General features: G+C 37.3%; 3 protein-coding genes and 1 long non-coding RNA gene across 5 annotated transcripts; 3 read left to right on the top strand and 1 right to left on the bottom strand.

Moving 5' to 3' along the window:
* Positions 1–30724: 30724 nt before the first annotated feature.
* On the bottom strand, positions 30725–41880 carry LOC112752580 (uncharacterized). The gene is made up of 3 exons (XR_003177508.3): positions 41758–41880; positions 41330–41619; positions 30725–30850 (listed from the first exon to the last, which is right to left on the bottom strand). It is a non-coding gene; the product is annotated as an uncharacterized lncRNA (long non-coding RNA).
* Positions 41881–47103: 5223 nt separating this feature from the next.
* On the top strand, positions 47104–52686 carry LOC112706969 (uncharacterized). Its single transcript, XM_025758539.1, has 2 exons — positions 47104–47306; positions 51897–52686. The coding sequence occupies exons 1-2, from the start codon at positions 47104–47106 to the stop codon at positions 52684–52686; spliced, it is 993 nt and encodes a 330-aa protein (XP_025614324.1).
* Positions 52687–52809: 123 nt separating this feature from the next.
* LOC140181078 (uncharacterized) lies at positions 52810–54056 on the top strand. The gene is made up of 2 exons (XM_072223711.1): positions 52810–53858; positions 53996–54056. Exons 1-2 carry the CDS (start codon positions 52810–52812, stop codon positions 54054–54056), a joined length of 1110 nt encoding a protein of 369 aa, XP_072079812.1.
* Positions 54057–60225: 6169 nt separating this feature from the next.
* LOC112800824 (probable xyloglucan endotransglucosylase/hydrolase protein 6) lies at positions 60226–63542 on the top strand. Of its 2 annotated transcripts, XR_011862077.1 has the most exons (5): positions 60226–60596; positions 61199–61299; positions 61392–61588; positions 62479–62927; positions 63144–63542. XR_011862077.1 is itself a non-coding variant. In XM_025843228.2 (4 exons), the coding sequence occupies exons 1-4, from the start codon at positions 60389–60391 to the stop codon at positions 62867–62869; spliced, it is 897 nt and encodes a 298-aa protein (XP_025699013.1). In that variant the 5' UTR covers positions 60299–60388; the 3' UTR covers positions 62870–63194. The 2 variants fall into 2 exon arrangements, 1 of the variants encoding a protein (XP_025699013.1); XM_025843228.2 differs by having other exon boundaries at positions 60299–60596; positions 62479–63194.
* The last annotated feature ends 8547 nt before the right edge of the window (positions 63543–72089 follow it).

The following is a 72089-nucleotide window of genomic DNA, read 5'->3' as shown; positions in this document are numbered from 1 at the left end:
AGCTGAAGCAGGTACTTTCGGAGTAACAAAAAGTAAAGCAACGATTGGAGTGGGACAGTCGGAGTCAAAAACCGGATAGCAAGTTACAAATTCTATCTTTTTCTTGGTAGGGCATGTATTTTACTATAAAATTGAAGTAGTTAACGGTGGGGTTACCCCTATTGTGGTGACGAATCTTGCATGTGTTCCTAAGAAAAATTCATCAATCCAATCACCATTCACATTTTTTCTTTTTCTTATCAAGGAATAGATCGCTTTACTTGTGTTTTGACTATAGAAGTAGATAGGGGGCAAGCCGAAGTCGAAGAAAAATGGTGCAAAGAACGTCGAAAAGCAATTATTGTGTTTTCTTGAACATCAAGACTTGTTCTTCGACCTTCAAGTTGAGTGGAGAACATGGGTGCAAAATTTGAGGAGCAAGCTGAAGAAAAGTGGAAGTTGAAGATCAAGTAAGACGTGTGTATCAAAACTTGGGAGTCAAAGTTCTTCATGATCAGGGCAAGGTCATGGCTTGGGAAAAAGGAGGGAGTAAGATCGTGGGCTAGATTCTCCATGGTAAGTCTATCTTCATGATCTATAAATAGGAGAAACTCAGAAGAGTTCTGAGACTTCAATCAAAAACACTAGATCATCACACAAAATTCTGCAAAAATTTCTAGTCCCAGCAACGCAACAGAAGATTATAGAATGCAAGTGCATGTGAGTGTTTGGAGTCCACTTTTATTTTATTTTCCTTTGTTTTTTTTTCATTTTAATTCATTTCTTTTCATTTCTTTGCTTTAAGTATTTCATTGTTATTTTGCTTTCTTTCAATTTTAGTTTTACTCTTTCATTTATTTAAAGCTTTCATTTATTTTTCATACTTCCTTTTATTTATTACAATTTGTCACCAATATTCCAACACAGTTTGTTTCGACACACACTAAGTAATTCCTAGTTCGAGCCCACTCTTTTTCAAAGGAGTCATATATACTCCCCGAACTAAGATCTTGATACAAGTTTGATTCGACACCCTATTGAGATTTTTAAAAATCAAGTGAAACAAACCCACATAAAGAGAACATGCAACTTGATTATTCGCTATGTGTTTGTTTTGGTTTACATGATTGTTGCGCAGAGCTTCTCACTCCATTATTATTAGCCAGTTTATTGCTCTGAATCTGCCATACATTCTCGATCTGCTTCTACTTGTTATTGTCACAATACTATGTTTCTTTTTAAAATTTTTTGTTTTCTTTATTAGATAAAATAGAGAGAATATATGGTTGTTATTCTAGATATAGCTTTAAATACCTCAAAAAATTCAGCATTACAAGTTAAGGAATTAAGGAGAATAGTATGAAGAGTGCATACATCGAAGAAATTAGGCAATTTATTATATAGGAATGTTAGAAAGGAGAACACAAAGATAAAAATGTAAATTGGAGAAAAAAGAATATCATCGTAAGTCAAGCGATTTAAGTATTTGACTATCTATATTATCAAAGATGATAAAGAAATAACAAAATTATGTAAACTATAAAATTTATGCAGATTGGTCAAAGTGGAGGAGTGGTTTAGATTTCATATGTGAGGGGAAAAAATACCTTTAAATTCTAAAAATAAATTTTAGGATTGTTGAAATATTGTAGGAAATGGTACATAATTTTGATTATATATAGTTCATAATACAGGATGGATAATCAAATGACAAAGACGCCTTTATTCATAAGAGCAATTTTTATGCCCTCAACCCCCTCCATCCTACTATGAATATGACTTACCTTATGGTTCATACCAATCTAATGAATATGATTATGCTTACTATGACTATGAATGATCCCAACTGCTATATTCATATGAACCCCATCCTCAATAGTTTGGTCACCATATCTTCTCTTTTGTCTTTTAGCTTTTTTTTTTCCTTCAACTCCAGCCTTTGGATGGACCCAAAAAGGTTTTAAACCACTAATTCAATGCCAGGTCAATGAAACTAACAAAGTTTTGTCCGCATATGCGGAATTCATTGCTTACACAGCATCTTTGCATACGTTGAAATACTCACACACGCAAAAATACTGGTATACATGGAATTATCATTACTATTTTATACAAAAATATGTATATCATTTTGAAGCATTGGATATTAGTTTTTCATTGCCTATGGAATTGCTTTATTTATATCTATATAGTTTATGTTATGAAAATGATCAAATTAGTGCAAAGAGTTTAAGATTAGATAACATTAGGAATATTTCAGACACTAATATTTAGTTGTGAATTTCACATAGAATCATTGAGAACTAGAAATTTGCTCTAATATAATTACTATATCTCTTTGTGGTGCCTCTATACTTAACCAATGTCTTAGATTTAACATAAAATCTCAAACAAAATTTGTCACAATCATTAATTTGATATCAAATTAATTATATTTAAATTAAAGAAAAAATTCATACAATATATAAATTATTGCAATTACATGAGGAAATACAAAACTAATTGAAATTGTAAGAAAGGTAGAAGAAATTGATTCAAAATCTAGCAAATATAAATAATTACAACTAAAAAATTTGGTTCTATCGACTGCCATTAGACTAGTTATGTCATATAGAATAGAATGTAAGGTGGTAAAAGATAAAAACGAACTTAAGTTTAGTGTGTCCAAATGGAGATGTTTGGATGAATATACTTAATTGAATATATTAATGAATGATTATATAAGTGAAAAAGTTGGAGTGACACCTATAAAATAGTAAGAATTTCACAAAAAAGAAAGAGTTTAAATAATATTCCTGTTCCTAATTATCTAAGACCAAACAATGATCCTACTCCTATTGCCATTCATCCTCTCTCCACTTTCATTCCAGTGGTGAGAAATCCACCTCCCAATCTTCTTTAGTATTATTATTTTTTGAGTATCCTTTAATTTACTACAGTGAACCTAAGTCATACAGAGAACTCTCCATAAATCCAAATTAGCAACAAGCAATGCAGAAAAAATTAAGACATTAGATAAAGCACACACTTGGGACTTGATTGATGCTCATTCTAATAAGAAAATTGTAAATAGTAGATAGATATATAAGATTGAGGCTCAGTCTAATAGCTTTATTGATAGGTATAAGCCTCGTTTTGTTGCTCAAGGATAGGCATGGTAATTTTCCTCGACGGAGAGGATATCCGTAGGGATTTACCCGCCGGAGGATGGATTTAAGGAGAAAAATCCTCCTGTGGGGGACAGGGACTCGTATAATAAATGGGGTGGGAGCAGAGATAGAAGTCCCCATTCCATGGAGACCCGTATAATCCTTATTATGAAAAATTACCAAAATGTCCTTCACACACACACACATATTAGTTTCACGCATGTCATATTGTAACCCTAGCCTGTATTTTTGTTTCTTCAATGACATGAAACCCTAACTTCTTTTCTCTTTAGACTCCACTACAGCCATTATTCCAGTCCATTGTCCACCATTCTTCTTCCAAATCTCACTGCTGGTCAATTCCTGATGGGAAAAAAAATTAAATTTTCACATAGTCTAACTGGCAAGTGTACTGGGTCGCACCAAGTAATAATAACTCGCAAGAGTGAGGTCGATCCCACAGGGATTGATGGATCAAGCAACTTTAGTTAGGTGATGAATTTAGTTAAGTTAATATTGATGAATTTAGTTAAGCTAATATTGATGAATTGGAATGACAAAATGTAGATTGCAAGAATTCTAAATGCAGAATGTAAATTGATAGGAAAGTAAATGGCAAAAAGCTAAATTGACTGAAACTTAAAATGCAAGAAATTAAAAAAGGTTGAATCTTAAATTGCAAGGAAGGTAAATAACTGGATCTTAAAGTTCAGAAATTAAAAGTGCAAAAATATTAAATAACAAGAAAACTTAAATTGCAGAAATAATAAAGGGATTTGGGATTAGGAAATTAAAATAGGGCTAAACAATATGAAATTTCAGCAGGTGCAGAGGAATTAAAGTGAAAGAAATTCAAATAAAGTGATTCATCAGGGATTGGAGATACTATAATCCTTCATGAATCAACTGGGTCTCAACTCCTTTCTCAATCATCTAGTAGATCTATGGCGAATTGAAATTGATTGGATCCCAATTCCTTGGCAATCCAATCTCTCAAATCACTATCAATCTTACCAATTTCTTGATCTAATTGTTATGAGAAGAGGTTAAGTGCAAATCTCTCATCCATAAGCCACACTAACTCTCAAGATCTCAATTCCTCCCAAATGGTGTTGATCAAGAGAGTAGTGAAGGATAGAGCTCCAATTCTAATGCAAGTGATTCTCCTTCCGAGGCTCACACAAGCATTCAATTGAATTCAACCTCCTTCCAGAGTGATGAATTCTAAATCAAAACAGAAGATACCCAATAGCTACAAAGATGAATTGAGAGGAAGAAGAATTTCATTGATTCATTGGAATTACAATAGAGCTCCTCCCCCTAATGAAATTGGGATTTAGTTCATCATTCCTCTAGTACCAAAAACAGAAAATAAGTTGCAGAAGATGATGAAGAAGAGAAAAGAAAGTAAATTCAGATCTACAGCTTTTTAAAAGAAAAACTAAAAGAAAGATAAAATGAAAATGAAGAGAAAATCTGATCCCCCAAAAGCTCTCTTCATGAAATCAAATTTTCTCCTATTTATACACTTTCTAATTTAGTCCTTCAGTGCTTGGAATGGGCTTCTTGGCCTTCTGATGAAGTGGGTCCAAAATTGGTGCTTCTATGCAGCATCAGGTGAACGTAGCGTTCTCAGATTAAACGTAGCATTCTTTCACCGACGCATGCGCGTCTTTTGTGCGTGCGCGTCCCTTGCGTTTTTCTCCATCGACGCGTCGCATACTGCCTGGGTGTGCATCGATGCTATCTTCTGCCTCAATCATGCTCGCGCGTACCATGCATGTGTGCACGTCCTTTGGTAGCGTTCATTGACTGAACGCTACGTTCGCGCCATGAATGCTCTTCACGCGTACGCATCCTTTGCGCGTGCGCATGGATGATAAAACTTCACTTCTACGCCTCAGCATCATATACGCGTCGATGTCCATCTTCAAATTCAAACCCTAAAAGCATCGCAGGTGTTCACTTCAAATGAATGTAGCGTTCGTTATTGGTGAACGCTGATCCTCAATCCACGCAAGCGCGTCATGCGTGCGTACGCGTGGATTTCCAAAGTGCTCATCCACGCGGAGGCGTCTTGTACGCGTGCGCGTCGCGTGTGAGCGTAGCGTTCATCAAATGAACGCAGCGTTCGTCTGCACCTTGCTTTGTTGCCTTTTTCTTTTCATCATATTTTCACCTGCCATCAACCAAACAAGCAATCAAAGTCTCACCAAAATCATAAGGCTCATAATAATCAACTAAATTGTGCATAAATCTTATGATTTTGCATAAAATCAACATTGTTTGATTGAGTCAAGACAAACATGAAATTGCACTCCAATCACTTACTTATCATGTAAGAAAGTGTAATAAACCTAATAAAAGCAAGGAAAAATGCTAGTAAAACTAGCATAAGATGACTTGTCATCAATGCTCCTACAACCCCCTTCACTGTCGCACTCCCCCTAAACCCCCTCACTATCGCAGGCCTGAGATTACCTCCCCCAAAACAAGGAACATCGTTGCCATCTTCACACGTTAGGAGTCTCGTGCTGTCTCCCTCTTCATTGCAGGACGAGTGTCGCACCGGTGCTGTCTTTGTCGCAGCAGGAGCATCGCACCATCACCGTATTCGTTGTCGCACATTGCATCTCTCTCTGATTTTGCTTCTTCTCTGCGTCGGCTTCCTCTTTTTTCTGCTTTTATTTCTGCTTTGTCACTGGCTCCTCTTTAGCTTTCTGCTCCACTGCTGCCTCTTCCACTACGCTTCTCTTCTCCTCTGGTCTGCTCAGCCTCTGCCTCTACCATTTTTTGCTATTTGTGTTTTGATTTTTATCATTGTTCAATGTGTTATTGTTGATTAAGTGCTAATGTTTCTGCTACTATAAGTGATTTCTGCTATCAATACATAGTAATTGCTTATTGTTAATGAAATTATTGAATAAGTTCTTGACTAAATTTGTTATTCGATTTTGGATCTATTGTTTGATATTAGTTACTTGAAATTTTGGTTTAGTTTGAGCGATTTCTTTGGTGGAACTTTGGTTAAATCTATTAGTCCTCTGAATTTGTGGATTTGCCTTTTTCAATTTTTTTATTTTCTTTTTTTTTTTAAAATCTACGGATATTCGTGGATACATAAATACGAGGTCCCTGTTATCCGTCGCGAGAATAGAGCCTGGACGAGAACAGGTAATGGAAGCAGGGGGTGGGGGACGAGGGCGGGAGACGGGGATATGTCCTCGCCTCCATGGGAACCAGTTGTCATCCCTACGCAAGGATGCACCTAAGAGTGTGGTGTTGAGTATGAAGAGAATTTTACTCCTATTGCTCCACTCACATTTGTTCAAGCTATTCTTGCCATTGTTGTAGTTGAAAAATGGTCACTCAATCAGATGGACATCAGAAATATCTTTCTTAATGGTGATATGTAAAAGAAAGTCTACATGAAACCTCTTTTGAGATATTCTTGTTTCTTAACAAAGTATATCTTTTTTATAAGATATTTTATGGTCTTATGCAAGTTCAATGAGAATATCTTAAAAAGTTTAGCCACATTATTTGCAACCTCATTTTTCACTTACTGCTCTGATGAAACTGCTCTTTTTATGATGAAACTGCTCTTTTTATATATTCACAAGAATGATGATGGTGTTCTTTTATATATTATTAGGACGTAATCATTACTGAAGATGATATTACTGGTATTAATGATATTAAGATTGCTCTTCATCCATCCCCATTTTAAAATGAAGATTTTGGTTCTTTTAGTCATTTTCTTGGTCTTTAAATTTTCTCATCAGATAATGGCATTTATCTTTATCATTAGGACTGGACATACTAATAGTCACATAGAATTTACGCACTCATCTTAAGTCTAATGTTCGTCTTATTCTTATAGATGGTACTTCTTTGTATAATATATAATCATACTCTTTGCAGACAATTAGTTGGTAATTTTATCTACTTAATTATTGCTTGTCTTGATATTGTATACCTTGTTTATGTTGTTAGCCAATTTTTATCAATCTCCACAGTACTCATTATGCCACTTTTTTTCATATTCTTCATTACATTAAAGGCACTATGTTTTATAGTCTTCATTTTACTCAATCTTCATTCATCTGCAAGCATATTCTAATGCTGTTTGGGGGCGGTGATCCTACTGACTATTGTTTTACTATGGTTACTGCGTGTTTTCACTTATTATTTCTTATTGGTATGCCAAGAAGCAAATTTTTACTAGTCGATATAAAACTGAATTAGAATATCATGTTCTTGCTGATATCTCTACTAAATTAGTCTCAATCTATTGGTTTCTAAGACATGGGACCCTTTAGTCTTTTTTCACTAATTTATATTAGATTGTGAAAATCAAAATATCATTTAAAATATTCATAATGATATTATTTATGTAATTTCTGTTAGGATTGGACCTAGATTAAACTTCTAATATATTTACTAAGATTTATTATCTTATTATATTTTAACATCTCATGTCTAAACTCAAGATAATTTCGTTAGCTCCTACTCAAATTAGAGGTTAGAATATATTTAATTACTGTACTTGTATATTTATTATCTTGATAACGCTAGCTTTTGATAGAACATTTTTGTATTTATTGCTTTGATAACTCAATACCTATAAATAATTGGCTTAGTTTGACAAAAACTACCTACCATGGATAATTCGGCGTTGGATCCTCATTATCATTAGAAATAGTAATTTATTTTTAAAAAACAAAAATACTATAAAATCATCAAAATTTATTATTTTTTATTAATAATTAATCATCAATAATAATTAAAAATATAGATTAAAATATGTTGTTAGATTATTAAATTAAAAAAATTAAATTAATGATTAAATATAACAACAAAAAATAATAAATTCTATTGACTTTTTATTGATTATCTAAAATTATAAAATAATATGAATAAATCAACTCACATTTTTTATCGTTAGAATGAAATAATAATTACTCTTAGAAAAGTTATGCAAGAATGTAAATAAATAAATCATTGCATGAGATGGGACATATATATATATATATATATATATATATATATATATATATATATATATATATATATATATATATATATATATATATGGTTTCTGAAAAGTAATTCTAACTAAAAATTAAAGCAAACGGGCACGTAATTTGTTTGATGGTTTTAAATTTGTAATTACATCATATGGGAATCTAATTATACAAGAAAAAAGAAATACGTTCAAACTTCACAAATGAGTTGGTCCCACGCGTTGGAGGTAACTGCCAATAATGGCACTATTTGAGTATCATTCCTGATCAATCAACTTCCCTAGCTGTCTACACTTCATAGATTAAAACGTAAGCCCCGATAATTATGAATCCCTAGCCTGCCCTCAACTACATACAGTCTGCAGTCTGCACCATTATCTAACTTGACAAAGAAAATTTAATATACCAAATTAACTCCTAACTAGTAAAATTGTTAGGCAATAGGCATGGGCATGCACGTACATGTAGTAACGTGCAATTAATGAATTAATTCTATACCAACCAATAATTAGAGTGACACGGAAAAATCAATAGTATATGTATAACAACAAGATTGTCATAAACTTAACTATTACTCTCTTTCCGTTCTTATTAATTACTAGTTCATTTTTAAATATTAATTTGAGAAACTCATTAAAATGAATTGAGTTATAAAAATTAAAAAGTAATTTGAGTTATTTTTAATACTAATAATAATTATTATCTTTAATAATTTATTTTCCCATATTCACTAATTTGGGATATGATAGGAAAAGCACAATTAAGTTGCATTATTTAGCTAACGGAGTAAATATTTGTCAAAAAAAAGAAAAATACAATTCTAAAACTAAATAGTTATTAATTTGTAACAAAGAGAGTATCCATTAAGGGTTAAAATTATTAAATTTATGAGAAGTGTTAGGGTCAGTAAATTTTGTGATTTGTAGTTATTAATTAATCATCATTAATATTTTTAATTATATAAGATTATATTTAATGATATCGAATTACTCATTTTTTCTTTTGTTGATTAAGTGCTGACCAAATTTTAATAATATTAAACCCTTATACTTTCTCTTAATTAATTACAGAATTATGTTAACTAGAGTCCATCAAAAATAAACTTTTTGTGTTAAACTACAAATTTAAGTTCTGATATTTTCAATACATTAATAAACCAATAAAAATATTGAAATTTCTTCTCTTCTAAGTATAGTCCCCTTCCCTCTCTCCCTCCTCTTCCTAAAAAAAATGATGATAATTTATAAGAACTTTGATTTCTTGATAATTAAGTAAAATACCAACTATATTACATTACAAGATTTTTGTTTGTTTATGAAAATCTTCTTGTGAAAGTTTTAGAAAACCTCTATATCATATTTTATTTATAGCAAAATATAAAATCCCTATTGATTAATGCTAGTTTAAATTCCTAAACCTAATTGTTCAAACACATAGCCAGTTCCTAATCTACTACTCTGGTTAAACCCAAACAAATTTCACTTCAAACAAAAATTTGTCCAAAAATTAGAATAGAAAGAATAGTGAGATCTTATAAATCCCTAAGTTTACTCGCCACCACAGCATTCATCTCTTCATCATTGTCACCATCAAGCTCGCCGTAACATCTGATATCAGAGAGAGAGAATAAGCTCGTCGCTGTTACCATTCATGTCCTTGTCGTTATCACTATCAAACTTCTACATCAATGTCTTGTCTCCTTCATCACAATAACTTTTGAGATTAGAGAAAGAGTGAGTTTGAGGCCACCACTGGCACCGCCATCAAGCTTATCCATAAACGTGTTTGGTTTTCTCCAAATCACCTAAGGTCAATTTTGTTTTGTTTATTTTTCTTTTTCATTGTTATTTATTTAACTTAATTTAGATATTCTTTTGTTTTTCTCTACATTTCATACCTATATAGCATGGTTCGAATTTGATATGAAGAGAGATCGCAGTGGTGGTAGTGCGACGATGGTGGAGCAGAGAATAGTTCCTCAGAAGGCGCAGCAGGTTAAGAAATGTAATAGCTTACTACACTAAGCCACCACCCTTGCATATTACCCGTTTAACCCAGAACAAATGGGATGAACTACTACTCTTTCGTACTACCCGGGCAGGTGTTTACAAACTCAACCCTGAGCAAGTGGGATGAACTACAACCCTTGCTGCTGTCTAGGTATTTCAATTACTAACCCGGAGCAAGTGGGACGAACCACAATCCTTGCGTACTGCCCAGGTGTCTCAAACATTAACCTTAACTCATTATCACTCAATCAACTTCATTTGTCCTTATCTCTCAACATCATAAATGTTCTTAAATACACACCTGATCACCGACACCATCATCTCATTCAACAATATCACAATTGTTCTCATCACATAACTCCTTCAGCATTATCAATTCATCTTCAACTCAATTCTTCACTTCACAATCTCCCTTAATTTCAATTTAACTCCCTCAATATGTTCGTACTTACTCAAAAGTCTAAAAACTAGCTATCGAATCTTAAACAAAGTTTACAGAGATTTAAAAAGCTAGAGGAAGCTTAAAACTCAAGAAAATACAACTTTGGCTAAATAGGGTGGTGATGCGTACGCATGCCACCCGCGACTGCTCGAATTCAGAAATTACAGTGTCGTGTATGTGGGCCTGTGTCTGTGTATGCGAGAATTGGTGAAATGAAGGTCCCGCGTACGCGGGAGTACTTGGCAGAGCCCAATACTCGTGTAAGCATGGAGCCTTTGCGTATGCATGCATGTCAGAACTCCAAAAAGTTTTTAAGTTACAGAAATCAGTTTTTAACCAAATTTCAAACGCTCATAACTTTTTTGTTAAAAATCATTTTCAGTCCATTCTTCAAATGTTACTGACTTCACGGATCCAATTTTTATTCAAGATAAGTTTCACAAGATTTAGAAGTTCGAAAGCCGAGTTATAGCGCGACAAAGTTGGTCAAAAATTAATTTTTACCAAAGGTTACAAATCCTCTAGTTTTTCAAAATTCTCAATCCAAAACCAAATGAATCCCACCCAATTCAATACCAAAACTTCTACACACTATCACATACTCTTTATTCACTTCATAATTAGTCCAACACCTAAATTCATCAATTCATTCAAACACTTCTGCTCATAATTCCACCAGTTTCAACAAATATTATCAATCACCACCACATTAACAATGATCATACATATAGCTGCAAAAGTGAAGTTCTATTATACCATTCATTTTACCCTTGTTCAATATACACTCTCATTTCTCCATGAAATCAAGGATTCACACAATTCCACATCACATTCGTACATATTTAATCCACAACTAAACCAAATTCCACTTCATTCATTACATTCATTATTAATATTCAATATTCAATATCTAATATATCATCAACTCAATTTCACAATTCTACCACCACTTAAATTATACATTCATATGCATATATTCACTTATTAACTGCACTAATAAACCAATTCACATAATCCAAACCTATCCTAAGGCAACTAGCCTAAGTTTTCACGTAATATTATAGATTAACTATAGAAAACCAAAATCATACCTTGGCCAATTTTCTCCCAAGACATAAAACACCTGACCTCATTTCCACAAGTTTTCAAGCCTCCAAAATCCACTTAGCAAGATTCCAACCACCAGAGTTCCAATTCAAGCACTTTGCTTTACCAATTTGACATCAACTTCACAGATATTCAACCTAATTTTATATAATTTCATACACATCAAAATTTTAATACCCTAATCTCATAAAATTGGAAAGTTCAAAGGGGATAATGGTTCCTTACCTTTACCCACGGAGCAATTAGATGAAACCCAACTATATCTCGCACTAGAGTACCCCTAAACCATTAAAATCACAAAATTTCTCAATACCCATGAACCAAAATATGAAATTGAAGAGAGCTAAGGGGTGGGTGAAAAATTTTGAGTTTGTATGGATTTGAAGAGCTCAGAGAGGCGATCGTGTAACTGTAAACAGTATGGCGATCAGAGCTCTAGATTGAAAGTTACAGAAGATTGAAGTTGGATGTAATTTTGGGGTTAGGATTCCTTGGCTTCCTTCCCCTTCTTCAGCATGAATGGTGATAACGAAGGGAAGGTGTGGCTGAAGTTTGGGTTTTATATATTTGGCCTTGGCCTAATGTTGGCCTGGTTCAACCAATTCGGCTCGTTGGTCTAACTTTCGGCCAAAATCTTTAAAATTAATGTTTTAATTCGTATTTTAATTATTTTTACTTCTTCAAAATATAATTTTAAATTTTCTAATTTCTTTGGCTCATAATTAATTTATTATTTAATTATTTATTAATTTACCAGATTTTACAAGAAGAGTTGGCAGGTTAAAATAACTTTAATTGTTCGATTTGATCCTAATTTTATGTATGTTTAAGTGTTTTTCTTTGTATAAAGAAAATAAAAAGCTTTGATGGAAGCTGTAGTCATATCATCTTTGATTGTTTTTGTTCTGTTGCAGATGAGTAACTTCACAAAAGAAGAGATTCTTTGGAAATAGTGAGAAACATTTGAAGTCTGAAATAACAACCATAGAATGAACCTAAGTATGTGTATTAGTTATAGATTTATGCTTATGTATATGTACTTAGTTAAAGCCTTTCTTTTTCCGCTTGTAGCATACTCTAATGCTTTATGGTTACACGTTTACATTGTTGTTGTTGTTGTTGTTGTTGTTGTTGTTGTTGTTGTTGTTGTTGTTAATCTATTTGCTCTCTTTGTTTATGCAGTGAGAGAGAGCCTACTGCTAGAAGGTACTTTATTGAGAAGAGTAGAGATAGAAAAGAAAAAAGGTTTGCTCAGAAGAGCTTCTCAACAAGCTCAAATTTTTCAGATTAATTTATTTCAAAAGTATTTATGCAAGAACTAATATTCAAACATTTTTCTTGATAGGATCATGCAAATTATCGGTGACCAATGAAATTGATAATGCTTCCGTGCAAAAAAAGCATTATTCTGAATAGCACCAATTGATTTTGGATAAGATATCTGAGATACTGAATGTAAAATGAACGTAAATATTTCATGCCTCTATTTGCTTTTTTATATTTGTCTGTTGATTGAAGCTAGTTGTAACAGATCTTAAATAGTGTATAAACTTTTGTTTTCAACAGATTTTAAAGGGTCTCTCTTTGTCCTTATACAGATTCAAAGTAAAGAAAAGTTCTTATAGAAGTTTATAACTGCATATTGATTCTATTTCTTTAAAGATGTTCTACCTAGAACCCTTCTCATTGAACTAAAACCATCATTATTGCCACGTTTCATTGAACTACAATATAGGTTATTGTCATAGGATAATAAATATTATTTGTAACACCCCGTCACCCTAAGCCTTACCTCGAATCGTAAAGCGAAGGATAACAAAGTGCTACGACAGTTCTGAGATTCATATACTATTATATATATATATATATATATAGAGAGAGAGAGAGAGAGAGAGAAGGAAATAGTAATACTAAATGCTCGATGAAGGAATACAAGCTCAAAATTACATAAAGAAAAATTATGAAACGCGAAGCATTCACACACGATAACTAAACGCATAAGTACAGACTAGCTCCAAGAAACACAAGGTAATAGTTAAAGTAAACAAGATATATGTGAATATGATATACAAAAAAAAGGACTAGTCACAGCCTGCAGAGTTTAGGTCGGTTAGTCAAACCAAATACAACAGAGTTTTGGAAGTTTAAAACAGCAACAATCTATCTCTCAAAGTTTTTAGAAATAAAGCCTCTAAGGCAACAAGGTTATCTAAATACAAAGGATGAGAGAATAACTACAACAAAAGTAAAGTAAAATAAAGCATAAGAAAGATCATCCTCCACTTTGTCACCATATCCGCAAACTCACCGATGTGGTTTGCAACCTGCATCTAAAAAAAACAATAACATATGGTATAAAAACCGGAGGTTCTCAATATGGTAATAGTGGCCAATAAATAATATGTAAGGTTCCGGGATGCCAAAGGCAATCCTAGAACTTCACATCGAAAACAAATATTCAACCCTTAACAAAATAAATAACTTAAACTGTAAACCATAAATAGGGTTATCTAATACCAATCACACCGCTGTATCCTATAGCCTTCACCAACCTAACCTCCGTGCGATCCCATTGTCACCGTCTTCTGATCCTCCTCAACACCAGTAAAACACATATAATTCAAACAAGTAAAGCACAAATAGTATTCATGTAAAGCAGGTAAATCAACTAGTATTTAGACATATTATTCAAATAGGCATAACTCAAGTAATCAAAGCAAACAAGCAGATAGAAGATTCATAGGATGAATGTCTGTCCTATTGGCTGTGATATCACTTGTCAGTTATAGAGCCAAATCTGGACACAAAATCCAGTCGGCAACTCCTGGATTAGTCTCTCTGTTGCGCATACTCAGGAGGAATAATTTTGAGGGTTGAGTGCCCTACCACCTTCTCCTTTCAGAGTGAAATGTTCTGAGGGAGATTGTCCTACCACCTTCCTCTGGATGCCGCATGATTCCATGGGATAGTGCCCTACCACCTTGCAACCAGAGAGAAAACGCATATTCAGGAGGAATAATTCCGAGGGATGAGTGACGTACCATGTTCTCCATGAGAGGGAAACATGAGTGAGAAGCCCAGCTTCAACCCTCACATCCGAACGTAGGTGGGAGACTGCCACAGTCCCCACGACAGCACCGCAATCTTGACAAGCGAGAGACTATCACAGCCCTTGCTCGAGGAGCATAGCGACTTAACAGTCTCAGCATAAAACAATATATCTGTGATTTTCAAAAATCATTTCAGTACTCAGTAAAGTCATCTTTCAACTTCGAGACCTAAACTCATCTCAACCACCGCCAATCCGTAATTCCACAGCTCATCACATTAATCATCATTACAGAGGAAAACAGTAATTCAATCCACTCTGTCCTCTCATTCAACTAATCAATCCATAGAACTTTTCAAGCCTAAATCACCGTCTTCTAAACTCATAACTAAATGCCCCCTTTTTAAGTTTGAATCCTTTGTTAGAAGTTCTAGAATTTTCTCTGGCTTTTTTGGGACATTATATGTTAGTTATGTGGCTTTTCTTTTGTCCGTATGCACACTCCGTGAATTTTTTAAAACGTGCATACGCACATTCTAGTGCGTGTATGGTGCACAAAATTGTGATCTCAATGGCGCCAACAACTTGGTATGCACATTTGTAATCTCAACTCTTTTTCACAACTTCGCACAACTAACCAGCAAGTGCACTGGGTTGTCCAAGTAATAAACCTTACGTGAGTAAGGGTCGATCCCATGGAAATTGTCAGCTTGAAGCAAGCTATGGTCATCTTGTAAATCTCAGTCAGGCGGATTCAAATGGTTATGAAGTTTTGATAATTAAAAGATAAATAAAACATAAAATAAGATAGAGATACTTATGTAATTCATTGGTGGGAATTTCAGATAAGCATATGGAGATGCATTATTCCTTTTGAATCTCTGCTTTCCTACTGTCTTCATTCAATCATTCATACTCCTTTCCATGGCAAGCTGTATGTTTGGGCATCACCGTTGTCAACGGCTACCTCCCGTCCTCTCAGTGAAAATGGTCCGGCTACGGGTTACGTAGGGCTAATCATCTGTCGGTTCTCACTTATGTTGGAATAGGATCCATTGATCCTTTTGTGTCTGTCACTACGCCCAACATTCGTGAGTTTGAAGCTCGTCACAGTCATCCCATCCCAGATCCTACTCGAAATACCACAGACAAGGTTTAGACTTTCTAGATCTCAAGAATGCTGCCAATTGATTCTAGCTTATACCACGACTCTGATCTCAAGGAATTGAAGGCTCTGTTGTCAGGAGAGGCAATCAAACGCATGGACCAGGAATCCAAGAGATATGCATTCAAGCTTGTTTTCATGTAGAACGGAAGTGTTTGTCAGGCACGCGTTCATAAGTTGAGAATGGTGATGAGTGTCACATAATCATCACATTCATCATGTTCTTGTATGCGAATGGATATCTTAGAACAAGAATAAGTATGAATTGAATAGAAAATAGTAGTACTTGCATTAATACTCGAGGAACAGCAGAGCTCCACACCTTAATCTATGGTGTGTAGAAACTCCACCGTTGAAAATACATAAGTGATAATGGTCAAGGCATGGCCGAATGACCAGCCCCCATAAAAGTCTAAGATAGCATAAAACTAATCAAAGATGATCTAAGGATAATCCAAAGATGTGAGTACAATAGTAAAAAGTTCTATTTATACTAAACTAGTTACTAGGGTTACAGAAATAAGTAAATGATGCAGAAATCTATTTTCGGGTCCACTTGGTGTGTGCTTGGGCTGAGCATTGAAGCTTTCGTGTGTAGAGACTTTTCTTGGAGTTAAACGCCAGCTTTTATTGGCTATTTGTTGCTCTTCCCTCATGGCTATTTGATCTTCTCTAATCTCATGGAGAATAATGGAGTGCTTTTGGTACTCCATCCTTAGTGCCTTTGGTGCTCCTATCCTTAGTTGCTTCCAATAGTTGTGTGGAGGAAAATGTATCCCTTGAGGTATCTCAGGGATTTCTTGATGAGGGAATTCCTCATGCTCTTGTTGCGGTCCATGAGTGGGCTCTCTTGTTTGCTCCATCATTTTTCTAGTGATGGGCTTTTGAGATGAATCTCTCAATTTCCCATGACTCGGAGGTGGAAGCTTTTGCCTTCCCTTTCCTCTTTCTAGAGGTTTCTCCAGCCTTAGGTGCCATAAATGGTTATGGAAAAACAAAAAGCAATGCTTTTACCACACCAAACTTAAAAGGTTTGCTCGTCCTTGAGCAAAAGAAGAAGGAAAGAAGAAGAAAATAGAGGAGATGGAGGGAGAGATAGGTTCGGCCAAGGGGGTAGGAGAGTGTTTGTGATGTGTGAAAATAAAGGAGTGAAGAGGGGTATTTATAGGGAAAGAGAGGGAGAGTGGCCGAATGGAATTAGGTAGGTTTGGGAGGGAAAAGTGTTTGAATTTAAAAAGTGAGATAGGTGGGCTTTTGGGGGAAGAGATATGGATGTGATTGGTGAGAGGTATTTGGGGAAGAGTGTTATGAAAAGGTGGGAGGGAGAGAGAATAAGTTGAGGTTGGTGGGGATCCTGTGGGGTCCATAGATCCTGAGGGTTCAAGGACTTCTCATCCCTGCTCCATTTAGGCGTGCGAAATTCCCTTAGAATGCAATTCTGGCATTTAACGCCAGACTGCTGCCTGTTTCTGGCGTTAAACGCCAGCTTTTATACCTTTCCTGGCGTTTAACGCCCACTTGGTGCTCTGTTCTGGCGTTAAACACCAGTCTGGTGCCCATTTCTGGCGTTAAATGCCCAGAATAGTGTCAGACTGGGCATTTAACGCCCATTCTGCTAGTCTTACTGGCGTTTAAACGCCAGTAAGCTTATCCTCCAGGGTGTGCTATTTTTAATGCTATTTTTGAATTTGCTTTGATTTTTGTAGCTATTTTTGTGACTCCACATGATCATCAACCTAAAGAAAATATAAAACAACATAGATAAATAAAAAAATTGGGTTGCCTCCCAATAAGTGCTTCTTTAATGTCAATAGCTTGACAGTGGGCTCTCATTGAGCCTCACAGATATTCAGAGCATGGTTGGGGCCTTCCAACACCAAACTTAGAGTTTGGTTGTGGCCTCTCAACACCAAACTTAGAGTTTAGATGTGGCCTCCCAACACCAAACTTAGAGTTTAAATGTGGGGGCTTTGTTTGACTCTGTATTGAGAGAAGCTTTTTATGCTTCCTCTCTATGTGTACAGAAGGAGAACCTTGAGTCTTGAATAGAAGGTAGTCCTCATTCAATTGAAGGACCAACTCTCCTCTGTCAACATCAATCACATCTTTTGCTGTGGCTAGGAAAGGTCTGCCAAGGATGATGGATTCATCTTCATCCTTCCCAGTGTCTAGGATTATAAAATCAGTAGGGATGTAAAGGCCTTCAACCTTCACTAGCACGTCCTCTACTAGTCCATAAGCCTTTTTCATGAATTTTTCTGTCATCTCTAGTGAGATTCTTGCAGCTTAAGCCTCAAAAATTCCCAGTTTCTCCATGACAGAGAGTGGCATGAGGTTTATGCCTGACCCCAGGTCACATAGAGCCTTCTCAAAGGTCATGGTGCCTATGGTACAAGGTATTAAGAACCTTCCGGGATCCTCTTTCTTTTGAGGTAATGTCTACCTAATCAAGTTATTCAGTTCATTGGTGAGCAAGGGGGTTCATCCTCCCAAGTCTCATTACCAAATAACTTGGCATTCAGCTTCATGATTGCTCCAAGGTACTTAGCAACTTGCTCTTTAGTAATATCTTCATCCTCTTCAGAGGAGGAATACTCATCAGAGCTCATGAATGACAGAAGTAGGTTCAATGGAATCTCTATGATCTCTAGATGAGCCTTAGATTCCTTAGGTTCCTCAAATGGAAACTCCTTTTTGTCCAGAGGACGTCTCATGAGGTCTTCCTCACTGGGATTCACGTCCTCCTCCTCCTCTCTAGGTTCGGCCACACCAAGTAAGGTTATGGCCTTGCACTCTATTTTTAGATTCTCTTCTGTATTGCTTGGGAGAGTACTAGGAGGAGTTTCAGTGACTCTTTTACTCTGCTTAGAATTCTCTATCTGTTGCTAAGAGGATGATGGAAAAGGCTTGCTATTGCTAAACCTATTTCTTCCACCATTATTAAAGCCTTGATGATGCTTTTGTTGATCCTTCCATAAGAGATTTAGATGATTTCTCCATGAGGGATTATAGGTGTTTTCATAGGCTTCACCCATGTAATTCACCTCTGCCATTGCAGGGTTCTCAGGATCATAAGCTTCTTCTTCAGACGATGCTTCTTTGGTACTGTTGGATGCATTTTGTAAACCATTCAGACTTTGAGAAATCATATTGACTTGCTGAGTCAACATTTTGTTCTGAGCCAATATGGCATTCAGAGCATCAATTTCAAGAATTTCCTTATTCTGAGGCGTCCCATTACTCGCACGATTCCTTTCAGATGTGTACATGAACTGGTTATTTACAACAATTTCAATGAGTTCCTAAGCTTCTGTAGGCGTTTTCTTCAGGTGAATAGATCCACCTACAGAATGGTCCAACGACATCTTAGATAATTCAAACAGACCATCATAGAATATACCCAAGATGGTCCATTCTGAGAGCATGTCAGAAGGACACTTTTTGGTCAGTTGCTTGTATCTTTCACAAGCTTCATAGAGGGGTTCACCTTCTTTCTTCCTGAAGGTTTGAACATTCACTCTAAGCTTGCTCAGCTTTTGAGGAGGAAAGAACTTGGCTAAGAAAGTCGTGATCAGCTTATCCCAAGAGTTCAGGCTATCTCTAGGTTAAGAGTACAACCATATTCTAGCTCTATCTCTTACAGCAAAAGGGAAAAGCATAAGCTTGTAGACCTCGGGATCAACTCCATTGGTCTTAACAATATCACAGATTTGTAAGAATTCCGTTAAGAACTGAAAAGGATCTTCTGATGGAAGTCCATGAAACTTGCAATTCTGTTGCATCAGAGAAACTAATTGAGGCTTTATCTCAAAGTTGTTTGCTCCAATGGCAGGGATTCAGATGCTTCTTCCATGGAAGTTGGAATTTGGTGCAGTGAAGTCACCAAGCATCTTCCTTGCATTGTTGTTGGGTTCGGCCATTACTTCTTTTTCGAGATTCTCTATAAGGTTTTCTCTGGATTGTTGTGCTTTAGCTTCTCTTAGCTTCTTCTTCAAAGTCCTTTCAGGTTCAGGATCTGCTTCAACAAGAATGTCCTTGTTCTTGCTCATGCTCATATGAAAAAGAAGAGGACAGAAAAGGAAGAAGAATCCTCTATGTCACAGTATAAAGATTCCTTTATGTGAGTAGAAGAGAAGAAGAATAAGAATGAGGAAAGAAAGAGAAAATTTCAAACTCAGAAAGAGGGAGAGGGTTCGAATTTTTTATGAGTGGAAGAGAAGTGTTAGTAAATAAATAAAATAAATAGAAGGAGAGAGGGGGGACTTTTCGAAAATAATTAAAAGGAAAAGAAAAATATTTTTGTTTTTATTTTAAAATTTAGTTAGAATTCGAAAATTAAGAGAGGGATTAAAATTAAAACTTGAAATAATTAGTTAATTAAAAGAATTTTGAAAAAGAGGAAAGTGATTTTCAAAAATTAGAGGGAGAAAAGTAGTTAGGTAGTTTTGAAAAAGATTTTGAAATTAATTTTGAAAAGATAAGAAGTTAGAAAAAGATATTTTGAAATTAAAGTTTGAAAAAGACATGATTTGAAAAAGATATGATAAAAAAGATTTGATTGAAATTTATTTTGAAAAAGATTTGAAAAAGAAATTTTAAAAAAGATTTATTTTGAAATTTGAAGTTGATGACTTGACTAACAAGAAACTAAAAGATATGATTCTAGAATTTAAAAATTGAACATTTCTTAAGAAGAAAGTAACAAACGTGAAATTTTTGAATCAAAACATTAATTATTAGCACTAATTTCGAAAATAAAAGAAAAAGTTAAGAAAAAGATTTTTGAAAATTAATTTTAAAGAATTTTCGAAAATAATAAAAGGAAAAAAAAAAGAAAAGAATTGATTTTGAAAAAGATTTTGAAATTGAAATCTTGACTTGACTAACAAGAAATAACTAATTTTAAAATTTTTTGACTAAGTCAACCCAAAGATTTCGAAAATTATGAGTGAAATAAGGAAAATATATTTTTTTGATTTTTTGAATTTAATTAGGAAAGAGAAAAACACAAAAATGACTCAACACATAAAAATTTTGGATTAAAACAAATGATGCATGTAAGAACACTATGAATGTCAAGATGAATACCAAGAACACTTTGAAGATCATGACGAACATCAAGAACTTATTTTTAAAAAATTTTCAAGAAAAGAAAAACATGCAAGAAACCAAACTTAGAGAATTTTCATGTTTAGACACTATGAATTCAAAAATTCATATGAAAAACAACAAAAGACACAAAACAAGAAAATATGAAGATCAAACAAGAAGACTTGTCAAGGTCAAGAACAACTTGAAGATCAAGAAGAATGCAATGCATGAATTTTTCGAAAATGCACAAATTTTAAAAACATGCAATTGACACCAAACTTAAAAATTGACACTAGACTCAAACAAGAAACACAATATTTTTGTTTTTATGATTTTATTAAATTTTTTGAATTTTTTGAAAATTATTTTTTGTGAAATGAAAAAGAAGAAAAATTTTGAAAGATTTTTGAAAATAAAATAATGGTTAAAACAAGAAGAAAATTACCTAATCTGAGCAACAAGATGAACCGTTAGTTGTCCAAACTCGAACAATCCCCGGCAACGGCGCCAAAAACTTGGTGCACAAAATTGTGATCTCAATGGCGCCAACAACTTGGTATGCACATTTGTAATCTCAACTCTTTTTCACAACTTCGCACAACTAACCAGCAAGTGCACTGGGTCGTCCAAGTAATAAACCTTACGTGAGTAAGGGTCGATCCCACAGAGATTGTTGGCTTGAAGCAAGCTATGGTCGTCTTGTAAATCTCAGTCAGGCGGATTCAAATGGTTATGAAGTTTTGATAATTAAAAGATAAATAAAATATAAAATAAGATAGAGATACTTATGTAATTCAATGGTGGGAATTTCAAATAAGCGTATGGAGATGCGTTATTCCTTCTGAATCTTTGCTTTCCTATTGTCTTCATTCAATCATTCATACTCCTTTCCATGGCAAGCTGTATGTTCGGGCATCACCATTGTCAATGGCTACCTCCTGTCCTCTAAGTAAAAATGGTCCGGCTACGGGTTACGTAGGGCTAATCATCTGTCGGTTCTCACTTGTGTTGGAATAGGATCCATTGATCCTTTTGCGTTTGTGGTGCACGAAATCACAATTACACTTTTGTAATTCCGCACAACTAACCAGCAAGTGCACTGGGTCGTCCAAGTAATACCTTACATGAGTAAGGGTCGATCCCACGGAGATTGTCGGCTTGAAGCAAGCTATGGTTATCTTGTAATTCTTAGTCAGGATATCAATAATTCTCAGGTTTAATTGTGAAAAGTAAAAGAACATGAAATAGATACTTGTTTTGCAGTAATGGAGAACAGGTTGAGGTTTTAGAGATGCTCTATCTTCTGAACCTTTGCTTTCCCACTGTCTTCTTCTTCATGCACGCAAGGCTCCTTCCATGGCAAGCTGTATGTAGGGTTTCACCGTTGTCAATGGCTACCTCCCATCCTCTCAGTGAAAATGTTCAACGCGCTCTGTCACAGCACGGCTAATCATCTGTCGGTTCTCAATCAGGTTGGAATAGAATCCAGTGATTCTTTTGTGTCTGTCACTAACGCCCAGCCCTCAGGAGTTTGAAACTCGTCACAATCATTCAATCCTTGAATTCTACTCAGAATACCACAGACAAGTTTTAGACCTTCCGGATTCTCTTGAATGCCGCCATCAATTCTAGCTTATACCACGAAGATTCTGGTTAAGGAATCCAAGAGATATTCACTCAATCTAAAGTAGAACGGAGGTGGTTGTCAGGCACACGTTCATAGGTAAGAATGATGATGAGTGTCACAGATCATCACATTCATCAAGTTGAAGAACAAGTTATATCTTAGAATAGAAGCAAGCGTGATTGATTGAAAAATACTAGTAATTGCATTAATCCATCAAGACACAGCAGAGCTCCTCACCCCCAACCATGGGTTTAGAGACTCATTCCGTAGAAGATACAATAAGAAACGTGTAATGTGTCATGAGGTAAAGATACAATGTCAAAATATCCTATTTATAGTGAACTAGTAACCTAGGACATACAGAAATGAGTAAATGACGTAAAAATCCACTTCTGGGGTCCACTTGGTGTGTGCTTGGGCTGAGCATTGAAGCTTTCATGTGTAGAGACTTTTTCTGGAGTTAAACGCCAGCTTTTGTGCTAGTTTGGGCGTTTAACTCCAATTTTTGTGCCAGTTCCGGCGTTAAACGCCGGGAATTCTGAAGCTGATTTGCAACGCCGGTTTGGGCCATCAAATCTCGAGCAAAGTATGGACTATTATACATTGCTGGAAAGCCCAGGATGTCTACTTTCCAACGCAATTAAGATCGCGCTAATTGGGCTTCTGTAGCTCCAGAAAATCTACTTCGAGTGCAGAGAGGTCAGAATCCAACAGCATCTGCAGTCCTTTTTCAGTCTCTGAATAAGATTTTTGCTCAGGTCCCTCAATTTCAGCCAGAAATTACCTGAAAACACAGAAAAACACACAAACTCATAGTAAAGCCAAGAAAAGTGAATTTTAAATAAAAACTAATAAAAACATACTAAAAACTAACTAAAATGTACTAAAAGCATACTAAAAACAGTGCCAAAAAGCGTATAAATTATCCGCTCATCACAACACCAAACTTAAATTGTTGCTTGTCCCCAAGCAACTGAAAATCAAATAGGATAAAAAGAAGAGAACATACTATAGACTCCAAAATATCAATGAAACTTAACTCCAATTAGATGAGCGGGACTAGTAGCTTTTTGCTTCCGAACAGTTTTGGCATCTCACTTTATCCTTTGAAGATTAGAATGATTGGCATCTATAGAAACTCAAAATTCAGATAGTGTTATTGATTCTCCTAGTTAAGTGTGATGATTCTTGAACATAGCTACTTTATGAGTCTTGGCTGTGGCCCAAAGCACTCTGTCTTCCAGTATTACCACTGGATACATACATGCCACAGACACATAACTAGGTGAACCTTTTTAGATTGTGACTCAGCTTTGCTAGAGTCCCTAATTAGAGGTGTCCAGGGTTTTTAAGCACACTCTTTTTGCCTTGGATCACTTTTTATCTCTCTCTCTTTTTTCTTTTTCATTTTTTTTTGTTTGAATTCACTGCTTTTTTTCTTGCTTCAAGAATCAATTTGATGATTTTTCAGATCCTCAATAACATTTCTCCTTTTCCATCATTCTTTCAAGAGCCAACAAGTTTAACATTCTTTAATCAACAAATTCAAAAGACATATGTACTGTTCAAGCATTCATTCAGAAAATAAAAAGTATTGTCACCACATCAAGCTAATTCAACTAGTTTCAGAGATGAATTCAAAATCCTGCACTTCTTGTTCTTTTGTGATTAAAGCATTTTTCATTTAAGAGAGGTGATGGATTCATAGGACATAATAGCTTTAAGGCATAGACATTAAATTTTATTAATCATGAATTAAGAACAAGACACAAAGATAAACATAAAATAAGACTAATAGTAATAGAAAACAAAAATTTAAATGACTCTAAAATAGACTCCTAATGATAGAGGTTATCACAGAGTTAGGACTCAACAACGTTGATCTTGAGAAGTGGATGCTCCCTCAACTTGTGGGGTATTTGACCCTTCAAGGGAGAGCTTCTGGCACTTCAGCTCCTGTAGCTCACGCCCCTACTTCTCTTGTTCCTTCAGCAATTTGCAGAGCATGTAGTTTTGATTCTGCTGTTCTTCCTTAATTTATTCCATAGCTTCTTGCAGCTTGGCAACAGATGCTTTTAGGCGGGTCCAGTAGTCAATTTCAGGGAGGAACTCCTGCACCCTCCTTTTGATAGAATTATCTTGCATTTGTCCTTCCATTGACTTCTTGGTGATTGGATGTTCAATTGGGATGAATTCATCTACTCCCATCCTCACCCCAGCATCTTTACATAGCAAAGAGATTAAGCTTGGGTAAGCCAGTTTGGCTTCAGTGGAATTCTTGTTTGCAATTGTGTAAATCTCACAAGCAATCAGATGATGAACCTCCACTTCTTTTCCCAACATAATGCAATGAATCATCACTGCTCTCTTGATAGTGACCTCAGAACGGTTGCTAGTGGGCAATATGGAACGCCCAATGAAGTCTAGCCAACCTCTTGCAATTGGTTTGAGATCTCCCCTCTTGAGTTGGTTTGGGACACCTTTTGAATTGGTTGTCCACTTAGTTCCAGGGAGGCATATGTCCTCTAGAACTTGATCCAACCCCTTATCTGCTCTCACTATTCTCCTATTAAAGGATTCAGGATCATCTTGCAGTTGAGACAATTTGAAGACCTCTCTTATTTTGTCCAGATGGAAGTAAATAATTCTCCCTCTGAACATGGTTCTGTAGGTATGAAAAGCAGTTCCAGTCATTCTCTGCTTATCTGTCAGCCACAGATTTGAGTAGAATTCCTGAACCATGTTTCTTCCAACCTTTGTCTCAAGGTTGGTTAGAACTTCCCATCCTCTGTTTCGAATTTGCTCTTGGATCTCCGGATATTCATCTTCTTTCAGATCGAATTTAACTTCCGAGATCACTGACCTTAGACCCATTATTTTGTGGTAATGGTCTGCATGTTCTTTGGTTAAGAACCTCTCTTGACTCCAAAGATCCTTTGGAGCATTCTCTTTCTTGCCTCTAGAATTGGTTTGTTTTCCTTTGGGTGCCATGATCTTGATGAGCCTTAGCTTAGTGATCACAGAAAAACACACCAAACTTAGAGGGTTGCTTGTCTTCAAGCAAAAGAAAAGAAAGAGGAGAGAGAGGAGGAGAGCAAATTTGAATGGTGGGGAAAGAGGGATGGCCGAACGTATATTTATAAGGGAGGGGGGAGAGATTTCGAAAATTTTGAAGGAGATTTGAGAAGATATGGAAAGAATTTGAGAGATATTTGACTTTTGGTGGACGAAATTGGGATTATCAAAGTTTGACTCTTTGACTTGTATGAAATTTATTATAATGGCTCTTTACTATGTGTGGACACAACTCCGTTCAACTAACCAGCAAGTGTACTGGGTCGTCCAAGTAATAAACCTTACGTGAGTAAGGGTCGATCCCACAGAAATTGTTGGTATGAAGCAAGCTATGGTCATCTTGTAAATCTCAGTCAGGCGGATTTAAATAAATTATGGAATTTGGAAAATCAAATAATAGTAAATAAACATAAAATAAAGATAACGTTACTCATGTATTTCCATGGTGGGAATTTCAGATAAGTGTATGGAGATGCTGTGCTCCTTCTGAATCTCTTCTTTCCTACTTCTTCCTTCTTCCTTCTCATCACTCCTTTCCATGGCAAGCTGTATGTAGGGCATCACCGTTGTCAATGGCTACATCCCATCCTCTCAGTGAAAAAGGTCTAAATGCTCTGTCACAGCACGGCTAATCATCTGTCGGTTCTCGATCATGTTGGAATAGAATCCCTTGATTCTTTTGCGTTTGTCATCACGCCCAGCAATCACGAGTTTGAAGCTCGTCACAGTCATTCAATCCTGGAATCCTACTCAGAATACCACAGACAAGGTTTAGACTTTCCGAATTCTCATGAATGCCGCCATCAATTCTAGCTTATACCACAAAGATTCTGATTAAGGAATCCAAGAGATATGCGCCCGGCCTAAGATAGAACGGAAGTGGTTGTCAATCACGCGTGTTCATAGGTGAGAATGATGATGAGTGTCACGGATCATCACATTCATCAAGTTGAAGAGCAACGAATATCTTAGAATAGGAATAAAGAGAATTGAATAGGAAATAGTAGTAATTGCATTAAAACTTGAGGTACAGCAGAGCTCCACACCCTTAATCTATGGTGTGTAGAAACTCCACCGTTGAAAATACATAAGTGAAAGGTTCAGGCATGGCCGAGTGGCCAGCCCCCCAAAACGTGATCAATAGTCTCCTCAGATGAAGAATAATATAAAACTGAGACCAAAGATGTCTAATACAATAGTAAATTATTCTATTTATACTAGACTAGCTACTAGGGTTTACATGAGTAAGTAATTGATGCATAAATCCACTTTCGAGGCCCACTTGGTGTGTGTTTGGGCTGAGCTTGATCTATCCACGAGCTGAGGCTTCTTTTAGAGTTGAACGCCAAGTTATAACGTGTTTTGGGCGTTCAACTCCGGGTCGTGACATGTTTTTGGCGTTTTACTCCAGACAGCAACATGGAACTGCCGTTGAGCGCCAGTTTACGTCGTCAATTCCCAAATAAAGTATAGACTATTATATATTGATGGAAAGCTCTGGATGTCTACTTTCCAACGCCGTTGAGAGCACGCCATTTTATTAGATAAAATGTCTAATTGTTAATAAATTAAATATATTAGAGGTTATTTTATTGCCACTAAAAAAAATAGTTTCGGAATGTAATTTTTCTAGTAGTGTTATAAACTTATATAATAACTAAAAAATAATTTTACATATTAAACCTATTAATCCACTAGTTTGTCCATTCACACACAAACAAAAGAGTATTAGCTAGGCATATATTTTAATAATTTTTTGCTAACCATCATACTTAAATATATCAAATAGGGGGTTAATATTGAAATTTCATCCATGAAAGATCACTTATTTTCTAAATTACAACAATAACAACAACAATAAAGCCTTGTTCCATTAGGTAGGGTCGGTTACATGGATTAAATGATGTCATTGAGCTCTATCATGTCTACAGAGAGATTGTTTACATGTAGATCTCGTTTGACCACCTCATGGATGGTCTTCATAGGTCTTCGTCTACTTTTCACCCCTTGTCCATCTTCCATCTCATCCACCCTTTTGACTGGGTGCTCTGTCAGTCTTCTTCTCACATGTCCAAACCACATGAGACGCGATTCTACCATCTTTTCCACAATAGGTGCTACTCTAACTCTCTCTCTCTCTCTCTCTCTCTCATGTCTTCATTCCTTATTCTATCCAATCACGTATGATACTCATCCATCTCAAAATTTTCATCTCTGTCACAATTAACTTATTTTCTAAATTAGTTTTTTAAAAATTAAATTAATCATATTAGTTTCTCAAAAGTACAATTGTAAGTCAAAATGGTCTTTATATACTTTATATTAGTTTATGCTATGTTACATTGACACATCAACTAATTATTTTATGACAAATGACAATAAGTTGCCATGTCTTCATGTCATGTGTCACTTAAGTATGACACGTCATCATCTAACTAATGGAATTAAAGAATCGATTTGACAAATGGTTATATCTTTTAAAAACTAATAGAACAAATTTAATTTTTAGAGACCAATTTAAAGAATAGATAATCTTTCAGAGATGAATTTGAATATTTTTTGGGTTTTCCACAATATCCCTAGCCCGACAGGTTAAGGATTAATCTGTCGTAGATCGGAGCTCCATTTAAAAGTTTGTTATTGGCTAATAGATTACTGCATGTATAAGGCGAGATTTAAATTCCCAATATTTAAACGAAATTCGAATAATAATTCTATCAAATAGCTTCCGAAAACTCAAGTGAATATGCTCTCACAATGTATTTACTTTTTTTGTTAATGTAGTAATTTAGATTTCATGCATGGTACATACACTATCTATACTTTCTATTGCACAGTTAAAAATCGCAAATTCTTAACACGAAGCTACATCATAAAGAAGAAAGTAACTTAGAATTTAAAGGTGGAAAGTAAATAATTAGAGGCATAGTTCTTAGTTGTAAGAATTGGATCTCTGGCCGGTCCTGTTGATTAATATGACTGGATAAGGAATAGAACCGGAGAAAACCAGGTTGAATCGTCCAGTTCTGATGAAAACCAGAAAACTGGTTATTTTTGTTCACCTGGCCGGTTCGAAAGCTTTTTTTAAAAAAAATTATTTGCCAAAACGGCGTTGTTTTGTTTCTTCAGGGAAAAAAAAGGAAACACACCTATTACCCAATACCCCATCCCTATTCCCCCAACCCTAGTCCCCTAAATGGTTAAACGGTAACCCTCCTCCCTCACCTTATCTCACCTCACCTCACCTCACCTCACTCATTGCTACACCGCGTCCGCCGATCTGTGTCGTCTTCTTCGTCTCACCTTACCTCACCTCACCTCACCGCGACATCATAGTCTCAACTCTCAAGTCTAAAGTCTCTGATGATGTCACCTCACCTCACTGCGGCTTTATCGTCTTCTTCGTTGCTTCTCCTTGCTCCGCTTCATCTCGTCATCATAGCGTCGTCTCTGTAGTCTGCTCTCTCGACAGGTTGGTGGTCTCCATCGTCTGTGTCATCTACTCTCTCGGACAGGTTAGTACTCTTCTTTTAATGCTCTTGTTCTGTTTGGTTGTGAATCATGAAGCTATTTGTTGAAATTTCTGGCTCGTTCTGTTTAAATCCGTTTGTTTTGCTTGTTGAAATTATGAATCTGTTTGTTATCGTTCTTAGATTTTTTGAGTTTGTTTGTTCTGCTTGAAATTATGAAATTATCAATCTTGTTGAAATTATGAATCTGCTTAAATCTGTTTGTTCTACTTGTTCTGCTTTAATATGTTTGTTGAAATTTATGGCTTGTTCTGCTTGAATATACTTGTTGAAATATGTGATGTTGAATTTCTTGAATTTATTGACGTTTTTATGTCTTTTTTCTGATTATTAGTGTTTATAGAGCTTTTTGTTGATGTTGCTGTGAATTTATAATTGTTTCTAATTATTAGGGTTGCTGTGAATTACATTTCTTGTAGAACAGATATCCATCTAGTATGAGATTCTCATCGGAGCTCTCTAAATCATATTGTTGTACATCACTTTTTTCAAAATATGTTTTGTATGATAGTATTTGCAAGAAGTTTTAACTACTCCTATTGATGTCAAAATGAATGAATATTAAGGAATTTTTTAATGTCTATTTTTTTTGTATATATAAATTCTTTAATTTAAATTTCAGGTGAGTCATCATTTCCCATGTTAAAAACAAAGTTTTTGAAAAATTCTGTTGATGTTTATCCTGTTGGAAAGTAATTATCATGAGATAGATTTAATTTGTTGGTACTTTGTTATGTTGTCATTTATTGTTTAAGAAGGAATTAGTTTTGTGGATTATTATTGATACTTGATTATTTTATATTTTTTATTTATGTGAAACCAATTTTACAAAACTAGAAAATGGATTAATACAGACAAATTTACAGACGGATTTAGTCTTTATTACAGACATATTTTTGGTTACCGACCGACGGATTTTATCCCTCTGTAAAAGCTCCGTCGGAAATTATTTACCGATGGATTTTTTTCCGTCGAAAAGTTACAGACGGATTTTTACCAGTTATCGACGGATTTTCCCTCGGTAAATTTTCTATCCATTTTCCAAAGGCGACAAACTTTTCGACGGATTTTCCGTCTATAATTACAGACGAATTTTCTGACGGATTTTTCGTCTGTAATTACAGACAGATTTTCCGACAGATTTTTTGTCTGTAATTTGAACTTTAGAAAATTATCTTACACTCTAATTACAGACAGAAAATCCGTCTGTAAATCTGTCAGTAAGGTAAAATAAAATTTTTTTATTTTTCTAATTACAAAATAAACTTATTTTCATACAAAATAAATATAAATTTAATAAATACAAATTTTTATTGATGGTATAAATAGAAAAACACACCAGTGAATACAAAACGCTTTCTTTATAATAAGAAGAAATTATTTCCATACAATAACACAATCTAATTCATTAGATGACAAATAACTACTAGTGGACTCATCAAAATTCAATATCCTAATTTATGTATAGCTTCATTCTTTCTTAAACTTCTTAGTGATGATGGCAATATACTTGCTTCTTGAGATTCTTGGTCCATCAAAATTATTCGCTGCTTCCCACTTTCTGAGCAGAGGATGTCTACCTTACTATATCCGATCTACACTACAGTTATTAGAAAAAAGAACTAAAAAGGAATTGTTACCACTGCAGTTACTTTTGATTAAATTTCAAGTATTTGCCTGCAACAATTTGGAACTCTTCCATAGATTTCTCAGAGTTAGTTCCTTTTAAAGATCATGGAGGCTACCAAATAGCAATAGCAGATTTAGAACATGTAATGCACACAATGCAATAAACCAGAACAAGTCTAAAAGCAAGTGATTCAGATTCAATTCAGTGACTGGATACTTTATTGGTGGACGAAATTGTGATCAATACTTTTCACAACTCAAATAATCCCCGGTGATGAACCCAAAAACTTGGTGTTCAATACCATGGCATAAACACAACTTCGCACAACTAACCAGCAAGTGTACTGGGTCGTCCAAGTAATAAACCTTACGCGAGTAAGGGTCGATCCCACAGAGATTGTTGGTATGAAGCAAGCTATGGTCACCTTATAAATCTTAGTCAGGCAAACTCAAATGGTTATGAATGATGAATAAAACATAAAGATAAAGATAGAGATACTTATGCAATTCATTGGTGGGAATTTCAGATAAGCGTATGGAGATGCTGTGTCCCTTCCGTCTCTCTGCTTTCCTACTGTCTTCATCCAATCCTTCTTACTCCTTTCCATGGCAAGCTGTATGCAAGGGTTTCACCGTTGTCAGTGGCTACCTCCCATCCTCTCAGTGGAAATGTTCAACGCACCCTGTCACGGCACGGCTATCCGGCTGTCGGTTCTCGATCATGTCAGAATAGAATCCAGTGATTCTTTTGCGTCTGTCACTAACGCCCAACAATCGCGAGTTTGAAGCTCGTCACAGTCATTCAATCATTGAATCCTACTCAGAATACCACAGACAAGGTTTAGACCTTCCGGATTCTCTTGAATGCCGCCATCAATTCTAGCTTATACCACGAAGATTCCGGCTAAAGAATCCAAGAGATATCCACCCAATCTAAGGTAGAACGGAGGTGGTTGTCAGGCACACGTTCATAGGTGAGAATGATGATGAGTGTCACGGATCATCACATTCATCAAGTTGAAGAACAAGTGATATCTTAGAACAAGAACAAGTTGAATTGAATAGAAGAACAATAGTAATTGCATTAATACTCGAGGTACAGCAGAGCTCCACACCTTAATCTATGGTGTGTAGAAACTCCACCATTGAAAATACATAAGAACGAGGTCTAGGCATGGCCGAATGGCCAGCCTCCCAATGATCTAAGATAGCATAAGAACAAAGATAGCTACCCCGATCAAAATACAATAGCAAAAGGTCTTATTTATAAAGAACTAGTAGCCTAAGGTTTACAAAGATGAGTAAATGACATAAAAATCCACTTCCGGGCCCACTTGGTGTGTGCTTGGGCTGAGCATTGAAGCATTTTCGTGTAGAGACTTCTCTTGGAGTTAAACGCCAGCTTTTATGCCAGTTTGGGCGTTTAACTCCCATTCTTGTGCCAGTTCCGGCGTTTAACGCTGGGAATTCTGATGGTGACTTTGAACGCCGGTTTGGGCCATCAAATCTTGGGCAAAGTATGGACTATCATATATTGCTGGAAAGCCCAAAATGTCTACTTTCCAACGCCGTTGAGAGCGCGTCAATTGAGCTTCTGTAGCTCCAGAAAATCCACTTTGAGTGCAGGGAGGTCAAAATCCAACAGCATCTGCAGTCCTTTTTAGTCTCTGAATCAAATTTTTGCTCAAGTCCCTCAATTTCAGCCCGAAAATACCTGAAATCACAGAAAAACACACAAACTCATAGTAAAGTCCAGAAAAGTAAATTTCAACTAAAAACTAATAAAAATATACTAAAAACTAGCTAGAACATACTAAAAACATACTAAAAACAATGCCAAAAAGCGTATAAATTATCCGCTCATCACAACACCAAACTTAAATTGTTGCTTGTGCCCAAGCAACTGAAAATCAAATAAGATAAAAAGAAGAGAATATACAATGAATTCCAAAAACATCTATGAAGATCAGTATTAATTAGATGAGCGGGGCTTTTAACTTTTTGCCTCTGAATACTTTTGGCATCTCACTCTATCCTTTGAAATTCAGAATGATTGGCTTCTTTAGGAACTCAGAATCCAGATAGTGTCATTGATTCTCCTAGTTAAGTATGATGATTCTTGAACACAGCTACTTATTGAGTCTTGGCCGTGGCCCAAAGCACTCTGTCTTCCAGTATTACCACCGGATACATACATGCCACAGACACATAATTGGGTGAACCTTTTCAGATTGTGACTCAGCTTTGCTAGAGTCCCCAATTAGAGGTGTCCAGGGTTCTTAAGCACACTCTTATTGCCTTGGATCACAACTTTTATTTTTTTTTGTTCTCTCTTTTTTTTTTCCTTTCTTTTTTTTTTCGTTTTTCTCCTTTTTTTTGTATTCACTGCTTTTTCTTGCTTCAAGAATCATTTTTATGATTTTTCAGATCCTCAGTAACATGTCTCCTTTTTCATCATTCTTTCAAGAGCCAACATTCATGAACCACAAATTCAAAAGACATATGCACTGTTTAAGCATACATTCAGAAAACAAAAGTATTGCCACCACATCAAAATAATTAAACTGTTATAAAATTCAAAATTCATGCAATTCTTCTCTTTTTCAATTAAGAACATTTTTCATTTAAGAGAGGTGATGGATTCATAGGACATTCATAACTTTAAGGCATAGACACTAAGACACTAATGATCACAAGACACAAACATAGCTAAACATAAGCATAATTTTTGAAAAATAGAAAAATAGAGAACAAGGAAATTAAAGAACGGGTCCACCTTAGTGATGGCAGCTTGTTCTTCCTCTTGAAGATCCTATGGAGTGCTTGAGCTCCTCAATGTCTCTTCCTTGTCTTTGTTGCTCCTCTCTCATGATTCTTTGATCTTCTCTAATTTCATGGAGGAGGATGGAATGTTCTTGGTGCTCCACCCTTAGTTGTCCCATGTTGGAACTCAATTCTCCTAGGGAGGTGTTTAGTTGCTCCCAATAGTTTTGTGGAGGAAAGTGCATCCCTTGAGGCATCTCAGGGATTTGATGATGAGAAGGATCTCTTGTTTGCTCCATCCTCTTCTTAGTGATGGGCTTGTCCTCATCAATGGGGATGTCTCCCTCTATGTCAACTCCAACTGAATAACAGAGGTGACAAATGAGATGAGGAAAGGCTAACCTTGCCAAGGTAGAGGACTTGTCTGCCACCTTATAAAGTTCTTGGGATATCACCTCATGAACTTCTATTTCTTCTCCAATCATGATGCTATGAATCATGATAGCCTGGTCTATAGTAACTTCGGACCGGTTGCTAGTGGGAATGATTGAGCGTTGGATAAATTCCAACGATCCCCTAGCCACGGGTTTGAGGTCATGCCTTCTCAATTGAACCGGCTTCCCTCTTGAATCTCTCTTCCATTGGGCGCCCTCTTCACGAATGACTGTGAGGACTTGGTCCAACCTTTGATCAAAGTTGACCCTTCTAGTGTAAGGGTGTTCATCTCCTTGTATCATGGGCAAGTTGAATGCCAACCTTACATTTTTCAGACTAAAATCCAAGTATTTCCCCCGAACCATAGTAAGCCAATTCTTTGGGTCCGGGTTCACACTTTGATCATGGTTCTTGGTGATCCATGCATTGGCATAGAACTCTTGAACCATTAAGATTCTGACTTGTTGAATGGGGTTGGTAAGAACTTCCCAACCTCTCCTTCGGATCTCATGTCGGATCTCCGGATATTCACTCTTTTTGAGTTTGAAAGGGACCTCGGGGATCACCTTTTTCAAGGCCACAACTTCATAGAAGTGGTCTTGATGCACCCTTGAGATGAATCTCTCCATCTTCCATGACTCGGAGGTGGAAGCTTTTGCCTTCCCTTTCCTCTTTCTAGAGGTTTCTCCGGCCTTGGATGCCATAAATGGTTATGGAAAAACAAAAAGCAATGCTATTACCACACCAAACTTAAAAGGTTTGCTCGTCCTCGAGCAAAAGAAAGAAAGAAGAGAGTAGAAGAAGAAGAAATAGAGGAGATGGAGATGGCCTTGTGGTTCGGCCAAAGGGGGGAGAAGTAGTGCTTAGGTTGTATGAAAATGAAGGAGTGAAGAAGGGTTTATATAGGAGTGGGGGGGTTATGGTTCGGTCATGTATGGGTGGGTTTGGGAGGGAAAGTGGTTTGAATTTGAATGGTGGGGTAGGTGGGGTTTTATGAAGGATGGATGTGAGTGGTGAAGAGAAAGATGGGATTTGATAGGTGAAGGGTTTTTGGGGAAGAGGTGTTGAGGTGATTGGTGAATGGGTGAAGAAGAGAGAGAGTGTGGTGGGGTAGGTAGGGATCCTGTGAGGTCCACAGATCCTGAGGTGTCAAGGAAAAGTCATCCCTGCACCAAGTGGCGAGCAAAATTGCTCTTTGTGCCAATTCTGGCGTTAAACGCCGGGCTGGTGCCCATTTCTGGCGTTTAACGCCAACTTCTTGCCTTTTCCTGGCGTTTAACGCCAGTCTGGTGCCCCTTTCTGGCGTTAAACGCCCAGAATGGTGCCAGACTGGGCGTTAAACGCCCATCTGCTAGCCTTACTGGCGTTTAAACGCCAGCAAGTTCTCCTCCAGGGTGTGCTATTTTTCTATTTTTCTTTCTGTTTTTGCTTTTTCAATTGATTTTGTGACTTCTCATGATCATCAACCTACAGAAAACATAAAATAACAAAGGGAAATAGATAAAATATAACATTGGGTTGCCTCCTAACAAGCGCTTCTTTAATGTCAGTAGCTTGACAAAGGGCTCTCATGGAGCCTCACAGATGCTCAGAGCAATGTTGGAACCTCCCAACACCAAACTTAGAGTTTGACTGTGGGGGCTCTGTTTGGCTCTGTTTTGAGAGAAGGTCTTCATGCTTCCTCTCCATGGTGACAGAGGGATATCCTTGAGCCTTGAACACCAAGGATTCTTCATTCACTTGAATGATCAATTCTCCTCTATCAACATCAATCACAGCCTTTGCTGTGGCTAGAAAAGGTCTGCCAAGAATGATGGATTCATCCATGCACTTCCCAGTCTCTAGGACTATAAAATCAGCAGGGATGTAATGGTCCTCAACTTTTACCAGAACATCCTCTACAAGTCCATAAGCTTGTTTTCTTGAGTTGTCTGCCATCTCTAGTGAGATTCTTGCAGCTTGCACCTCAAAGATCCCTAGCTTCTCCATTACGGAGAGAGGCATGAGGTTTACACTTGACCCTAAGTCACACAGAGCCTTCTTAAAGGTCATGGTGCCTATGGTACAAGGTATTGAAAACTTCCCAGGATCCTGTCTCTTTTGAGGTAATTTCTACCTAGACAAGTCATCCAGTTCTTTGGCGAGCAAAGGAGGTTCATCATCCCAAATCTCATTTACAAATAACTTGTCATTTAGCTTCATGAGTGCTCCAAGGTATTTAGCAACTTGCTCTTCAGTGACATACTCATCTTCTTCAGAGGAAGAGTACTCATCAGGGCTCATGAATGGCAGAAGTAAGTCCAATGGAATCTCTATGGTCTCATTTTGAGCCTTAGATTCCCATGGTTCCTCATTGGGGAACTCATTGGAATTCAGTGGACGTCCATTGAGGTCTTCCTCAGTGGCGTTCACTGCCTCTTCCTCCTCTCCAAATTCGGCCATGTTGATGGCTTTGCACTCTCCCTTTAGATTTTTTTCTGTATTGCTTGGAAGAGTACTAGGAGGGAGTTCAATAATTTTCTTGCTCAGCTGACCCACTTGTGCCTCCAAATTTCTAATAGAGGACCTTGTTTCAGTCATGAAACTTTGAGTGGTTTTGATTAGATCAGAGACTATGGTTGCTAAGTCAGAGGTGTTCTGCTTAGAACTCTCTGTTTGTTGCTGAGAAGATGATGGAAAAGGCTTGCCATTGCTAAACCTGTTTCTTCCACCATTATTATTGTTGAAACCTTGTTGAGGTCTCTGTTGATCCTTCCATGAGAGATTTGGATGATTTCTCTATGAAGGATTATAGGTGTTTCCATAGGGTTCTCCCATGTAATTCACCTCTTCCATTGAAGGGTTCTCAGGATCATAAGCTTCTTCTTCAGATGAAGCTTCCTTAGTACTGCCTGGTGCATTTTGCATTCCAGACAGACTATGAGAAATCAAATTGACTTGCTGAGTCAATATCTTGTTCTGAGCCAGTATGGCATTCAGAGTGTCAATCTCAAGAACTCCTTTCTTCTGATTTGTCCCATTGTTCACAGGATTCCTTTCAGAAGTGTACATGAATTGGTTATTTGCAACCATTTCAATTAGTTCTTGAGCTTCTGTAGGCGTCTTCTTCAGATGAAGAGATCCTCCAGCAGAGCTATCCAAAGACATCTTGGATAGTTCAGAGAGACCATCATAGAAAACACCTATGATGCTCCATTCAGAAAGCATGTCAGAGGGACACTTTCTGATTAATTGTTTGTATCTTTCCCAAGCTTCATAGAGGGATTCTCCTTCCTTCTTTCTGAAGGTTTGGACTTCCACTCTAAGCTTACTCAATTTTTGAGGTGGAAAGAACTTTTCGAAGAAGGCATTGACTAGCTTTTCCCAAGAGTTCAGGCTTTCTTTAGGTTGTGAGTCCAACCATATCCTAGCTCTGTCTCTTACAGCAAAAGGGAATAGCATAAGTCTGTAGACCTCAGGGTCAACCCCATTAGTCTTGACAGTGTCACAGATTTGCAAGAACTCAGCTAAGAACTGATGAGGATCTTCCAATGGAAGTCCATGGAACTTGCAATTCTGTTGCATTAGAGAAACTAATTGAGGCTTAAGCTCAAAGTTGTTTGCTCCAATGGCAGGGATGGAGATGCTTCTCCCATAGAAGTCGGGAGTAGGTGTAGTAAAGTCACCCAGCACCTTCCTTGCATTGTTGGCATTGTTGTTGTTTTCGGCTGCCATGGGGTCTTCTTCTTTGAAGATTTCTATTAGGTCCTCTACAGAGAATTGTGCCTTAGCTTCTCTTAGCTTTCGCTTCAAGGTCCTTTCAGGTTCAGGGTCAGCCTCAACAAGAATGCTTTTGTCTTTGCTCCTGCTCATATGAAAGAGAAGAAAACAAGGAAATATGGAATCCTCTATGTCACAGTATAGAGATTCCTTGAGGTGTCAGAGGAAAAGAAAAATAGAAGGTAGAATTAGAAAATTCGAACTTATCAAGAAAGATGGAGTTCGAATTGTGCATTAAGGAATAGTGTTAGTCCATAAATAGAAGGATGTGAGAAGAAGGGAAGAAATTTTCGAAAATTAATTAAAAACATTTTAAAAAAAACATTTTGAAAAACTTTAATTGATTTTCGAAAATCAAGATTGAGAAAGAAGTAAAGTGATTTTTGAAAAAGATTTTGAAATTAGAAATCAAAAAGATATGATTGAAAACTATTTTGAAAAACATGTGATTAAGAAGATATGATTGGTTTTAAAAAAAATGTGATTGAGAAGATATGATTTGAAAAACATTTTAAAAAGATTTGATTTTAAAAATTAATAACTTGGCTAACAAGAAAAGATATGATTCAAACATTAAACCTTTCTCAACAGAAAAGGCAACATACTTGAAATGTTGAAGCAAATCATTAATTGATAGCAAGTATCTTTGAAAATGGAAAGAAATTGATTTTGAAAAAGATTTGATTGAAAAGATATGATTTGAAAAAGATTTGATTTTGAAAAGATTTTGAAAACCTGAAAAAAATTTGAATTGAAAACAAAATCTTCCCTCTTGTGCCATCCTGGCGTTAAACGCCCAGAATGGTGCACATTCTGGCGTTTAACGCCCAAACTACTACCCTTTTGGGCGTTAAACGCCCAGCCAGGCACTCTGGCTGGCGTTTAAATGCCAGTTTGCTTTCCTCACTGGGCGTTTTGAACGCCCAGTTTTTTTCTGTGTAATTCCTCTGCTGTATGTTCTGAATCTTCAATTCTCTGTATTATTGACTTGAAAAGACACAAATAAAAAATATTTTTGGATTTTTAATAATGAGGAATAATCAAAATGCAACTGAAATCAAATAAACAATGCATGCAAGACACCAAACTTAAAAGTTAGTATACTATTGACATTAACAGAATGAGAATGCACATGAGAAACAACAAAACACTCAAGTCAAGAGAATTCAAAGATCAGAGCAAGTAAATCATCAAGAACAACTTGAAGATCACTGAAGACACATGAAAAATGCAAGAAAAACAGAAACATGCAATTGACACCAAACTTAAAATGAGACTCTAGACTCAACAAGAAACATAAAATATTTTTGGTTTTTTATGATTTTGTAAATTTTTTTGTGCTTTTTTTTCGAAAATTAAGTGGAAAAGAAAATAAAGGTATCAAAATTCTTAATGAGAATTCCAAGAATCATGCAATGTTAGTCTAAAGCTTTAGTCTAAAGAAATTAGACATGGCTAGCCAAGCTTCAGCAGGACATTGCATTCAAGAGCTAAATTGATGAAGATCAATCAGCTTTGGTGATGATAAGAACATCACCTTGAAACACTAGAATTCATTCTTAAGAACTCTGAAGAAAAACACCTAATCTAAGCAACAAGATGAACCGTCAGTTGTCCAAACTCAACAATCCCCGGCAACGGCGCCAAAAACTTGGTGGACGAAATTGTGATCAATACTTTTCACAACTCAAATAATCCTAGGTGATGAACCCAAAAACTTGGTGTTCAATACCATGGCATAAACACAACTTCGCACAACTAACCAGCAAGTGTACTGGGTCGTCCAAGTAATAAACCTTACGCGAGTAAGGGTCGATCCCACAGAGATTGTTGGTATGAAGCAAGCTATGGTCACCTTATAAATCTTAGTCAGGCAAACTCAAATGGTTATGAATGATGAATAAAACATAAAGATAAAGATAGAGATACTTATGCAATTCATTGGTGGGAATTTCAGATAAGCGTATGGAGATGCTGTGTCCCTTCCGTCTCTCTGCTTTCCTACTGTCTTCATCCAATCCTTCTTACTCCTTTCCATGGCAAGCTGTATGCAAGGGTTTCACCGTTGTCAGTGGCTACCTCCCATCCTCTCAGTGGAAATGTTCAACGCACCCTGTCACGGTACGGCTATCCAGCTGTCGGTTCTCGATCATGTCAGAATAGAATCCAGTGATTCTTTTGCGTCTGTCACTAACGCCCCACAATCGCGAGTTTGAAGCTCGTCACAGTCATTCAATTATTGAATCCTACTCAGAATACCACAGAAAAGGTTTAGACCTTCCGGATTCTCTTGAATGCCGCCATCAATTCTAGCTTATACCACGAAGATTCCGGTTAAAGAATCCAAGATATATCCACCCAATCTAAGGTAGAACGGAGGTGGTTGTCAGGCACACGTTCATAGGTGAGAATGATGATGAGTGTCACGGATCATCATATTCATCAAGTTGAAGAACAAGTGATATCTTAGAACAAGAACAAGTTGAATTGAATAGAAGAACAATAGTAATTGCATTAATACTCGAGGTACAGCAGAGCTCCACACCTTAATCTATGGTGTGTAGAAACTCCACCGTTGAAAATACATAAGAACGAGGTCTAGGCATGGCCGAATGGCCATCCTCCCAATGATCTAAGATAGCATAAGAACAAAGATAGCTACCCCGATCAAAATACAATAGCAAAAGGTCTTATTTATAAAGAACTAGTAGCCTAAGGTTTACAAAGATGAGTAAATGACATAAAAATCCACTTCCGAGCCCACTTGGTGTGTGCTTGGGCTGAGCATTGAAGCATTTTCGTGTAGAGACTTCTCTTGGAGTTAAACGCCAGCTTTTATGCCAGTTTGGGCGTTTAACTCCCATTCCTGTGCCAGTTCCGGCGTTTAACGCTGGGAATTCTGATGGTAACTTTGAACACCGGTTTGGGCCATCAAATCTTGGGCAAAGTATAGACTATCATATATTGCTGGAAAGCCCAAGATGTCTACTTTCCAACGCCATTGAGAGCGCGCCAATTGGGCTTCTGTCGCTCCAGAAAATCCACTTTGAGTGCAGGGAGGTCAGAATCCAACAGCATCTGCAGTCCTTTTTAGTCTCTGAATCAGATTTTTGCTCAAGTCCCTCAATTTCAGCCAGAAAATACCTGAAATCACAGAAAAACACACAAACTCATAGTAAAGTCCAAAAAAGTAAATTTCAACTAAAAACTAATAAAAATATACTAAAAACTAGCTAGAACATACTAAAAACATACTAAAAACAATGCCAAAAAGCGTATAAATTATCCGCTCATCATTTATACAAGTCTTTGATCAATTAAGCAATCAAGAACTGTCATTGAGTTGAGGAAGAGAAGAGGCCTCAATTCACAATAATTATATGAACATGAAAATGCAATGTCTGAAGAGAAAACAACATAAATGAATCAATTAAATAAAAAAAGAAAACAGTAAGAATTGAAGTAGAAGATGATGATGGAGAAAGAAGAATACCTCTTCCCTATGTGTTGCTTTCTCAACAGCATCAAGGTTCCTTCTTGAAGAAGCATTCTTCCTTGCCACCACACAATCCACAGAAGCAGAAGCATGACCTGATGCGAATCCAATTCCAGGGCCACACCATACATCCTGAAAAGAAGAAGAAGAAGAAGAAGAAGAAGAAGAAGAAGAAGAAGCATGTTTTTGGTGACATGTTATGCTGCTTTTTTCAGTGTTCCTCATTCTGCACTTCTTGTTCTTCCTAGTGTTCTTCCAATCAGCAGAGGATCGAATCACAGCAGGAACTGAGAGGTTTCATTAGAGAAAGAGGAGAGGATGAGAGAGGATATGGTGGATTTGCAGCTTGTGGTTTGGATCATGGGAAAATAATGTTGAATCATTATGAACAAAGAAATAATATTGAATCATTAAAAAGAACTAACCGTTCCATGATCTTTTAGCCACTCTCCTAAAGGTCTATTAGTATTCTGAGGATCATAGGGTTCACCATAAAAGAAGTCCAGAACAACCATATAGTAACCAGAAGCTGCAATCTTGTCTGCAGGCTTCCTAAATAACAAAAGATGAACAATGTTATTTAGGACAGGAACACATTGAGATGGAAAACAGAGATAATTGACAATAAGAGCAGATTGAATCAAATTAGCCTCCTGCTTCTATTGGTGGTAAAATTTATCAAAACCTTCAGAAATTTCAAGTGAAAGATAGCGAGGCTTTAATCTTAGCAAGTAACCTCAAACAAGAAAAGCTTATACCTTCCTTTCTTGTCAATTTTTGTTCAGTCAACTATCAAACAAGAAGACATTCAAATAATTAGAATAAAGCAACAAAATTTGGTTTAATGAGGAGAAATAAGCTACAAGACATATCCTGAATATTAGATTAAATTACCTTATCCATTAAACTCCAAGGAAGTAGTAGTAGTAGTAGTAGTAACAATAAACAAACATAATTCCTGCTTTCACTTGTCAAATATCTTGTAGCTCGCTCTCCATCCAAAAAAGCCTGGGAGGTTCAGCATGTCATCGGTATACACTCCAATTTGAAAAAAAAATTATTTCTTATAAATTAGACTCATCCCAAATATATTGATGGGTCAACACATTCTCTTAACCTTTAGGCTTCCTTTTGTACAAAAGATAACAGAAAATGAAGGTACGAAAGAGGGATACACTGCATTTTTCTAGTGTATCTAGAAAAGAAATAAGTGCCTTATAATTGTGGCACATGAATCATAGAAGCCATCGGGTACACATTTTAAATTAAATTTTGCATGAGTATAGTTTCACTGCCCTCCAAACTTTAAAAGATATAATTCAAAGCACAAAAAGTGACAAGAAGCAGCAAGATAGTCATAATCAATTTGAAGTCAAAGTATTACCTTTGATTTTCTTGATCAGCTATTCTTCTGAGATGTGTGCTTTATACTCTAATATCAATAGAAACACTTATAGTGCAGTAGGTGAATAGTGAATACAATTATAAACAAACAAAAAGATACTATTTTAATTTATGAATATAATTATTACAAGTTTTGAGAGTAGAGAGTAGTGTACCTACTACTTTAGCGATATCAGTTTGAATAAGGGTGAGTCCTACCATAAGAGTGTAGGCACCCCTTCCAGCTAAGGACGCTTCAGCTTCATTTGCCTCCAACAAGTTGAGATCACTTGCATTCACATAATGATGCTTAACCACTTCAGATGCCTTGCTTGACAGAACAACAAGAATGCATAAAAGAATCAGCATTTTAAGAGAATGTTAACAAATAACCATAAGGACTTAAAGGTTGAAAGGCTCATTATTTGACTGAAAAGCGCATGCATGTTTTCTTATACCAAATTAATTTACCATTAATCTCCATGGATTTTGAGACCCTATAAGCTCATTCCACTTTCACACACATAAAATCTATTCTTAATTTCTCCTGAATAATGACGACAGAAAGCCAGAAATAGGCAAAACAGCAAACAGGTAGAATGCATGCAACAAACTCTTTCAACAGAGTCCATTTCAAAATGTACCCAATCTGATTCAGTTCAATGCTCAACAAATTTAATGCCCAATCTGATTCGTTCTTCCTCTTGACTTAGTGCTATATTCAACAAAGTGTTTAGGAATTCTGGGGGTATTTCATTTCCTATCACCAACAAAAAATTATAAGAATTCATTCAAGTACAATATATAATTGAACGAGGAAGAAAAAACCACCTTCAAGGAGTGCATCACGAACTTCTTCTAGTGTTACATTCATGCTTTCAACAGAATTGACAAATTCTTTGCTTTCTTTGGTTCAATGATCTAAAGAAAGCAGGAAGTAAAACTAAAAGAAATTCGAAACTTACTGGAAGGATCCTGCTTTGAGCTGATTCCAAACCATAGCCTGATCTGAGTTTGCTTGAACCTTATCTATAAACAGAAAATTTGGAAGTTTACCATATAGCCTCTATAAACAGCCTGGATCTTAGATGCCGCGGCATGTTGGTTTCTTAAAGTTGGTTCTGGTCTATAGCCAACCTCCTCGTGGTGATGAACAACCCTGGAAGAAGTAGCTTTAGGAGAGGTAGCATGCAGAGAAGGAGCCTTCAGAGACGCAGCTTAGATAAACTTCAATCATATGACACAACTCGCATATAGAAAATGAGCATAAAAATATTAGTTTGCAGATTTTGCTTCCTTTCCATATAGAAATGAGCATAAAAACATTAGTATTCTGTTTTCTATATTTCAAATTTTTTATTACTGATTATGAAACAACTTAATTAGCATCTATCAGATCCTTTTAGTTTATGACTTTATACAACATAATTATATTCATCTACATTCTTATAGACCAGAATCCCAAAATTTCAAAATATTAGAAATGATTAAGTATTTTAATACTACTACAAGTCTCTATCAGTAACAAGAAAACCAAGCCTAACAACAACAAAAAAAAATCAAGAACATGCCAAACAGGATCAAGATTTTCCACATCATAAATAAATAAATAAATATAAATAAAATCACTTACATTAGGTACTTGCTTCTTCTTGGAGTGGTGTGTGAAAACCGTCGTTATTGCAGAAAACCAACTACCCTTCTTTTTCATATCAGTAGCATTAGTATCTTTTCTTGTAAAGAGTTTATGATTTTAGAAAACTCCAAATATAACATGAATCCAGTGTTGTAAGATCAAAATCACATTCATTTTTATACAATCTTTGACTCAGTTCAAAACGTACCTCGTCTCTCTTGAAGGCTTTGGCATTAGAACTACAGGAATGGTTCATGCAGCTTTGCAAAGGAAAAAAGCAGTTCCTACAATAAAATTTAAAAGGATTCAGGTATAATTACAAATAAAACTGCATAATTTCAATAACCAGTAGGCAAACACTAACTGTGATTCATTCATTACCTTGGCAACAAACAGAATAGTCTTCACCAAGAGCATCTAAATATGGTTGTGTAATTTTCTCAACTTCTTCCTACCATTAACAATGACGATGAAAGGAATTGAGTCAAAAGAGTTTCTTTCATTGGAAATAAAGTAGAAAAGTAATTTGAACAAAATTCTAACCTTATCAGAATTTTTCAGATCATCAATGTATAAAAAGTAGTCCTCCACAGGAAAAGCTACAACTAAATCACTGGAATATATAAACCAAGGATTAATACACAGGTTAGTTCAATCCAAAATTTTAATTCAATAGAAAAAAAAATGGTAGAGACTAGAAAGGGTTACACAGTCATAGGGAAGAAACAAAGAAGAGAAGAATAAAGGGAGTTCGTTCACAAAAAGCTTGCCATATCTGTCACTGTAATAAAATCCTAAATTTGTTTTGAGAACAGAACAGATACAATTGTAAGAAAATCAATGTAATCTGAAGGAACGACGGAACCTACCTGAACCAACGGCGATGAGAAGAAGAGATAGAAGTGGCAGCGACGACGCTGGCGAGCTTTAGCGAGCAGCGACAAAAAACGGCGTGGAGAAGATAGCGAAATTCATCGGCATCGAAACTGAAAGAGAGAGAGATTGGGGAAGGGGTGTGATGGAGCTTCGAGAACGGCGGTGAAGGGGCGAAAGGCACCAATGATGAAGGATTAGGAGCGAATCGGTGAGAAGCGGCGTCGACGAATGATGGGGTGTTTTGTAAAATGAAGACGCCGTCGAAAAGAACGTGATTTTTATACCCTTATTTTCACCTCTTTCGACAGAATAATTTAAATTATAGACGGAAAATCCGTCTATAATAATTTAATAAAATGTAGCGTTTTGTCTATTTAATTACAGATGAATTTTCCGTCTGTAACTATTTTTTACGGAAAAAAATTAATTTTTTCGACGGAATTATAGACGGATTCTCTTTTTTGTCTGTAATTTATGCTAATCTATTTTTTTTTTTTTTGACAAAAAAATTCTTTTAAAATTTCGTCTGTATTTCAGTGGGATAAAATCCATCAAAAATATTCGTCTGTAATAACTAATTTTTTAGTAGTATTATAAGTTTAATTAGTAATTTATTGATTGAACTAATAAACTAATAATTTAACTGATTTGATCACTCATTTGATTCTTACAACTATGATTGGAGGTGCAGCTATGCACATTAAATAATTTGTACCCCGTCGACATTCATTCATTAATTAATACTGTCACTTTATTACACTCATTGCGTACAAATATAGGTACGTACGTGCAAAGACGCACACGCTCGGAAAGTGATCTTTTTGGGAAGAATAACGAAATACCCGTTGAAAGCATAAGTATATAGTAATGCAAATTATTGAGAGTTATATATTGTTTGCATATATAAAAATAAGCGTTAAAATAAGACTTTGTGTTAAATAATATTACTCGAAAATTCAAAATCATTGAGACGGCGTAATACAAGTGTTACATCTCTTAAGAATAAGATTTATAAAAATTTATAAGTATAAGACATTTTTTATCATATGATTAGATAATTTTTAGAATTGAGTTAGTACATTTAATTTTAATTATAATATGGTATAAAAATTTATCTAATTTAATGTTGTTAGGTGTTACGGTCCGGTCCAGACCACGAACGGGTCGGCCCGACCCATCGAGAACCCGACCCGAACGGCCAAGTCCTCAGCGCTCGCCACGATGCCAGGACACGGATCCTCACCACCCCATCAATATGATTGAGGAAGCTTCGGGGAAGATGGGCCTGTCCCCCCAGGACCCACCTCTGACACAGTATAAATAGGGAAGGACCTACCCTTCCCTCGAGGTACGTCACACTTTTCTACCTTACCATTTTCCCGTCTGCACACTAGCTGACTAGAGCGTCGGAGTGTCTTTGCAGGTGACACCCCCTCTCTCCTCCCACCACGAGAGCTCGGCTACCCGGCAATCCCGAACCCAGCACGATCCCGATTGAAGCGTTCTCATCTCCTCCAACGAATCACCCGAACCGTCCGGTAACCGAATACCGAACATTGGCGCCGTCTATGGGAACCGCTTAAATGGAAGTTGCGCCGGGTCCCGGAGACCAAGGCCGAGGGGCCGGAGCGGAGGGGGCAGCCTCTGTCGCCTCATTAAGGGGGCGGCGGAGGTCCCCCCAACAACACACTGAACAGCACACGAGGACACGACCCTTCGGGGGAACGGGCGGCGACAGCGCCATAATAATGCAGGAGCTACGCCACAGGGTCCAGAACCTGGAGCGACAGTTGGCCGACCAGGAGCGTGACGGATGAACCACCGATCCCAGCTACACCCCATCCCCTGATCCGCGAGGACACGACAACCTGTGATAATGGGCGTCACCCCATTCCACCGATCCATCCTCGAAGTCCGGTTGCCGAAACACTTCGACAAACCAACGGACATGAGGTACGATGGAACTCAAGACCCTCTAGAACACCTCACGGCTTTCGAGGCGAGGATGAATCTAGAGGGAGTAGGGGACGAGGTGAGGTGCCGTGCCTTCCCGGTAACCCTAGCGGGACCCGCGATCAGGTGTGTAACACCCTAATATTCAAATCCTTATGCTCGAGTCATAAGTCAATGATATTACGGTGGTACGACTCTCAGGTGGATTTTTAAATATATAAACATAGGTAATTTCGAAAGGAGTATTAATCGAGAAGCCTGAAAAGAGTAGAAATAAAATCGCGAAGACGTATCACTCACGTTTCGACAACGAAAAGATAAAACGTGAAGCCGAAAGCGATATATGGACAAGGCATAAAGGAGATTAAGAGATAGATAACAGATAGATATATATAATATAAGTAAATAGCCACTAGTCGCGACCCGCGAAGTTTAGGCCGGCTAGGGTACAGTATGAAGGTAACTGACAACAGTACATCCTAATCTCTCCCAAAGGAAAGATAAGAGCCTCTATAGGCAAGTTCCAAAAGAGTTCAACACATAATATAATCTTTTCAAAACAAAGGTGGAGAGATTCTACGGAAAACACAAAGTGGAGAAAATAAAGATCTTCGCCGGCTCTCAGACGAACCACAGCTCACTTCTGAGCACCTGGACCTGTATCTGAAAAACAAGAGATATATACGAAATGAGAACCCCGGGCCCATGGGTTCCCAGTACGGTAAAAGTGCCAAATAAATACAATGCACTGCAATAAAAACTCACTAAGCATCCTAAACTCCTTTTCACCAAGTATCCAGCCTAGATTCTCACTAATCCATGAATAGGCATCTGTCGTAAGGGGATACTAAATCTAGTTCATGTTACACATGTTTCCCAACTCGCTGATTCTTACACGAATCAGACTCAGAATCATAAGCAAAACCATCACCAGTTGTTCTGTCTCAGCAACTCTATATCAATACATCATACCCTCGCCTGGAGCTAGTGAAATCACATCACTGCGTCTACCCAGGGGGCTCAAATTATCTCATTCAAAAATCATCATCATCATGCAATCGCATCATCAATTCATCTCATCAAGAACAGCCACCAACATCCACCGACACCAACATGAGGGATCTCTCAGTTGTACAAACACAAGCAATACAGACAAGTAATACACAAATAAGGTACAAGTAGAACAAGTAGCACATAATCAGGTAACATAGCATATATGATGTAGAAATCCAAAACAAATAGGCAAACCCAAACAATTCAAACATATGCAAATGATGTATGCCTGCCCTATGGCTGATGATATCATCTGTCGGTTATATAGCCAACCCGACATGTCCTGGTAGCTAACCATTGGACAGAAACACCCCTTGCGGAGCAAGTAGGTTTGAGCTACAACCCCCTTGCTACTACCCGCTCAACCCAGAGCCAGTGGAACAACCACTACTGCGGCTACTACCCAGGCGGGTGTTTAAAAGCTCAACCTGGAGCGAGTGGATTCACCACTACTGCCGCTACTACCCAGGCGTCACAATCTCTGACCTGGAGCAAGCGGGACGAACCACAACCCTTGCTACTGCCCAGGTATCTTAAGCATTAACCCGGAGCAAGCGGGACGAACCACAACCCTTGCTACTGCCCAGGTATCTTAAGCATTAACCCGGAGCAAGCGGGACGAACCACAACCCTTACTACTGCCCAGGTATCTTAAGCATATATTCATTCAATCTCAATTCATATTATCAATCCTCATTGTTATCAAATCTCAAACATTAACCTGGAGCAAGTGGGACGAACCACAACCCTTACTACTACCCAGGTATCACAAATACATTCATTCAAAACTCCATAATTAAACTCATTTATCATAAACATCCTTTTCCGTCTCACACCCGGAGCAAGTGGACAACGCCACTGCCTACTACCCGGGGTTACACATCACATTTTAACATCTTCCATTATTATCCATTTAACACATTCATTCATTAATCATATATGCATTTATACTTAGCCATAATCAATAATGGCTTTGCCGTGACCCGGCAATAACTCAGCCATCCGGCTCATGGTCCATTCAAGAACCAGCCATTTATCAATAAATATAGCCCTTCAGCTCATGGCATACACGGTACTCCCACCGTCATCCTCCATATCTCATATATTCATCGTTGATCATCATTGATCATAACTTTTCCCCTTGCTTCACTCGCAAGTTACCACATCCCCTAGCTCCTTTCTCATTGCTAGGCATATCATAATGATTTAATACATAAGGGGTGAGATCGGAGGCTTAGAAGTATGAGATTTGGCTTTTAAAACTCAAATATCAACTTTGGCATGAAAACAATGCCACGCGTACGCGTACTCCACGCGCACGCGTGGATGGCCTTAAAAACTCATCGACGCGCAAGCGTCATGCACGCTAACGCGTGGATTAAAAATTTGCCAAATCGACGCGCACGCGTCAACCACGCGTACGCGTGGATACTCTCGTGCCCCAGGCACAAAGCTGGCACAGTTCTGGCACAACTCTCTGGAAAATGGCTGGGCATTGGGGTGCAGCACTATCGGCGCGCCCGCGCACATCACGCGCACGCGTGGATGGCGCTTTCTGGAAGATTGGCGCGTACGCGCCAAGTGCGCCCACGCGCAAGGGGTTATTCTGCTAAAAATTTTCTAAGTTAAAAACTGCAGAATTCACAGATTTAGACCCCAATCTTCCAATGGACATAACTTCCTCATTTTAAATCATTTTTCATCCGTTCTTCGAACGGCATGGACATCCCGGATCCCATTTCATTTCTAAACAGATTTGGCGCAAAACAGAGATCCGTAGTCCAAGTTATGTCTCACCAACGTATGCCCAAAAACCATATTTTTCATAAAAACCACAAAGTGCCATTTCAAAACAAACCATTTCCAACCCTTTTCAAAATCAATCAAAACATGCCAATTTCATCCCTTTTCTTTGAAATCAATTGAAATATATCAAATCCAATATCAAGCCTCCTCAACTCATACATTAACACTTTACTACGATTCACAAAACTGCCATATAACCATTTTTACCCATTTCAAACAAATGGCTAAATTACAAACACATCAACATGTCATACATCCTTCCTCATCTCAATTTCCAACAATACTATTTCCAATCAACCATCATTATACATAATCAATATCATAATCACTATCACGTGGTTTCTCCCACAAATCAACCTTAATCATTCCTCAAGCATATATCACAATATATATACCTCTCATGCATCATCATACCATCAAGACATCAATAATCATAATCACATATATGACCACATAATATTTCTCAACCCAAAACCAAACATACCTCATCTACATAATTTCACCCAAAATTACCAAATTCCACACTTCAACTCCTCAAACCTTATTATTCAACAATCAACCCAATCATTCGCATATTCATTATCTGAAATTCATCCAATCACTTGTGTCATCATACAATGCACACATCAACTTACCTTCCTTACCTCTTTCCGGCCTCCGGCCCAAAATTTACGGCCTCCGGCCCAATTTCACAATTTAAATGCATAAACCACAAATTAATACTCATTACTCAATACATCAAATTTTCAATACACCAAGCATACAAGGCCACACAATTCTCAACCCAATCATTAATTCACATTACATACCAACTATGCATATTAGCACCAACCATTTACACAATCCAAACTTAATCCTAGGGGCATCTAGCCTAGGAATTCTCATCACACCACACGGTACTTAAATGAAACTTAAACCGTACCTCTTGTAGCCAAATCAATTGAGCCTCTTCTTTGGAAGTCTCCACCAACCTTAGCCCTAAGCCTCACCAAAGCTCCTCAAGCAACACCAATCTCCCAATTGTGCACCAAAACCATCAAATGCACTAACACAACCAATATCACATTCATACATCAACCTAGGGCTCATAAAGATGATAAATCACAAGGGTTTGAGCACTTCTTACCTCAGCCCATATGAAGTAGGGATAGAACCCACTTAGAATCCATGTTGGAGTATCCCTAAACACCCAAAATCACAAGATTTCAACACTAACTTCCCAAAAACGTGTAACAGTGGGGAATTTCGAAAACTGGGCAGAGATGAATGGAATATCCACCACAAAACTTAGATAGAAATGTAGAGGATGAGAAGAGCGACGCGTGGCCGCAAACGGCTCGTCAATCGGAGCTCCGTAGCTCAAGTTATGGTGGTTTGAAGATCAAAGAGAGTTAGGTTTTCTCTCTTCTCTTCTCTCTTCTCAATTCAGCGCCCAACACTCATTCTTTAGGGTAAAATGAGCTGAAATGCTCATAACTAATGTTTATATATGTTGGGTCTTGGGCCCACTTAGGCCCAGTTCACTTATTTTTGTCCGTTGGCCCAATTTTGGGCCAAAACCTTTAAGATTAGCGCTCCAAATCGCACTTCAAATATTTCTACCTCTCCTAATCATAATTCCTCATTTCTTAATCTTATTTACTCATAATCAATTTTCTCAGCTGCAGTACCAGACACGTCTCAGCCGGTACTGCCGGTCAAAATTCCACTGCGCGCTTTTACGCAGAAAACTATGTCTTCCGACTCGGAAAAATTCACTGAATCCAAAAATCATATTTAAATCATCAAATTCCAATTGCCAAATATTCCAACCATATTCGCTCCTACTTAACTCATTATTTAATAAATTTCGGTTAGACCGGGTATTACAAGGTGGTTTAACGGCCTCCCGCAGGGGTCCATCTACAGTTTCTCGGACATCAGTCGTGCATTCCTGGCCCAGTTTACAACACGAATAGCAAAGGCAAAGAATCCGATCAACCTTCTGCGGATAACCCAGAGACAGGGAGAGCCGACCAGGAAGTACCTAGATCGGTTCAACGACGAATGCTTGGAAATCGACGGCCTAACCGATTCGGTGGCCAGCCTTTGCCTGACGAACGGCCTCCTCAACGAGAACTTTCGAAAACATCTTACCACGAAACCAGTTTGGACGATGCACGAGATCCAGACGGTAACCAAAGAGTATATAAATGACGAGGAAGTCAGCCGAGTTGTGGCTGCCAATAAACGGCAGTCCAGCTACAGCCAACCTCGGCAACAAGGAAACGGAGAAAGACTAAAGGAACAAACCAGGGAAAAGGCGCCAAGCAAGGCACCAAGGCCATTCCCCCGAGTCGGGAAATTCACCAACTACACTCCGCTCACTCTTCCCATCGTGAAAGTTTACCAACAAATAGCCAAGAAAGGAATCCTGCCGAAGCCCCGACCACTCAAGGACCGCATGGGAGGAGACAAAAACCTCTATTGTGACTACCACAAAGGCTACGGTCACCAAACGCAGGACTGCTTTGACCTGAAGGATGCACTAGAGCAAGCGATAAGGGAAGGTAAGCTAGCAGCATTCTCCCATCTAATCAGGGAGCCAAGGAGACGTTATCGCGACCAAGACGAAGAAGGCAAAACTTGCTCGGAAAAGCGGCGATAAGAGCCAGAAGACAGAGATCACGGCCTCACTGTGATAAACGTGGTGACGACCAAAAACGCCGCGCCAAGATCCAGATCGGCGCACAAGAAAGATGCAAAGGTCTTGTCGATCTCCTCCTCGTCGATGCGAAACTCTAAGAAGCCTCCATTCATTTCTTTCGGCCCGGAAGACCAATGGTTCGACGACGCCCCGGAAAATCCACCCATGGTCATCACGGCCAGAGTGGGAACCGGTCTCGTCAAACGCATCCTTGTTGACACAGGGGCTGACTCGAACATCATGTTCCGCAACGTATTCGACGCACTGGGACTAAGGGACGCCGATCTGACGACTCACCAACACGGGGTCATTGGATTGGGCGACCACTTTATCAAACCAGACGGAGTAATATCCCTGCCAATCTCAGTGGGACAATCTCAAGGCCGAAGATCGGCGATGGCTGAGTTCGTGATCCTCCGAGATTCCATCACCTATAATATCATCCTGGGAAGGAAGACGATCAACGATGTTGAAGCGATAATCAACACGAAGCTGCTAGTCATGAAGTTTGTTACCGATGACGGCTCTATAGGGTCCATAAGAGGAGACCTTGAGGCGGCAGTCGCTTGCGACAATGCCAGCCTCTCCCTAAGGAAGAAATCCAAAGAGGCGTCCGGCGTGTTTCTAGCCGACCTGGATGCCAGAGTAGACGACAAACCCAGACCGGAACCAGAAGGGGACCTGGAGAAATTCATGATCGGTGACACGGAGGAAAAATTCACGTTCATCAACAAGAACCTCCCGCATGAGTTGAAGGAGCCCTTGGTCGAAATGATAAGGGCCAATAGGGATTTGTTCGCCTGGACACCGGCCGACATGCCGGGCATAGATCCAAAAATTATGTCGCATCATCTAGCCGTCAAGCCGGAAGCGCGCCCGATAGCCCAACGGAGGAGAAAGATGTCGACGGAGAGGACAGAGGAGGTGGCCAAGCAGACGGCCAGCCTCCTAGAAGCAGGTTTTATACGAGAAGTAGACTATTCGACGTGGCTCTCGAATGTAGTTTTAGTAAAAAAGCACAACGGCAAGTGGAGAATGTGTGTAGACTACTCTGACCTCAACAAAGCATGTCCTAAGGATTGCTTCCCCCTCCCTAACATAGGCGCACTCGTCGATGCTGCGGCGGGCTACCGGTATCTAAGCTTCATGGACGCCTACTCCGGTTACAACCAGATACCGATGCACCGTCCAGACGAAGACAAGACAGCGTTCATAACGCCGGGGGGAACCTTCTGCTATAAGGTGATGCCATTCGGCCTAAAAAATGCAGGGGCAACATACCAAAGGCTGATGAACAGGATATTCAACGACCTCATAGGGAAGACAGTTGAAGTCTATGTGGACGACATCCTCGTGAAAACAACGCGACCAGACGACCTCCTGAATGATCTGGCAAATGTATTCGCGTCCCTTCGACAACACGGCATGAGGCTGAACCCCCTCAAATGTGCCTTCGCCATGGAAGCTGGAAAGTTCCTGGGATTCATGATAACCCAGAGAGGGGTAGAAGCCAACCCGGAGAAATGCCAAGCGATACTCCAAATGAAGAGCCCAGGCAGTATCAAGGACGTCCAAAGGTTGGCAGGACGGCTGACCTCATTATCCCGGTTCCTCGGAGCGTCGGCAACAAGGGCCTTACCGTTCTTTAACCTCATGAAGAAAGGGATAGCGTTCGAGTGGACACCCGCATGCGAGGAAGCCTTTCGGCACTTTAAGGAAATCCTGGCGGCACCCCCGGTTCTCGGAAAGCCAAAGGACGGGGAGCCATTATACCTGTACCTCGCCATAACAGGAGAAGCCCTGGCCGCAGTTCTGGTGTGAGAAGAAGGAAGGACACAACAACCAGTCTATTTCGTAAGCAGATCCCTACAAGGGGCAGAATTGAGGTACAGCAAACTGGAAAAGCTAGCTCTAGCACTCCTGACCTCCTCGCGTAGGTTAAAGCAATACTTCCATGGTCACCAAATTGTCGTAAGAACGGACCAGGGAACCCGGCAAGCCATCAAGGCGCAGGCGATGGCAGATTTTCTAGTAGAAGTAACGGGGGACCCGACCGAAGAAACGAACACACGGTGGAAGCTCCACGTAGACGGAGCCTCCAACCAGACGTCTGGGGGCGCCGGGATCATCCTGGAAAACCCGGTTGGAGTCGTGTACGAACAGTCAATTAAGTTCGAATTCCCCGTTTCGAATAACCAGGCAGAGTATGAAGCCCTTATAGGAGGCTTAACCTTAGCAGCAGAAGTCGGGGCAACAAGGTTGGAGATATGCAGCGATTCGCAAATCGTCACCTCCCAAGTGAACGGGAGCTACCAAGCCAGAGACTCGCTGCTACAAAAATACTTGGAAAAAGTCAAGGATTTGAGCCGAAAGTTTGAAGAAGTCACGATCCAGCATGTTCCGAGAGAAAGGAACACACGAGCAGACCTCTTGTCGAAATTAGCTAGCACCAAACCGGGAGAAGGAAACCGATCTCTAATCCAAGGAAAGATGAAGGAGCCGGCAATCACCCTACACCTCTCGAAGCTAAACCCCTCGTGGTTGGATCCCATCACCGACTTCTTAGGAAACGGCAAACTCCCTGACAACGAAAAGGATGCTAAAAAGCTGAGAAGGGAAGCTGCCAGATATGCCATCATCCAGGGTCAGCTGTTCAGGAAAGGATTCAACCATCCCCTACTGAAATGTTTGCACCCCGACCAGACGGATTACGTCCTCAGGGAAGTCCATGAAGGATGCTGCGGTCACCATATAGGAGGCAAAGCCCTAGTGAGAAAATTAATCCGAGCCGGATATTATTGGCCATCGATGATGGCTGACTCCAAGGAATTTGTTAGGAAGTGTGTCAAGTGCCAAGAAAACGCCAACTTCCACCGAGCACTAGCCTCTGAGCTCAGCTTGCTAACGTCCCCTCAGCCATTCTCACAATGGGGAGTCGACCTCTTGGGACCTTTTCCCGTCGGCCCAGGGCAAGTCAAGTACCTTATAGTCGCTATTGACTACTACACAAAATGGATAGAGGCCGAGCCACTGGCCAGCATATCCTCGTCCAATTGCAGGATATTCATGTGGAGGCAGGTCATAACACAATTTGGTATCCCGGAAGTCGTCATCTCGGACAATGGAACACAGTTCACCGACAAAAAATTCACATAATTCCTCACCGGCCTGGGCATAAAGCAGAAATTCTCCTCGGTGGAACATCCACAAACAAACGGGCAGGTCGAGTCCGCAAACAAGATCATCCTGCTAGGGCTCAAGAAGCGGCTGGATAACAAGAAGGGCGCTTGGGCCGACGAGCTCGCCTCGGTCCTCTGGTCCTACCGCACAACCGAGCAATCCTCCACTAAAGAGACCCCCTTTCGACTAACGTATGGGTCAGATGCGGTGATACCCGTAGAAATTGGGGAGCCGAGCCCACGATTACTCTTGAAGGGAGTAGAGGAAGCTGTTGAGAAGGTCCTGATAAACGAAACCAGGGAAATGGCCCATCTGGCTGAAACAGCGCTAAAGCAAAGAATGGCCTTACGCTACAATACCAAAGCACTCAAAAGAAAGTTTGAAGAAAACGACCTCGTCCTGAGGCACAATGACGTTGGCCCGACTACCCCGGGAGAAGGCAAGCTAGCAGCAAACTGGGAAGGACCATACCGAGTCAAAGAGGTAATCGGTAAGGGCGCATACAAGCTAGAAAGACTCAATGGTAAGGAGATCCCGAGGACATGGAACGCAGATAACTTAAGAAGGTTTTATTCCTAAGCCATTTACTTTGTAATAGCACTTCGATGTCCTTGTTACAACGATTAAACCTGTCCAATTGCCACATGCTATATTTGCCTATGTTATCTTATTGTTTCTAACTTTTTGAGCGACCACTATGCAAACAAGGATACGCGGCCTCGGGACTAATCACCCCGGGAGCCCCTCAGGTCAAAAACACAATAAACAACCATAACAAGAAAGAACGCCATAAATGGCAAACGCGAGTAAACCAATAGCAAGTAAAACAAGAAATTAAACGTGCGTGCAAACAATCCCACAAACCCATTAACAGGCACCAAAAGTTGCGATACAACGGTTCAACAAAAAAGAAGAATTCGGTATTACAAACATCATTTCTTCGGCATATCAACAATCTTCCCATCCTTGATGGTCTTGAAAACACCAATTGCCGACACATCGAAGTCAGGAGCAACAATCTTCACTTGAGCTTTGAGGGCATCTTCAGTCATGAAAATCGCATTCTTGCCCTGCTCCTTAACCTCCTTATGCTTCCGCTTGAACATCTCGGCCTCGTCCCGAGCAGCCTTGGCGGCCGCAACCGCTTCATCCCGCTCTTTCTCCAAAGCGGACACCCGACCTTGCGCGGCACTCAGTTGGCTCTTCAAGGTCGTCTCTTGCTCCGTCAGACGAGATACAGAGGCGTCGGCAGTTTTTAACTTCTCCTCTGCCGAAGCAGTCTTTTTCTCGGCGGCGTCGAGTTTATTCCACGCCTCAACCAACCGACCTTGAAGCGTTTCAATCTGGGTCTTGTACTTGTTATTGGCAGCAACTGTAGATTCAAGCTTCCGACGAAGCGAGGCCATACTGAAAGCTCAAACTCAGCCTTTCGGGCTATGGCCGCGCCACGAAGGAGGGTGCGGTACATCCACCGAGCCTGCCCAGAGAGGTCAGTACCATGGAAATGATCCTCTGTGCCCGAAAGCAACTGGGCATCTATGAACGCCCCGGCGTCAAAATTCCTTTCCATGACAGTTAGGACCCCCTCAGGACTAGACTGCGACCTTTGTCTCTTGGGAGTAGGGATGACGGACAACTCTTCCTCCTCCTCCCGACGTGAGGAAGACGAGTGCCCAGGAATAGGTACTTCTGGGGGAATTGGGGGTGCGGAATTCGGGGTGGCGACTTTCGTGGACATGTCGACGTCGGGAGGAGGTACTTCTGGAGGAACCGTCGCTGGCTGTCCTCCAGTCTCCTCACCCTCGTCCTCCTGAAGGAAGGTTTGGTACAGGTTATCCATGCCGGTCACTTCGGCAGAAAGCCCCACTACAAACAAAATAAAAAATGTACAAGTTAGTAAAAGCAAGAGTGAAACAGTCAAGCAAACGACTACACGACAAGAGAAACTCACGGATATAATCTCGGGCGGCCTCCCGGTTACCCATTAGGAGATGAGGATTCACATTATTTTTCCCAAGAACCGCCCACAGTATGTCGGCTATCTGCCGATCCACAGCCGACATCCCTTTATAAGTAACCTTGATAAAAGGATTAGACCCCGCCCCGAAGCTCCAATATGTCGGGATGAGGCGCTCCTTTTCTAAGGACAACCAAAAAAGGTGACGACCCTTAACTGGGCGGACCTTAAAATACTTGTCCTTGAACCCATGGTAGGAGTCCTCGAACAAGCCGAAGATCCTCCGGCCTTGGGCAGACCGGAAGGACATGAACCCTTTCTTATGTTTCCCCTCCTTCGAAGGGTTCGTTAGATTAAAGAAAAAGAGGAAGACGTCGACAGAGACCGGCAGCTCTAAGTACTCGCATACCATCTCGAAGCAGCGGATGGAAGCCCAATTGTTCGGATTCAATTGAGATGGCGCCACCGAAATCCGATTAAGGAGGCTCATCTGAAAGGGGGAAAAGGGGATGCGAACCCCAACCTGGGTGAACATGGCCTTGTAAAACCAGATCCAATCGGCAAACCGGGGGGCGTTAAAATTAATCTCATACAGCCGCTCGTGAGGGGCGGGGACATAAACATCGTAATTAGCCTCCTCGTCGGTACCCCCACAAAGATACTCAGCCTGGCGAAATTCCGTGAGCTCCTCCTCACCCATCTGATTGGGAGAGTGCCTGAGGTCGGAAACAACCCACGCATACGGGTCATAACCCGCGGCGGAGCTAGAAGCCCGGCTAACGACACGAGGCATACCTACAGTGGGGGCACCGCGCGGTTAGTCCGTGAGGTCGGAAGCCAGGAAAAACCCAAAGAAACCCCACATGCCATAACTACAAGGGGGACCAAACAAAACCAAGACCAGAACAATAACAGTGACCCCCCATGGCACACCATAATCGATGAAAAGAAAGTGCGTCTATGAACAACAAGAAAAAGCAAGCACAAAATAAAAAAATGCCTATAACGAACATGCAAAGAACCATTGAGGCAGAAGGAAAATGGTGGTTACCTGGATGATCAGGAAAATTCGGGCAAGAACGAAGCACGCTGGAGCGACGGAAAGAACTTCTGGACGATGGGAGCGCAAGAAGAAGGAAGAGCAATATGATCAGAAGAAGCAAGTAGAGAAGAGAAAAACGTAAAACTGTTTAAAACTGCTTTAGAGGAAGCGCGAAAGGCCTAGGGGCAGGATAGTCTTTACACACGTGGGTTTTTCAATCCTTTATGGGCATTTAATGCCCCGCGCGAGAAACGAGGCGACAAAGGAACGCCCCGAATCGCGAACGGGCACGCATGCGGGTAGCGCGTCTCCCACACGAATGACCGACCTAGCGACAACAAGGATAGAAAGAACTCGCCGCCAACGGCCTATACGGCTGATTGTCGGCGCGTGGGGGCACTGTTACGGTCCGGTCCAGACCACGAACGGGTGGGCCCGACCCATCGAGAACCCGACCCGAGCGGCCGAGTCCTCAGCGCTCGCCACGATGCCAGGACACGCGTCCTCACCACCCCATCAATACGATTGAGGAAGCTTCGGGGAAGATGGGCCTGTCCCCCCAGGGCCCACCTCTGACACGGTATAAATAGGGAAGGACCTGCCCTTTCCTCGAGGTACGTCACACTTTTCCACCTTACCATTTCCCCGCCTGCACACTAGCTGACTAGAGCGTCGGAGTGTCTTTGCAGGTGGCACCCCCTCTCTCCTCCCACCACGAGAGCTCGACTACCCGGCAATCCCGAACCCAGCACGATCCCGATTGAAGCGTTCTCATCTCCTCCAACGAATCACCCGAACCGTCCGATAACCGAATACCGAACATTAGGTCATTCACCTGTAAATATTTATGTTTGAAATAATCATTTCTAATTATGAAGGTTGTACAAATTCGATCTAATATTTTTTAATTATAAAGTTTTTAAAAAATTTATGAGTGTGAGACATTTCTTAACTTAAAACTAACTTTTAGAATTGATTTAGACTCACCCAATCTCAATTTTAATAGAAAATATCCGTAGATTATATTATTTGAATGTTCTAATATTAGTTGAAAAGTAAGTTTTAATTTTATTTTATATAAAGTAAAGATGTTATTTTTGTCAAAGACGACGAAAACAAAATTAAAATGAAAGAGACTATATTTTACAGGAAGAATAATCTCATTTACACCCTTTTTTTTTTTTTTGTTAAAGTGTTGGGTAGGCCCTAGTGACGGCAAACCCTTAGCTGTATGGAAAGCTAAGCTACATATTGTGACGCACTATATTCCGTTCCAATCTTTTCTCAAACTATTAGTACTAATGCTACTTCTCAACTAATTAACGATATTATTATTTTCCCCTTACACTTTTGTTGTCTTCTAAACCACATGTATATAAATACCAACGATTCCCCTCATTCCATGCCACAGCCACAACAGCATCAAAAAGTTTTAATTTCTTTCTCATTCAACATACCATATATACTAATATCATCCATAATCTATGGCCACCTTTTATCCTCTCATTAGAAATGGTGGTGGTTCATTATTTCTAATACTGCTATCATGGGTTTTCCTAGTATCTTCTTTATTATGTGTTTTGGGACGACCAGCCACTTTTGAGCAAGACTTTAGAGCCACGTGGTCTGAGTCTCATATCAGGCATACTGATCAAGGCAGAACAATCCAACTCATGCTCGACCGAAGCTCCGGTACGTAATTCATTTAATTAATTAAATTAATTAATAAGTTAATAAAATTATTTTTTTTAAAATTTAAATTAATAAAATATATACATATATATATATATAAATAATTATATTTCAAATATATTCTTCACACAATTTTTTTTAGATTTACATAAATTTTTTACATAAATAATGCCAGATAATAACTAATTTTTTTCGATTAACATATGTCAATTTTTTTAAAATTATTTTATTTATCTTAAAATATAGACTATAAATCATAAATTTTTAAATAATAAATTATAAATATAAATACTAAAATTAATTAATATTAAAACTAAAAATTTATTCTCTATATTTTTTATTTTGTCTTATACTAAATTTTTTTTAGCAAAAAATAATAAAATTTAAATTTTTAAGTCATAAAAATTTTAATAATATATTATAAAAAAAAAATTTTAAATAATTTAAACTGATTAAAAAAACTACATAAATAATTATATCTTTGACAATTAATAATAATTCTCTTGTTTAGACGCACCAGTGATCAAAATATATGATGATTTGTGAATTTTGTGAACTACACAATAACAGTACGGCGTGTGCTATGTGATGGTTATTTTCAGGATGTGGGTTTGCTTCCAAGGTGAAGTACATGTTTGGGCGTGTTAGCATGAAGATCAAACTCGTCCCTGGAGACTCTGCTGGCACCGTCACCGCATTTTACGTTAGTACACCACAAAATCAGACACCATTATACTGTGTTCGTATAGCAGCCATATTCTTATTATTATAGTTTGTGTATGCCTGTGTGTGCAGATGAATTCTGATACAGATTCTGTTCGTGATGAGCTGGACTTCGAGTTCTTGGGGAACAGGAGTGGACAGCCATACACGGTTCAAACAAACGTATATGCTCATGGAAAGGGTGATAGAGAGCAAAGGGTCAACCTCTGGTTTGATCCTTCTGCTGATTTCCATACCTACACTATTCTCTGGAACCATAAACATATTGTGTAAGTAAATCAAATACACTCTAGTAGATATAATTATTTATAGAGGTATGCTATGTGTACACTAAATTCAACCACCAAATTCAGTCACAAGTATAAAATATAAATAAATATTATTGAAAATAAATCAAACTACATATGTATTTATATATAAATACATTGGTGATTGATTTTAGTGGCTAATTTTAATGTACAAATAGTATTTTTGTTATTTATATGTTGATAAAAGACATAATTATTCAGGTTTTTTTTATGTCCGTTTAAATTTTTTTAAAAATTATCTCTATCAAAATTTTTATAATAAAAAATTTAGATTGAGTTCGATAATTATTAAATTCTAAAAGAAAAAGAATTTTAACATAAAGATAAAATAAAAAATAAAAAAAGAAAATTTACTGACATAAAAAAATATTTACGTAAATTTAAAAGAGACTCTTACATAAAAGAATGTATTAAAAATATAATATTTATATATATATATATATATATTTTATTATTTTAAGATTTTTAAAAAAATTATTTTATTACATGTATTTTTTTCTATTAACTTTGTGTTTTGAAAAAAGTAATTTTAGAATATAATTTCATAACTTATGGCAGAGTTCAAATTGGTAAAAAAAAAATAATTTTAGTATAAGATAGATTTAAAAAAAAAGTTCTATAAAAAAAACAAAATGATACAAACCTTAAAAAAAGAGCTCGTGCATGAAAGAATACGTTAAAAATAAAAAAGTGGTTTTATGCCAAATACTACCCTCTTATCTCTAGACAAGCAATTAACTTAAAAACCATTAGATTATATTGTCATCCTCGTTTATTTCTATATTATTGGATAAATATCTCACATAATAAACACTAATTTAAATCTGCTATACATATATGCACACGTACAGATTTTCCGTGGACGATTTCCCCATCAGAGTATACAAGAACAACGAAGCGAAAGGGGTGCCATACCCAAAGATGCAAGCCATGGGAGTGTACTCAACACTATGGGAAGCAGATAACTGGGCAACAAGAGGTGGGTTAGAGAAAATCGATTGGAGCAAAGCACCCTTCAATGCCTACTACAAAGACTTCGACATTGAAGGGTGTTCAGTTCCGGGTCCGGCAAGCTGCGCCTCCAACCCGAGTAACTGGTGGGAAGGCGCAGCCTACCAAGAACTTAGTGCCATTCAAGCAAGGAGGTACAGATGGGTTCGTATTAACCACGTTGTCTATGACTATTGTCAAGATAAGTCAAGGTTCCCAGTCACCCCACCTGAGTGTCTTGCTGGCATTTGATTAACATCATATCCCATTTTATTCATACAATATTCAGTACATAACACATTAAAAAAAGGTGGGTACTCCCATGAAGATATTATAATTATCTTCATGTGATGATTTTTCTTTTTGACCCTTAGATGATAGAGTGTAGGGTTAGATTTTGATATGTTATAAAAGTGTTGTTTTTATTTGAAGTGTGGCCAAATCAATAAATCACATTTTTATACAAAGCATCTTCATAAAAAGATGTTTTTTGCATCTTCATTTGAGTAGCTCCCTTAAAAAAAAGTGTAATCATACATCAATATTTTATATACAGAAACTATTATTATTATTATTATTATTGGAAAAATGTTATTTTCACATCAAAAGGTGGAAATTAGAAACTTCATACATATATATAAGTATCAGAAACAAAAAAAAATTAAAGGCTTTCTGATCGATCTCTATCTTTCAACATCTGCCACAAGTTTGTTTCTCGATCTCTTTTGTTTTTTTTATCATTTTTTTTTTAAATGTCGAAATAGCACTTCGCTCTAATGTTTGTGGGGAAAAAGCCTAATATGGAGGAGCACAAGCGCATATAAATCAAAGCTAATAATTAGCTAAGCCTCTGTCTGGCTTTATGCCTTTGTATATTTATAAGCATTGTTTGTGTATAATAAAGCTTTTTATGGTTTGTGATCAATGAAATATACATACATACATGGTGCCGTCTATGATGGCTTAATGGGATCCGTGACTAGTGTGGCTATAATCAATGGACCTCTAACAATGAGCCACTTGGCAAGTTGACTCTCATATTGAAAAGCATGTGACCAAATTTTTGGGCAATAAGTATGTTAGTGAGGACAGTAATTCTCCTATTACTTGATTAGGTTAATGTTTAAACATCTAATGAAATGTCTCCGAAAAAATAATGGAAATTAAAAGCTGAAATTAAATTTAGAAAATAATTAGTGATTATAAAAAAAATTAATAAATGAAGTAAATATGTAAAAATAAAAAATGGAAAAAAACAATGAAAATTAGAGTCCTTATTCGTTGTCTTCCGTCGACGAAGAATTAGCATTCTGACCATGTCCGGCGCAAGTGAGGAACTGCTGTCGATCAAGATTTTTTGGTCGTCTTGAAGGAAGGACTTGTTGATAATCTTTATTTTCCTTCGCTCTAAGTAATTTCGAGTTCAGTAACAGAAGATTGTAGTCATATGTTGGACTCCTGAAGTGCAGGGATATTCATAACATGTCTTTTTCACCTTCTTTCTTCCAGCACCTCCAACCTCTGGCCATGGTTACCTCCACCTACAACTTCCGACACCTTTGCTGTCATTGCTTCTAAATGGCTACACGCTCCAAAAAAAATACAATTGTTCATTCTCACCTTTTATAATTTTATTGCATTCATTCATAGTCGTTCAAAACTTCTCTTCGTCAATTGGGCACGACCGACGTTCCTAAAGATCTTTCCACCATCAGAACATTCTATCAAATTATTTGTGTCCTCATATATAATCAAAGAAAAAAGACAAATAAGTCCCTGACTTTTCAAACTTTTGACAAATACATCTCTGACAAAATTTAAATACAAAAAAGTCCCTGACTTTAACAAACGGAGGACAATTTAGTCCTTCCGTCTATTTGTCTCTCATACACCTAACGGAATTGGCCGACGTGGTTGAAACGGTGTCCAGGTGTCCGTTACGGTGCCACGTTGGAAGGAAAAAAAGTTCAAAGGACAAATAAGTCCTTGACGTCATTTTACAAATAAAGTTCGAAGGACAAATAGGTCCTTGAGAATTATTTTTCAAAATTAATAAACTCATTTCCTAAATTCTCTCCTCTACCTCTCTCTATTTTTATATTTCTCTCTACTATTTTTACTCTATATATAATTATATTTTATATTAGTAATTTGACAAATCAAAATATGTCATTCGATATTTTTTTACAATTAAAATATTTTAAATGTAAAATTATACACATTAAATTATTTTAAATTTTAGATAACGAATGTTAAAATTAATTACTAATAAAAAATTAGACTTTTTCATATAAAAATAATAACTAAAAATCTTATTATTTAATTTTTTATCTGCAGATATCTTTGTCTTCTTAGTCAGAAATTTTTGTCAACTTACGACTTTTTTGTAAAAGTAGTTTTATTTTATAAATCTTTTGTGTCATGCATGATTTATACTGTTAAAACAAAGTGAACTATAATTTAAAAAAAAATATTCTTGTAATGTTATTATGCATAAAAATACTAATTTTAATATAATACACAAATGCACTAATGCTAACTTAATACATGAATGATGCACAAATGAACTAATGCTAACTTGATGCAAAAATGAACTGATGCTAACTAATGCCACTGGTATGATGAAAACTGAACTAATGCAATTTAACAAATTCTAATATAATACACAAATGTACTAAAACTAAACTAATGCAATTTAAGAAAAAAAGTAGAAACATAACAAGCCCAATTTCTACAATTTTAATACAAATAATTTAAATTGTAGAATAAAACAAGTTAACTAGATTTCAAAATATAAGCATAATTTTATCAGAAATTATTTTTAATATGGAAAGAAAATTGGTGTTTTGGTTGAATATTGACATTTGAAGTGTATTACAGTATTGTGAAAATTATTCAATACGCCCCCACGTGTTGGCTAAGATGCTGCCACGTGTTCAACATGCCCCTACGTGTTGGCCAGAATGATGCCACGTGTTCACCACGCCCCCCACGTGTTGCACCACGTCCCCCACGTGTTGACTTCCCACAAAAAAAAAATCCACCCATCTATAATTACACCACATTCTCCCATTTTCAACAAAAACACCAATATTTTTTCCATACAAAAAAAAATTAGCCTAATTTTATAAACTAAATTCTCATAATAGAAATATAATAGAAGTATAATGAAAAAAAAATTCTCAAGAACCTATTTGTCCTTCGAACTTTTTTTCCCTTCCAACGTGGCACCGTAACGGACACCTGTACACCGTTTCAGCCACGTCAGCCAATTCCGTTAGGTGTATGAGAGGCAAATCGATGGAAGGACTAAATTGTCCTCCGTTTGTTAAAGTCAAAGATTTTTTTGTATTTAAATTTTGTCAGGAATGTATTTATAAAAAATTTAAAAAGTCAGGAACCTATCTGTCTTTTTTCCTATAATCAATTTCACTGATTTTTAATTAGTCATGCCGTAAAAAAATCGCACGATTAACGCCCCTTATCCTGCAAAACGCATGATTAGCGGTTTTTATATTCTCTCCCGCGTGTCAGTATCGTACTGACTGCTCAAACTATAGCCACCCATAGTCACCAATATGGTAGCCATCAGAGACACAACCTACATACATACATATATAGTGAGTTCTGTGGTGGCTTGTTGTTTGGTAATTAAGAGTAATTTTTTTTATCATTCCATGATATTGGCAGCAAACAGTCAAACAAGAGAGTGTATTAACTTTTAGTCAAAGCTAGCAATTAGTGCCAATTAGTGCTAAGGGAGGTAACATTAAAGATTGGAAAAGCATGGGGAACCAATAAAATATCTGTACAATGCGTACAATGAATGTTTAAGGAGTATTAGAGATATAACCATTAGCGTTACTCTTTCTCATTAGCGTAAGCCTTTGGCATGAGTGGTATCATGACATGGTATTAGAGTGCTAAATCTGAAAGGTCAAGAGTTCGATTTTTGGTGAATTCCAAAATCAGAGGCAAATGATAGATTTCGTTGTAGACGAAATTCAGAAAAAGAGGATGAAAGTGATTCTTGTATGTCTGATTTCGTTGTCGAGTGGTCATCTCACTCGTCTGCTTAAGCAAGTGTCGGGAGTTCAAACCTTGCCTTGTGCATGCAGTAATTCATTGGTCAGCAACTGACCCTTAAATGGAGTTCAGATCCGCGACGAATTAATCTTTAACCCGTCGGGTTAGGGGATACCGTTTGAGTAAAACAAAAAAAAGAAAAAAATCATTTAATAAAATGTTTTGTTATGTTAATTAGGGTAAAACTTTAAGAATGATATCCAGTTATTGATTTGCTGACTCAAATTAGTTATAGATTTTGTGCAGTATGATTAAAGTATAAAATGAAAACCATAAAAAAAGTTTGAAAATAAAATTTAGTTACATTAATTTAAGTATTAGATTCAATTGAAAAAAAATTAATTGACCGTTGTAATTTTAAAATTTAAAGTATTTCTTTGAAAACAAGAATTTTTTATTGTGTTAGAAGCTAAAATTTGAGTGAGAAAAATTCTAAAAGAATCTTTGGTTACTTTTAAGGAGACAGGTTACGTAGTAATATTAATTATATCAATAATATTTATGAGACAATAAAAAATTAGTTTAATATAAATAATTATAGATTATTTTATTTAATATTTATTAATTATTATTAAAATAATTATATAATTTTAAATGTAATAAATATATAATTATAGATGTATTATAAAATAATTGATTAAATTAAAGTTTTCTAATATGAAAAATTTTTTATTATCGTAAACTATAAATAATTTTAAATTTTAATTTAATTAGTTTAAAATTTTTGTATTTATAAAATTCAACAATAATTAGGACTTTTTGAACAATGTGCATACCTTTGGTTTAAGCCAACATTTTATCATTGTTCGAAGAATCTTTGATTATTATTGAATTCTACAAATATAAATTTTTCAAACCAATTAAATTGAAACTTAAGATTATTTATGGTTTACGATAACAAAAAATTTTTAATATTAGAAAATTTTAATTTAATCAATTGTTTTATTATACATCTATAATTACATATTTATTACATGTAAAATTATATAATTATTTTAAGAATAATTATTAAATATTAAATAAGACCATTTATAAATTGGACTATAAACCTTAGTTATTGTCTAAGTATTTTTTGGACATCCAACCACTTTTTCAACTATATGTTTTTGTTAGACTCAAACTTTAGCCCATGTTAATGTATTTGTTTTTGGGACCCAAAATTTCGTCCATGTTCCTGCAATAAACCATTAATGTTACTGCATTTAGCACTAACTTCTAGTTTTGGCTGAAAGTTAGTGCACTTTTTTGTTTGACTACCTGCTGCACGTGTTTCTATACCATTGGATGGTAAAAAAAAGTCACTTTTAGCCACTAAACAACAAATCAGCATAGAACTCACATATATATATATATATATATATATATATATATATATATATATATATATATATATATATATATATATATATATATATATATATATATATAAGGTGACTAAGGCAGAATAGCCACTCTGAGCACGACATTTGAAATGTGTAGGATAGAAAACTAAGGCCCAGTTTAGATAAACAGTTTAATTAAATCTTTTTTGAAAAAATAGCTTAAACAATAAATAATTATATTAAAGTAACTTATAAATAAGTTATTTTGTATTTGGGTTTTAGTTCTAAAAGTGCTTATTTTATAAATTGCACCAGACATTAATACTATTACTTTTCATAAGTCAAAAGTTCAAAAAAATTACTTTTGAATGTTTTCAAACGAGCCCTAAAAGTAATTGATTCTGATAATCACAGTGAATTCCATAATGGAGGTGTGGTAAATGTTTCGATCACTTAATCAAATTAATTAACAAACAGAATAAATCAATAAATATTGGAAAAGAACGTGGTAACATTGAAAGTTCAATGCACGAGTTTTGGGTAAAATCGATAGAGTAATCAGCCAGTATCCGACCAAGAAGGCTATCAAAGTGTCTGGTGGAACGTTCCTTTATAAGTCAGCAGCCCTGTTCGTGAGAGAAGTTGAAATTAAGAGTAGTAATGGAAGTGGTGGTGTCGTGGACGGCGTGGCCTCTTGGTAGCTTCTTCTTGTGCCGCTTAATGGGGATCGACTCTATCACTACTAAACACAATCTCTTCCTTCTAATCATACTCCAATCGGAGGATAGATGCGTCACTCTTCTTCGTTCTTGGTAGCTTATTCTTGTGCCGTTTCAATGTTGTAATTTGACGTCAGAGTCATCATTTTTCGGATTGAAACATACAACTAGTCAATTTTCAAAATGATTAAAATTCTATTTTTTTAAGTAAGGTCGTAGAAAATGTTGTGTTGATAGCCCGTTCCCCACAACCCTCTGCAATAGGCTTCTTGGAGGACGCAACCAGTGGAGAGATCCGTCCGAAGAACACGGCAACATCTTCATTCATTCCAGATCCAAAGAACATGGGAGATTGCGTCGGGAAGTGTTTTGCGACAATGACCATGGAGATCTCTCTCTTGCGCCATGGAGAGCTCTCTCTTGCACCATGAATTAGGGAATTAGGAGAGGAGATGAGGATTTGGGAAGGGTGGGTGGGTGGGGTTGTGGGATCCGGGTAGGGTTAATGGGCTTAGCCCTTGACAAAAAAATCATGTTTCTTTTCTTCCATCCAAAAATTAGATACATTCATTTTTATTCCTTCTTTTTGGACAAACAATAATTTTTAATGAAACTAATTTTTGTCCACGAAGCCTTAGGCCCAACTTGCAGAATTAAATTTTTTATAGGCAAAATTTCTGAACTGTCCTTGCGGTAAATAATTCAAAGTTACTGCACTTAACACAATCACAATCACAATGCCCTTAGTGACGTTGATCTACTACTCTTTGCTCAAATTCTCGCATTGCCAAGTGTTTGCACACCATTAGCCAGTCAAACTTTGGCCATCCTTAGCCACCTTGCCCCAAACCACCACAAAATTCACCTCAAGGTAGTGAACTCATAGTTTTTACCTCGACTCGTTAAGTTAACTTAAAATCATAATTCGTTGAATCGTAAGACGAAACGTAAACATGACTCGTAAAATATAAAAATTTAAAAAAATTTAATAGCAAAAACTAATTTTACAGATAATAAAATAAATCTCAAATAAACTAAATTACCCGTAGAATTATAACTAATATATATATACCATAACAAGTCAAAAGTTACAATTCAACACAAATTCACAAATCAAAACACAAACTCACAACTCACAAGTTCATACCACACTAAAATAAATTCAAGTAGCAAATAAACCAGCCAAACTACTAGAATGAACAACTAATTAACTAAAATATAAACAAGTTATTTAATAATCATTTTATTATTCATCAGTCATAAAATCTTCAGGAGTTTCACAAGCTTCTGCATTACCATCTTCATCATTATTAGGAGTAGGAGGAAGAGGTCTTTGGAGAAGTTCTTCAAACTCATCATCATCAAGATAAGGAATTGCCAAAGGATCCTTAGAGGTACAAACAACTCTATTACCACTTGCTCCATCATTTAAATCAGGATCTGGAATTAGAGCATCTAAATCTTCTTCTTCTCCATCTTCATCAGCAACAATCCACTCTTCATCAGAGTCCAACTCATCAAGACTATAGTCATAATCAAGACTTCTTCTAGTTTGTTTTTTCTTTGTCAACCTTGAATTTGTCATCACAAACACAACATCATTCATGGTTTTAACTTTCAAACGGTTTCTCCTTTTTGTGTGAACTTTTCAAAAGTACATAAAAAGTATTAGTAAAAAAAAAGATAGAATTGAAGAATTAACAACCAAATTTATAGAAGTAAAATGCAAATTATATTTAATTACTAACCATCTCAAAAGCGCTCTAATTGCGTTCACATCCAGATGAGTTACATGTCAAATTCAAGACACAAATTGCAAATTGTTGAAGCTCTGGATGCTGATCTCCATAAAAATTCCACCATTGAGCTGAAGTTTTGGTATAAATTGCATTTTGAGCTACTTTACTACCAAAAAACTCTTTTCGAGTTTTAAAATCTTCAAGTTGAACATCCATCTTAGTGATTAAAATCTAGATTTCCTATCATCCTTCATACAAGCATAAAATTGCTTCTTAAGCTCATAAGAAATTTTAAAATCGGAGTTATAATGAATTTGAGGATTCAAATAATAGCCCACATCATACAATGGTCTATGACGTTGCTTCCCCATCTTACGTCAATAATATCCCAAATAGGTATATAACTAAAACATAAAAAAATTAATAAATTAGTTACAAAATAAAAAATATTTTCAGAATTGAAGTTGAATTTAAGTCCAAATTAATGGTGTTTCCCCACCATATACATATAAGCATGGCGTGCCCCTACCTTGTGGTATTGCATTTTAACTTTGTTCCTTTCTTTTCTATACATTATTATTATTATTATTATTATTATTATTATTATTATTATTATTATTATTAACCTATTCATGAATGGTTTCCTAGCCGTTCAAGCAAGGCTGTTATATGCCACACGGTCACACACCATTCAATCTTCAAAGTTTTTAACTCTCTCTGATTTTTATTTTTCTACTTCTACCGTTATTATATTTTACAATTACACGTATCATTTAACATTATGTACAACTCTAATGCATTAATTAAAAAAATTAGACACTTTATCTTATCTCAACTCCTTGAAATGCATCTCATATTTTCTCCTTTGCACTTTGCATTTCTTCATAAATAAATCCCATTGCCAGCTTTTCTTCTGAATCCACCATACGAAGCACATGAAGAAGAGGTTAGGCAGCCCTCAAGCAAATTACCACTTCTTTCAAAAACATCTTATCCAACACTACACTTGAAATTATTTTTCCATATTTTGTCTTTACAAATTTACTAGAAGTCCATTAATCAGAAAGAAATATTCTTATTAACGAATCTTTGTTGTCATTGAGACATCCCAAAGTAAGGTAAGAAGTTGCAAAACAGGTCATACCCGTCCTCGCCAAATCTTTCCCCTTAGTGTGGTTGTGTAATCGTGCAATAAGAGCAATTCTATCATATATGTAAGTAGTAATCTTTCTACCTTTATATATTGTGTCCTTATGAAGTGTTACTTTTTTTTCCAAGTCTTCTAACATTAAATTAATGCAATGTGCTGCACAAGGCGTCCAAAATAACTTTTTTCTCTTTTTCATTAGCATTTCTATTGCAGATTTGTAGTTAGCCGCATTGTCGGTGACAACTTGGATGACATTTTTTTCACCAACCTCTTCAACCACATTATCTATCATTTTAAAGATTTTATCAGTTATCTTAGTAATATGAGAGGCATCAATTGATTTAAACAAAAATAGTCCCTTTAGGACTATTAACCAAAAAATTTAGGATGGTCCGTCTTCTCTTATCTGTCCAACCATCAGTCATTATTGTGCAACCAACCTGCTTCCAATATGCT

The sequence above is a fragment of the Arachis hypogaea genome, chromosome 1 (assembly GCF_003086295.3).
Source record: "Arachis hypogaea cultivar Tifrunner chromosome 1, arahy.Tifrunner.gnm2.J5K5, whole genome shotgun sequence".
Taxonomy (NCBI): Eukaryota; Viridiplantae; Streptophyta; class Magnoliopsida; order Fabales; family Fabaceae; genus Arachis; species Arachis hypogaea.
The sequence above is the reverse complement of the archived record's forward strand: the minus strand, read 5'-3'. Positions and strand labels throughout refer to the sequence as shown.

Excerpts from the sequence above, each read along its gene's own strand:
- LOC112706969 (XM_025758539.1), top strand. The coding sequence starts at position 47,104 with ATGGGCGTCACCCCATTCCACCGATCCATCCTCGAAGTCCGGTTGCCG. Across the intron at positions 47,307-51,896 it reads CTAGCGGGACCCGCGATCAG|ACCGGGTATTACAAGGTGGT; the intron begins GTGTGTAACACC and ends AATTTCGGTTAG.
- LOC140181078 (XM_072223711.1), top strand. The coding sequence starts at position 52,810 with ATGCGAAACTCTAAGAAGCCTCCATTCATTTCTTTCGGCCCGGAAGAC. Across the intron at positions 53,859-53,995 it reads GATGCTGCGGCGGGCTACCG|GGGCAACATACCAAAGGCTG; the intron begins GTATCTAAGCTT and ends TAAAAAATGCAG.
- LOC112800824 (XM_025843228.2), top strand. The coding sequence starts at position 60,389 with ATGGCCACCTTTTATCCTCTCATTAGAAATGGTGGTGGTTCATTATTT. Across the intron at positions 61,300-61,391 it reads GCACCGTCACCGCATTTTAC|ATGAATTCTGATACAGATTC; the intron begins GTTAGTACACCA and ends CTGTGTGTGCAG. Across the intron at positions 61,589-62,478 it reads TGGAACCATAAACATATTGT|ATTTTCCGTGGACGATTTCC; the intron begins GTAAGTAAATCA and ends GCACACGTACAG.